Source organism: Trachinotus anak, unplaced genomic scaffold (genome assembly GCF_046630095.1).
Source record: "Trachinotus anak isolate AG129_WGS33_773 ecotype Australia unplaced genomic scaffold, CSIRO_AGI_Tana_v1 ptg000004l, whole genome shotgun sequence".
NCBI classification, from domain to species: domain Eukaryota; kingdom Metazoa; phylum Chordata; class Actinopteri; order Carangiformes; family Carangidae; genus Trachinotus; species Trachinotus anak.
This window is the reverse complement of record NW_027273855.1, coordinates 26,625,293-26,693,803: the sequence shown is the minus strand read 5'-3', so window position 1 is coordinate 26,693,803 and position 68,511 is coordinate 26,625,293. Positions and strand designations below refer to the sequence as shown.

At 48.2% G+C, this 68,511-nt stretch overlaps 6 protein-coding genes across 14 annotated transcripts in view; 4 read left to right on the top strand and 2 right to left on the bottom strand.

The window, feature by feature from the left end:
- Positions 1–507: 507 nt before the first annotated feature.
- LOC139621208 (uncharacterized) lies at positions 508–5,454 on the bottom strand. Of its 4 annotated transcripts, none has more exons than XM_071477536.1 (9): positions 5,126–5,452; positions 3,576–3,749; positions 3,250–3,407; positions 2,920–3,118; positions 2,709–2,805; positions 2,427–2,598; positions 2,101–2,295; positions 1,501–1,616; positions 508–630 (listed from the first exon to the last, which is right to left on the bottom strand). In XM_071477536.1, exons 1-9 carry the CDS (start codon positions 5,404–5,406, stop codon positions 589–591), a joined length of 1,434 nt encoding a protein of 477 aa, XP_071333637.1. In that variant the 5' UTR covers positions 5,407–5,452; the 3' UTR covers positions 508–588. The 4 variants fall into 4 exon arrangements, with proteins under 4 accessions (XP_071333637.1, XP_071333640.1, XP_071333638.1 ...); XM_071477539.1 differs by having other exon boundaries at positions 3,576–3,744; positions 5,126–5,244; XM_071477537.1 differs by lacking the exon at positions 1,501–1,616 and having other exon boundaries at positions 5,126–5,454.
- A 4,962-nt stretch (positions 5,455–10,416) lies between these two features.
- mecp2 (methyl CpG binding protein 2) lies at positions 10,417–21,497 on the bottom strand. The gene is made up of 6 exons (XM_071477535.1): positions 21,364–21,497; positions 18,100–18,295; positions 17,723–17,943; positions 17,420–17,613; positions 17,151–17,287; positions 10,417–14,481 (listed from the first exon to the last, which is right to left on the bottom strand). The coding sequence occupies exons 1-6, from the start codon at positions 21,393–21,395 to the stop codon at positions 12,199–12,201; spliced, it is 3,063 nt and encodes a 1,020-aa protein (XP_071333636.1). The 5' UTR covers positions 21,396–21,497; the 3' UTR covers positions 10,417–12,198.
- Positions 21,498–25,100: 3,603 nt separating this feature from the next.
- irak1 (interleukin-1 receptor-associated kinase 1) lies at positions 25,101–34,274 on the top strand. 2 transcript variants are annotated; one of them, XM_071477525.1, is made up of 15 exons: positions 25,101–25,479; positions 26,050–26,217; positions 26,300–26,458; positions 27,109–27,191; positions 27,388–27,564; positions 28,055–28,119; positions 28,228–28,339; positions 28,501–28,622; positions 28,742–28,955; positions 29,323–29,391; positions 29,546–29,633; positions 30,206–30,288; positions 30,538–31,171; positions 31,338–31,436; positions 32,769–34,274. In XM_071477525.1, the coding sequence occupies exons 1-15, from the start codon at positions 25,368–25,370 to the stop codon at positions 32,846–32,848; spliced, it is 2,265 nt and encodes a 754-aa protein (XP_071333626.1). In that variant the 5' UTR covers positions 25,101–25,367; the 3' UTR covers positions 32,849–34,274. The 2 variants fall into 2 exon arrangements, with proteins under 2 accessions (XP_071333626.1, XP_071333627.1); XM_071477526.1 differs by lacking the exon at positions 31,338–31,436.
- A 108-nt stretch (positions 34,275–34,382) lies between these two features.
- Positions 34,383–49,771, top strand: hcfc1b (host cell factor C1b). Of its 3 annotated transcripts, XM_071477514.1 has the most exons (31): positions 34,383–34,820; positions 35,486–35,693; positions 36,597–36,745; positions 37,458–37,618; positions 37,779–37,981; positions 38,183–38,267; positions 38,385–38,491; positions 38,829–39,008; positions 39,149–39,478; positions 39,559–39,707; positions 39,945–40,133; positions 40,504–40,731; positions 40,813–40,926; positions 41,005–41,203; positions 41,286–41,401; positions 42,318–42,453; positions 42,570–42,733; positions 42,820–42,979; positions 43,177–43,627; positions 44,610–44,745; positions 44,826–44,892; positions 45,296–45,438; positions 45,522–45,707; positions 45,830–46,013; positions 46,136–46,282; positions 46,467–46,669; positions 47,106–47,222; positions 47,456–47,641; positions 47,735–48,035; positions 48,204–48,258; positions 49,235–49,771. In XM_071477514.1, the coding sequence occupies exons 2-31, from the start codon at positions 35,522–35,524 to the stop codon at positions 49,272–49,274; spliced, it is 5,058 nt and encodes a 1,685-aa protein (XP_071333615.1). In that variant the 5' UTR covers positions 34,383–34,820; positions 35,486–35,521; the 3' UTR covers positions 49,275–49,771. The 3 variants fall into 3 exon arrangements, with proteins under 3 accessions (XP_071333615.1, XP_071333616.1, XP_071333617.1); XM_071477515.1 differs by having other exon boundaries at positions 34,383–35,693; positions 39,945–40,079; XM_071477516.1 differs by lacking the exons at positions 34,383–34,820; positions 35,486–35,693; positions 36,597–36,745; positions 37,458–37,618 and having other exon boundaries at positions 37,922–38,052; positions 38,093–38,267.
- Positions 49,772–50,747: 976 nt separating this feature from the next.
- Positions 50,748–68,511, top strand: part of ccdc120a (coiled-coil domain containing 120a) — a 22,214-nt gene continuing 4,450 nt past the window's right edge. The window contains exons 1-12 of one of the 3 annotated variants that reach the window (XM_071477528.1): positions 58,157–58,816; positions 61,370–61,575; positions 62,918–63,073; positions 63,476–63,590; positions 63,695–63,822; positions 63,965–64,078; positions 64,516–64,657; positions 64,959–65,009; positions 66,631–66,730; positions 66,939–67,720; positions 68,135–68,417; positions 68,498–68,511. The exon at positions 68,498–68,511 is cut by the window's right edge and continues 4,450 nt beyond it. In XM_071477528.1, coding sequence (XP_071333629.1) covers positions 63,026–63,073; positions 63,476–63,590; positions 63,695–63,822; positions 63,965–64,078; positions 64,516–64,657; positions 64,959–65,009; positions 66,631–66,730; positions 66,939–67,720; positions 68,135–68,417; positions 68,498–68,511 — 1,777 coding nt within the window. In that variant the 5' untranslated portion in view covers positions 58,157–58,816; positions 61,370–61,575; positions 62,918–63,025. Of the gene's footprint in view, positions 51,127–58,156; positions 58,817–61,369; positions 61,576–62,917; positions 63,074–63,475; positions 63,591–63,694; positions 63,823–63,964; positions 64,079–64,515; positions 64,658–64,958; positions 65,010–66,630; positions 66,731–66,938; positions 67,721–68,134; positions 68,418–68,497 lie in introns of those variants that run through there. The other 2 variants (XM_071477529.1, XM_071477527.1) reach the window with 2 other exon arrangements.
- LOC139619905 (chloride intracellular channel protein 6-like) lies at positions 52,571–53,156 on the top strand. The gene is made up of 2 exons (XM_071474980.1): positions 52,571–52,580; positions 52,717–53,156. Exons 1-2 carry the CDS (start codon positions 52,571–52,573, stop codon positions 53,154–53,156), a joined length of 450 nt encoding a protein of 149 aa, XP_071331081.1.

Sequence of the window (68,511 nt, the reverse complement as noted above, 5' to 3'; positions counted from 1 at the left end):
AAGACATGAAGAACAGTTTGAACATAAACATGATGTCAAAGGGTTTGATGGGGTTTATTTGCTAACTTGTGAGCTAGCTCACCATGACCCCTCCCTGGGGTCAGAGTGGGGTCATGGTGAGGTCAAACAATGCAGCAAGGTGAAGGATCATCACTGTCAGAACTCAGGTAAAAAGACCATCGGCTCACCTGCTGAGGTTTCAGCCAGGTGTAGGTCTGTGGCCAGCAGGTGTTTCAGACCGAAGCAGGTGGGGTCAGGGTGAGGTGAAGGTGAGGTGGGTTTTGGACTGAAACGGTCATTGTGAATGTTGAACTGTCAGTGAGGCGTTCAAGGTCTCCTCCCCTCTCACATGACAACAGGGTGTGTTTGTTTTTCTTCACTCGTGTTGAAGTGTTTGGGTGCGTTTGTTTTCCAACCTCATGAAGGAGCAGTGATCTTCATCCTCTACAGAGGGGTGGAGTGTGTGGGGGTGTGTTTGATTTGTGTCTCATGTCAAAAACACACCAGTCTGTAAAACTCTGCTTTATTGAGATGAAACTGTTTAAAACACTGAGGCTGTGACTCTTCAGGACGTCATCACGGTGACGGTCAGTGAGTCTCTGACTTCCTGCTCCTCAAGCTGTAACGACGCTGAGCACCAGGAGGAAGAGCATGATGGAGATGAAGATACATTCAGGAGAACAGAGAAAAGGTCAGAGGTCATACAGGTAAAATCTGTTCTGATTATAATCCCTCAGATTTTAGTGCTGGAGCTTTTGGTTACCATGGCAACAGCCCAGAGACACATTTATTGACTAACTGTAAATTTGAACATCACTGCACATGTTTCCTCTTCACCTGTTACAGGAACCTTTATCACTTTCTGTGAACACCTGAGCAGGTAACCATGACAACCTCTACACCTGTTCTAACACAGTTCAGTCAGTGGATGTCCAGACTTAAGTCAGCTGACCTCTGACTGTCCTCAGGTGACACCTTCCCTGTGTTTTTCTTATTGCTGAATTCACTTTGTTTTCACCTTTCTCTGCTCTCACTCTGACACCTGGACACACCTGCAGGGGCTATGACATCACAACTAGTGCGGAGCCAGTCAAGGTCCAATATGAGCCTAGTATGAGTCACATGTCCAGCTGCAGCATGTGACTATTGACTGAGGATTCAACTGGTTAATGTCAGACATGATGTCATCAGTCAAACCACCTGTCTGATCTTTGACTATAGATTTTAGTTGACATCAGTTTCATTGGACGAACCAGATGCGTCGCTTGAGTGTGTTAGCATACATGCTAATTCTCAACACTTATCCACGGGAGGCTTTTAAGAAAAAATTATAACAACAATAACATGTGACAATAATAATATGGATAACAATAACTAACTAACTAACTACCCAACAGGCGTCTCTCAGCTGCGACTGAGAGTCTGAACAATTAAAACTGTTCTGTCATCAATCATCTGATCAGTGATCAGTCACTCAATCAATGATCAGATCTGATCTACCTGTCTGTCCTCCACCAGGACGCTGTAGACCAGAGGGGAGGAGGAGCGACGAGGACGCCTGCTTGGACTCACTGAGGCATTGTGGGTAGTGTATGGCGGCAGGGTGGTGTCAGAACCTGCAGCACAAACACAATAATAAACCACATGGCCAAAAGTATGTGGACAGAAGCTGCAGCTGAGGTTAATGAAGGTCGACAGGTTCAGGAAGTGATGTCAGTCTTTACTCAAACTGTGACGAGCTTCTGATGTGGTTCATCCTGCAGAGGGGGCTCTATTGATCTCTCATTAAACTAATCAATAACAATGGAGTTATTGATCAGGAATGTTCTGCAGACAAACTGACTCTACAACACAGCTGATCCGAGGACCCACCTGCTGCTGCAGCCCAGGTGGGGCAGAGACCAGAGGAGCAACACCAACAAACATCAGCCATAACACACACACACACACACACACACACTGACAGATCTGGACTCAGATCCTCTTGCTGCTGAACCGCAGACTCAGACCAGAACCACCATGAACCTGAATTCAGGTTCAATAACGTATGACCAAAGCCCAACACTGAGAACTACAGCTGAGAGTGAGACAGGTACTGACCAGTGTGTGAGAGGTGAGACAGGTCTGAGCTGCTCTCCTCCTCTTCATCATGTCTCCTCCTCAGTCCCTCCTCTCTTCTCTTCCTCTGTGCTCTCCTCTGCAGGACGGAGGCTGGTGACGTCATCTCTTCACCTGTGTGACCTGTCACCTTCACCTGACGCTGATTCTCCTCTGTCTGTCTCTGCCCTAAACTCTCTGGAGACAGTCAGACAGACAGACAGTCAGACAGACAGGCAGACAGTCAGACAGACAGACAGGCAGACAGACAGGCAGTCAGACCTGCAGCTTTCAGCAGGTTCCCTGAACTTCCTGCAGACTGGACTCACCTGCGTGCTGCAGCGCCTCCTGCAGGCCGCGCTGCGTCTCTCTGAGCTGCTGCAGCACCTGCAGACTCTGCTGCACCGGGTCTCTGTAGCGGACACACACACACAGCAGGACACACACTCCGACACACACCATGACCCGGCGCAGCAGACCTACGTACACACTGAGCAGCTCCTGTGGACAGAGGACAGACAACACACCTGAACACCACACACACTGAGGCACGCAGGTGTTACAGTGTTTGATCATGTGACCTGTGCCCTGAGCCAGGTGAACGCTCTGACCATGTGTCTGTGCTCAGGTTGATCAGAGCTCATCACAAACTGGTAGATCTTCCTCTCCAGGTAGAAATTCAAACACACCAAGCCCAACAACGCCAACCTACACACACACACACACACACACACACACACACACAGCCTCATTAATTCACTGCAGAAGAATAATTAGACGACCGTGATTGACAGCTGGCTGTGGGTGGAGGGAAGGAGTTACCTGGCTCTGGAGGAGCGCTGGGTGGAGGTGAGCAGGAAGGAGGTGCAGAGAGCAGCAGCATTGTAGCAGCAGGAGCTCAGACTGTGAGCCTCCATCATCAGGAAGCTCTGCAGGAAGGATACTCTGTTAAAGAGCTCAGACAGCGCCACCTGCTGCTCCCTGGACACACTGCTGAGCTCCGAGAAGAGCGCCCGCAGGCCTGAGAGGCAGACAGGTGGAGAGAGAGAGAGAGAGAGTCTGTCAGGCTGTGGGTTCTCTATAGTTTCTCAGTGTATGTGTCATGTCTTCGCCCTGCGTTCGGTCTCTCAGGCTCTGTGTCTGTGCTCTCACCCTGAGTAGAGTCTTGCAGGGTGACTCTCAGCTCCTCTCCGTTGTTCAGGATCTCCTGCTGCGCCTGTAAGGCAGCACTCTGGGCCTCAATAAGGTCCTCGGTAATCTGCCTGGTGGACTGAAGCTGCTCAGCTACACCTGCTGAAGTCTCCGTTAACCTGAGACACAAACTGTGTCACCTGTGTCCAGTTCACCTGTGTCACCTGTGTTCAGTTCACCTGTGTCCAGTTCACCTGTGTCCAGTTCACCTGTGTCACCTGTGTCCAGTTCACCTGTGTCACCTGTGTCCAGTTCACCTGTGTCCAGTTCACCTGTGTCCAGTTCACCTGTACATGGTGTTCTCAGCTCGGTTCTGCCAGACTTCAGACTGCAGGAAGTGACAGATGGAGTGAGTGTGGGTGAAGAACTCTGTGTAGGTGTTGAAGGCCACAGCGTCCATCCCACCTGTACACCTGCTGACCTCTGAGCCCTCAAGGCATGTTGGGAAATTCCTACCTGAGCTGACAGAGAGGAAGACACCACAGATTCCAGGTTGAGCCTGACAGGTGAGCTGGTGACACGCAGAGACGAGTCAAACAGATTCAAGGACCAGTGTTTAGGGTTCAGTGACATCTAGTGGTGGAGCTGCAGACTGCTGACCTCAGATCAGATCACAGTCCACCTCACACACACAGTCTGAGGTGGACTCAGAGGACAACTGGGGAGTTTCCTCAGTCCAGCAGGTGTCCCCCACGTGTCCCTGCTGAGGACAGACACACAACACTGCCTGGAGACAAAAATACCTGAACACCTGAGAGTGAGAGGCAGGAGTCCCCCGGCCCACCTGTCTGCAGAACCTGGAACATGAGGAGCAGGAGAAACCTGGACCAGACTGACTGATGGAGAAAAACCAGCAGCAACAGAGGGACAACCAAGACCTGCAGGGTCAGCACCACCTACACCTGAGCACAGTGTAACCGCTCAGGTGAGGTACACCTGGTTCCATCAGGTCCTGAGAGGAAACCGTCCCTCTCATAAAGAATCTACAGTGACGTGTTTACGCCAAGTGGCAACCCACCGTGGCGTTTTGAAGCCTCGAGTTTGCAATTTGGCCGCCGCCATCTTGATTTTTTGAAACCTGAAGAAACCATATTTGGAGAAGAGGGTGGAGCTGAGGAGGAGCGAGGGGTGGGGCTGACCTGAGAGCCGAGGTCACTGTGCCCGCCCACCTACACCTTCTACCTGACAACAGCATCAGTCTTTGGGCTCCGCAGCGCTGCTGAATCCGAAGTCAGTTTCCATCAGTCGAGGTGAACTTTATTACGAAGTGTTAAAGTACTTTTAATAGTTCATAGTTAAAAGGGACTGCTCTTGATTGACAAGCCACAATGTGTCAATCATACGTTAGCCACGCCCCAATGCAGACCCTACTTTATCGTCTATTTTAAATTCAATGGGACAATAACTTTAAACATGAACATCATGTTGTATTGAAGAAGACGTGAAACTAGCGATCGAGACCATAAACTCGCTATGAAAACGTTTCCTGGGGTCATAAACCAGGTGAGAAGTTGGGTCATTTCCTCATAGGCTTCCGTACAATCGCACTTCTTTCTGCAGCCAGTGGAGTCGCCCCCTGATGGTCAGTGGACAGATGCAGGTTTAAGGCGCTTCCGCAGCGGCTTCATTCCCGGAGCCGGCGTCCATTTTTATACACAGTCTGTGGTTTACGTGTTGGCGTTTCCTGCAGGTGTTTTGTGACGTCACTTCCCCACAGCGCACACGCACACACACACACACACACACACACACACACACACGACAAAAACACGGGATCCGGTTGACCTCACACAGGTAAGTTCTGACCGTTCACACCTGAGCTGCTCTCTGGTCTCACCTGCTCAGGTGACAGTGGGTGAACCTCAGCGCTATCCGGCTCTGGCTCTCTGACGTCAGTTCTTTGCAGCGCATGTCCAGGTCTTCCAGAGCTCGCGCCCAGCACTCCCCGAACCGCGGCTGAGAAGCGAGGCTCTGCACGCGCCGCAGCTCCATTTTGCCGCGCTCTGAGTCCGGACCGGAACCGGAACCGGAGGAGGAGGAGGAGGGTCCGGATCCGGGGTAGAGTCCGAGCGTCACCGAGCCGCTCAGCAGCAGCAACGCGACCGCACCAGCTGCCATCTCCACCTGTCCTGAGTTAGTCCGCTCAGCCAATCACAGAGCCGGATTTTTATCCGGTCAGAGGTCACCGAGAGGTCACGGTGTTTTCATCATCAGAGTGTCTGCAGGTGTCAGACCAGTGTGTGTGTGTGTGTGTATGTGTGTGTGTGTGTGTCTGTGTACGTGTGTGTATGTGTGTCTATGTGTATGTGTGTGTGTGTATGTGTCTGTGTGTGTGTATGTGTGTGTCTGTGTGTATGTGTCTGTGTGTGTGTATGTCTGTGTGTGTGTGTATGTGTATGTGTCTGTGTGTGTGTATGTCTGTGTGTGTGTGTATGTGTATGTGTCTGTGTGTGTGTATGTCTGTGTATGTATGTGTCTGTGTGTGTCTGTGTGTATGTGTCTGTGTGTGTGTGTGTCTGTATGTATGTGTGTGTGTGTGTGTATGTGTCTGTGTGTGTCTGTGTGTATGTGTCTGTGTGTGTCTGTATGTATGTGTGTGTGTGTGTGTGTATGTGTGTATGTGTCTGTATGTGTATGTGTGTGTATGTGTCTGTGTGTGTATGTGTCTGTGTGTGTGTGTATGTATGTGTGTGTGTGTGTATGTGTCTGTGTGTGTCTGTGTGTCTGTATGTATGTGTGTATGTATGTGTGTATGTGTGTATGTGTGTGTGTATGTGTCTGTGTGTGTGTATGTCTGTGTGTGTCTGTGTGTATGTGTCTGTGTGTGTCTGTATGTCTGTGTGTGTGTATGTGTCTGTGTGTGTGTATGTGTCTGTGTGTGTCTGTATGTATGTGTGTGTGTGTGTGTGTATGTGTGTATGTGTCTGTATGTGTATGTATGTGTATGTGTGTATGTGTCTGTGTGTGTGTGTGTATGTGTCTGTGTGTGTGTGTATGTGTGTGTGTCTGTGTGTGTGTGTGTGTGTGTCTGTGTGTGTGTGTTCTCTGACCACGTCACTGCTCGTTGTGACATATTAAATGTTTTATTTTGCAGAGCATCGTGAACATAATGAAAGGTTGCCATGTCAACAGTGTCACCTTCATGCTTTCATATATTCATGTGTTCATAACTTCCTGCAGATTGTTTGACTCAGGAACAGACAGCAGGTGGCAGCAGTGCATCATGGGAGCTGAAGCTTTCCCGCTCAGAGCCGTGTTACTGAGGTCACTGAGGTCACGATGACGAGGTTTCCGCTGCTGTCATCATCATCATCATCATCGTCGTCATCATCATCAGGGTCTGAGATTAAGACATAACATCTTCACTTTTACTTTGTGACAATAATAATAATAATACATTCAGCATCAGCCTCTTCTCTCCCTGCTCGTCAGTGTTGAACTGATTTATTAAAAGTTTCTATATTTAACGTGAAGTCAGATGAAATTCTACATGTTCCTGTGGAAAGAAACTGAGCTGAATAAACTTAGAGAGAGTTCAGGTGTAGGATCAGTCTCTGATTGGTTCCTTCTCTGATCAGGTGTGATCAGTCATGTGATCAGTGGACAGCTGGCTGTGATGAACCTCAGCTGACTCACAGTGACCCAGGAGGCTCCGGGGCCCCTCAGGTTCTGGGGCCTGGCCTCACAGATGTCAACCACAGCTGATGCCCCAGCTTCACATGAGCTCATTTGGGTGTCGATAATTTAATCAATCAGAAGCAGAATATCAGCTGAAACAGGTCCTCCAATCCGGGTCCTGGTCCTGTGGAGACTCAGAATCTGGTTTTAAGACCTGAGCTTCTGATTTGTTGCTCGTTTGTTGTAAAGTTGAGTTTTATGAAACAATTTTCACATTTTCTGCCAGTGACAAACAGACAGAGAAACTTGAGACTCATCAATACGTCTGACTGCTGTTTTCTATAATAATCGATTGATCGATCGGTGAATTAAACATCAAAACTCAAAGACACTGAGTTTAGTGAAGCTGCTCAGAAAAGACTTCCTGTTAATCAGCTGATCATTCGGTGTGTGTGATGGTTCAGCTCGGCCTGTGAGGGACCTGGGTTCTGCTGCTGACCCTGTGATGCTGGAAGTGTCGGTGTAAGAGCTACAGTCAGACAGTGAAACAGTCAGACGACCACAGATCAGGGACAACAAACGCTTTTAGTCAGAAAGAAAAATAAGAAAACAGGTAAAAACTAGTTTTGTCTACAGCGACAGTGTATTGGAGTTTCACTGAATCCAACCAGAGTAAAAGCAGAATATTCATCCTCAATATTAGCAACTATGAAGTCACCACACACATCACTACTAAGTCTAGAAACACAACATGGCTTGGCTGACATGGTGGCTTCTGGCAAGACGCACAATATTATAGGCACTAAACTCTGGAACATGCAATATGGTGGCTGGTTACTGTAGTTTGTGCCGGTCGAGTCCTGTGGAGTGAGTCCGTTCACAGAGGGACGTTTGATTTCTGCAGCTGCGTGAGAGACAGCATGCTAACAGGTTCACTGCTCTGAGCAGACTGGGTGGCAGGTGGAGCGCCACATACGCAGAGGGGAGGAGCATCAGGTGGATACAAACAGTGTCACCTGTATGAGGTCACCACGGCAACAAGGCGACCAGACAAGGACTTTACAAAACGAGGCACATGTATCTTATTCAGGATGAAGACATTCACTGGTTGGTTTTTCAACGTCAATGTTAAAGTGCCGGAGACATCCCCACAGAGAGGACGTCCCCACAGAGACATATCCCCACAGAGAGGACGTCCCCACAGAGAGGACGTCCCCTCAGAGACATATCCCCACAGAGAGGACATCCCCACAGAGAGGACGTCCCCACAGAGACATATACCCACAGAGAGGACATCCCCACAGAGAGGATGTCCCCACAGAGACATATCCCCACAGAGAGGACGTCCCCACAGAGACATCCCCACAGAGTGGACGTCCCCACAGAGACATATCCCCACAGAGAGGACATCCCCACAGAGACATCCCCACAGAGAGGATGTCCCCACTGAGACATCCCCACAGAGACATATCCCCACAGAGAGGACGTCCTCACAGAGACATCCCCACAGAGTGGACGTCCCCACAGAGACATATCCCCACAGAGAGGACATCCCCACAGAGACATCCCCACAGAGAGGATGTCCCCACTGAGGCATCCCCACAGAGACATATCCCCACAGAGAGGACGTCCCCACAGAGACATCCCCACAGAGTGGACGTCCCCACAGAGACATATCCCCACAGAGAGGACATCCCCACAGAGAGGATGTCCCCACTGAGACATCCCCACAGAGACATATCCCCACAGAGACATCCCCACAGAGAGGACGTCCCCACAGAGACATATCCCCACAGAGACATCCCCACAGAGAGGACGTCCCCACAGAGACATCCCCACAGAGAGGACATCTCCACAGAGAGCAGGTCCCCACAGAGACAGACTAAGGTGCTGATGCCACTGAGCGTTAACATTCAGACAGGAGCTGTAAATTCAGATCTGAGAGCTTCAGACGAGCAGAACAGGTTGGACTCTGGAGGGAGGAGCTAACAGACAGGTGTGAATGGTTCCATCAGGATTTACTGATGAACATCTGTGTCAGAAAACATCTGTCTCTGACCAAAAGGAAGCTGTGGACATGAGAAATGATAGATCAACTACAACTCCCACAGTGCATTTCACTAACAAACAGCCAATAACACTTCCCATTAATAGTGAAGATTAGACTGTTGAGAAAACTGACTCAGTTACCATGGCGATGTGTTTATTTCTTGTGTTGAACTGACAACAATAACCTGTTTGTCCTGATCTTTGTGCGTGTGCTACATGGTTTTCGCCACCTGTTGGAGCCTGGGAGTCATCTGAGAGGAACTTAACTGAACTTCTCTGGCTGGAAACAAACTCATCTGAAGTTGAATTCTGCGTCTGTGGGACCATGGTCTGACCTCAATCTGTCCTGACTACAAGGCGTACTCTGCGGGTTGAAGACTGAGTGGAGGTCTGACCTGGACTAACCTCTTCATATTAAAGCTGCTGATATTCTTGCTTGTGTCGTGTGGACATCAGAGCTACCTGGATGTCCTGCATTACATGTGAGCGTTGGTTTTGCACATCCTGAGAAATTAACCCCACGTGTTCATGAAATGCAGTTCAGCACATGACCGGGGGGGCAGTATCAGAAAGTTTGGAAGAGAAACTCAGAGCTTGTCTGCCCAACAAACCAATTACAATGTCACCACGACCGTTTTCTTAACCATACTGTAACCAACTCGAGTGTCGCCATGGTTTCTTTTTATTTCTGTTTATATTGAGCAGAAGCAGAAGCTCTGTTTTCAGCCAGTGATGATGACGAGGTCCTACTCTGCCCCCTAGTGGAATTTTTCAATCTGCAGATACACAAGCATGTAAACAATGATGCTGATGTACAGAGTATAACAGTGACCAAAGGCAGATTGGATTTTAAGCACGACCTTCTTCCTGTGTTTACTTTGTCACTCGGACATATCTGACCAATGAGAAGTGAGAACACTCACCTGGATTTACTGATGCACTTAGATCAAATTTTGACTGTGTGAAAAGAAACTGAACCAACAAGTTTAACGACTCATCCGCTGGTTCAGACCAGAACAAACCTGAGGATTTGAAAACAGCCTTAGATGAAACTCAGGGATGTGCGCTGCCAGTCAGTGGTCACTTGCAGTACTGCAACTAAAAAAAGCATGACCTCTGTGGGTGCAGCCAATCACTGTTGACTGAATCAACACTAATGACATGTTTTTGTGAATTTCCAGAACTGCACAATAACAAACTGATCTCATGTTAAACCAAACAAGAGGTCTTCATTTAGCAAAATGTCAGCTGTAGCATTGTAACTAAAATAATCTACGGCTAGCTAACATTAGCATCATGAAGGTGGCGTGATTTAGTAACATTATAGCAGAAGACTCTTGTTTTTCTGCTCCATTAGAAAATGTAATAAATGAACAGGAACGTTTCAGTTTCAATTGTAGCTGCGTTTCCATTAACCTGCTTTAATGCTCAATATGTCGTGGTTTAACTGGAGCGATATCATGAAAGGAGAAAAGCCAGCTTTATTCACATAACATGACTTAATGGAAACACAGAACATTCACATCTGTGTTTTGTCAACTTTTCTAAAAGAATCGTGTTGCTCAAACTGCAATGGAAACCAGGATAGGGGCTCCTAACTGTGACCATGTTGCTTTTCTTCACACTAACTAGATTTTTATTCCAGTGGCATCTGCTCTGTATTTTCCTGCTGAAAATTATATTTGAAAGTGAGAGCAGTTATGAAGTCCTGCACTCAGTCCCTTAGGGATAGAGGACCAGAAACACTCTCTGGTCTGTCCTCATTGTCGTAACTTGTTCTCAGCTCATGAATCTTCACGCTCTCAAATCTGGACTTACAGACTCAAAGTTAGTTTTCAGCTCAATAAATAGTTTTCTGTTGATGTCTCCAACACGTCTGACTCCACATGAAGCTGAACCAGACCTTGTTCAGGGTTTTACTTCTGCAGAACATCAACATGGCCGAAAGTAAAACCTCTGTGAGGTCGACCTCTGCGTATGTGCGTCTCCGGTTGAAGGCCTGCAGGGTCTCTGAGCGACATGCAGGCGGTTGATTGTACAAACTGGAGGAGTGCAAACTGTTCCAGACATTCAACACGAAGAAACAATAAACAATGAGTCCATTTCCCTCTTTCATTAAGACTAAAAACTAAAATAAAGCTACTGTAAAGTGGGTTTGGTTTGATATTAAAAGCGCTTCCTTTGGAAACAAAAAGACTACCAAAACAAATAGATTCAATGAAGACCAGTATGGAAGAATCTCTGAACTGGAAGAACAAGTCGCTTGAAATACTTGAAGAACCAATGAGGAGTGCTGGAGGTTTTCTTATCAAACATCTGAATCAAATGTTTCAGTGTTTGAAAGGAGAATCAAGAACTCGTCAAGCTGATCAAATATTTAAAACGATAATCAGGATGGGTTTCAAAGACTCAGTTCAGAATGAGGTCTGTGTAGAGTCACGAGTTTGATATACTCATACATCAGATTGGCTACCAGTAGGGGGCAGTCTGGAAGTGGATGGAAAACATTACTGACCCCCCAGTTTGTTGTGGATTCAATGGAAAATGGGGAGGAAAACAAATGTGAGTTTTTTAAGAAACCAGTTTAAGGTGCAAACCGCCGCCCCACATCACCTCTGAGGCTTTCAGTAAAGGACTAGTTTCAGTAAGGGACTGTCAGTCAATAGGAGGACTTTTAGTGAGAGACCATCAGTTAAGAGCAGAACTTTAAATAAGGGACTGTCAGTCAGCAGCAAGGCGATGAGCAAGGGACCGTCAGTCAATAATATCAGAGTTTAAAGCTATATAACAGAGACAAAACAATAAACTATCAAAATAGGAAATAAAAAAACAGGTTATATTCCGGAAGCAACGTTTCGTAGAGTAATGTGTTGTTAAGCGTTGGTTTTTAGTTCCAAACTACTCCCCCCCTCCCCACGGAGACTAGCGGGACACAACAGCTGCCTTTTGATTATATATACACACACACTTTTTTATAGGTTTTTCCTTTTCATTTGTTTTTCCTATAAAAAGACACTATCTGTTCTCCTCTCCAGCTGTCCAGGTTGGTTCTCTGATCCAGAACTTTACAGAGTCTCCAGACAGAATCAGTCCTACCAGCTCTGTGTGACGCTATCCTTCTATCTGAAAACAGTGTAAAAACAATTGACCTCCACGAACAGCCCAGTCACACTCCTCTTCCACCAGGTGCTGACTCAGTCCGTCAGTCTACTGATCAGTCAGCCTGTTCATCAGCCCGTCCAATCAGCTGACTCTTTCGCTGACGGCAGTCCGTGACTCTACGGTTTCTTCTCGGCTGGGGCATGGGACGGCGGACTGGGGGACGATGTCTCTGAGCTCCCTGCCCTCACCTGCTGCTTCTGGCTCTGCCCGAAGCCTGGCCCTACCATCTGCCCCAGGGATAAGACCGACCCCGGCCCCAGCTACTCCAGGAGGTCCAGTAGGCATGGAACTGGGAGGTCTCGAGGTGCTGTTTGAACCTCTTTCTCCTCCTAAAACCTCTCTGCTCTCTGATGTTGTGGCCAGTTCCCCTCTCCCCTCGACCCTGACATCTTCCATGCTGACCTCTCGGCTAGGTGGCAGGCTTCCCCGACCAGCCCGTGTGGTGCTCAGATCTTGGGGCTGTTCACTCTGGTTCTGCTGAGCAGGGACCAGATTGGTCCTGGTTAGGCTGGGAGATGGCCGATGGGAAGAGTGCTGCGCATGAGGCCTGCTTAGCTGAGGGTGGGGCTGGGGGCGCAGCTGTGTTTGAATCCGCTGAAAGTGTTGTTGTGCTTGGGACTGGGATTGGGACTGGGCTGGCCTAGGCTGGGAGAGAGACTGTCTGGGTTGTGGTCTGTATTGAGTCTGGGGTTGATGTTGCGAAGGGTGCCTCGTTTGCAGTTGGGGTTGCGCTTGATGCCTCGGTTGCAGGTGAGGTTGGGCTGGGGTCCTGGACTGGTACTGAGGTTGAGTTTGGGCTGGGTTCCTGGACTGGTGTTGAGGCTGAGTTTGGGCTGGGGACCTGGATTGGTGTTGAGGCTGCAATTGGGCCGGGGTTCTGGGCTGCAGTTGAGGCTGAGGTTGGGCTGAGGTTCTGGACTGGGATTGAGTCTGAAGTTGGGTTGGTGTCCTGGTTTGGGGTTGGAGTTGAGGCTGCAGTGAGTGCCGGGGCTGGGATTGAGATTGTTGTTTGAGCTGGCTCTGGGGTTGAGACGGGTGCCTGGGTAGGGTTTGAGGTTGGACTGCTGTGGGGGACTGTGTTTGTGGATGTGAATGCCTTGTTTGGGGCGGGTGAACATGCAGAATGGATGGGGACTGAGGAGGTTGTGACTGAGGTGGAGCATGCTGAGCCTGAAGTGGGGTTCGGTGCTGGGCTGGGGATTGGACAAGCTGTGACTGGACTTTTTGGGGGGATGCCTGGGCCTGACTGTGGGCTTGGGCCACAGGTTGTTGCGGCCGTGGCTGAGGCAAGACATGCCTGGTAGGAGAGGACTGGGGGGGTGCCGGGTATCGAGGCTGGGCTTGGGGCTGACTGGGAGACTGGGTCTGGGGATGGTGTTGAGGGTGGGGTTGGGTCTGGTGGTGCGGTTGAGGGGGAGGATGCTGAGGTTCAGGCAGGGACTGAGGCACAGACTTGGACTGTGGTCTGGAAGGAGCTTGCTGGGTGTGCTCCGATTGTTGGGTGGTGATCAGAGGCACAGTCTGGCACTCGACTTCAGGCCTGGACTGGCTGGAGGGTGTTGAGTGTCCAGAGGCTGGAGGCGGAGGAGGAAGAGGAGGAGGCTGATCCAATGTGGAGGCAGAGGACTGTTGGTGGCGGTGATGATGATGGTGGTGGTGGTGATGATGGTGGTGTTTGTGAGGTGGCCTGTCCTTTCTTTTGTGGCTTTTTGATGGGCTAATGCTACTGCTGCTGCTGCTACTCCTTCCTCCTCCCTCTCCTCCCTTATCACCAACATCTTCACCCACTTCCTCTCCTCTGTTTCCTCCATCTCCTATTCCCATTTTCTCCTTGTGCTTCCTCCCTTTATGCGTCTTGTGGCCATGTGATTGGCTTTCATCTGAAGCTGTGGGCTGCTTCTGTGATTGTGATGGGCTCTGCTCAGAGGGGGCGGGCTGAGGCTCTGAGGTTGGAGCCCCCTCCCCTATACTTCCCTCTCCCTCTGTAGTAGCTCTCCTTGTGGTCTCTGTTGTCGTAGCCGCTTGAGTCTGAACAGTCTCCCGCTCCTCCACTGTTTCTCTCGTTTTGCGTTTTTTGATTGGGAGAGCTGTTTCCTGGACAACAGGTTTGGTGGAAGACTCCTTGGCTGCTCTCCGTTTGGCCTCAGCAGCTAAGATGGCAGCTGCAGCGTAGCTCCCAGCTGTTGAGCTACCAGAGGTTGATGCCGAGGAGGTGGATGCTGTAGCACCTGTTGATGCTGCTGAAGCCAAGGCTGGTTTCCTACCCCGTTTCTTGGGGGCAGTCTGTGGTGGGGGTGGAAGTTCCTGTTCTGATTTCCTCTTTCTCCCAGGACGGGACTTGGGCACTAGGGCAGGAGACACCACCTGCAGGGAAATTAACACATCAACAAGTAGCATTAGCATCAACATTATTACTGCTTTTTTTAAAACTTTATAATAAAGCACTAATAATAAACTGCATTATGAAAGGTCCTAAAGCACTAACTACACCTTCTGCATCTACACAGCTGCAAGGCCACATCAATGCACACATCCACCTGAGTCTGAGGATCTGCTCTAGACAGAGCTTTGAAATCCTCCCCATGAAAATCACAAATATAACTGCACAGTCTTGGCAAAGTCCTCAACACCCGTTAAAAGACACCCTGAAGGACAAAGTCATACGTCCTCCCTCAGTGCATTTACATACCCTTACATTCACTCATGTGTCAGACTCTTGTCTCCACAGAGACTCAGCGAGGTTGATCAGTAAAGCTTCAGGTCAGTACAGACCTTGGTGTCAGGACTCAGTTCTACATCTATTTAATAAGTGAAGGAGATCAGGTAAAGAAGTGAGCTGAGAGTCAGAGCTACTTAGACATGTTAGGGTGTTAGAGGTGTTAGGAGAAGAGGTGCTCTCTGAAGAGAGGAGCCTTCAACAGGGTCTGGAAGATAGAGAGGGACGCCCCTGCTCTGATAGTATTGGGTAGCTTGCTTTCAGAGCCGGGTATCACACAAACCACAAGTAGACTATCCTTGAAAGAATAAACTGCTGGTAGAGTAAGGAGTTTCTAAAAATGTCCCTTGCTTCACCCAACAGTATCTCCACTCACGGTGAGCAGCTTGGGCAAAGTTTCTCTCTCTTGCCTTAGTCATTGAACTTTCTGAGGCCCACTGAAAGTCTTTTCTCGCTGTCTCTCCACCAAGGTTTTTATATCTCTGACCACAGTAAAGATGATTCTTCTGCTACCTTTCTGTTGAGCCATGAGTTCCTTGGGCTTAACAACGACTAAAGGTCTTTTCCTTAAAGATCCTGTAAAGCAAATTCACAGATTTGTTTATAAAATCAATATATATGTTGGAGAACTATTCCTGAAAACGTGTGAATCATGTGATACTTGTGTGGTACTGAATTATGCAGTTATACGTTAAACCGTGTTTCATAATTTTCGTGTTAAGCGTTTTTTTCGGGCGGGGCCTAAATGGGGTACTGATGATGCACTTGGACCCCCACTTAGCATATCCCGCCCCTAAAGCTGTAACGGTATAAAAGTATGGACTGTACTATCATCAGTGGTCCTCCCGCTATTAAAAGCCAATACACTTCTTTTCCACCGCCAGTTGAATTTGTCTTTCTGTTCGGACTCTGGACAAACATACCTGCAGGGGGCGATGTCACCTCTGCACTTAGAGCACACACACAGAAGCAGTGGAGGAAGAGTGAGCTGCTAGCCGCCCTGCAAACTGGTGAAAGTCTGTCAAGTGTCGGAGCCTCCGTATGAGATGTTTCAATCTGTGATTGTGTGTTTTTAAAACTTTCAGAGCTGCAGCTCACTCTGTCATCCCCACAATCAGTGTAGCCGCGGTCCTCTGAGAATCGTTACAGCAGGAAAAGAGGCGAAAATTAGCGGGTTCACCCGGGTTTTGTGTTTAAATCAATGCCGATCGGAGCCGAGTGGAGCAGGAGCCAAGAGATACCTGTGTCTCCTGCAAATTCATTTAACCCGGCTGTGAATGCAGATTAAACCCTTCATCACTGCCGACAAAAGCCCGATGTTAGCGGCTCTCAGCAGTGTATAGCCTATAAGCTAGTTCTCTTACCGATGCTGAAATCGAAATAGATAAGGTCCAGGGCATCGGACAATTTACAGCAATTTGTAATGTGAAAGGATGTACAATACATGTGTGTGAGTGTGTGTGTGTGTGTGTGTACAATCAATGCAGCTGTTGGACACAGTCATGTTTCCTTTCAGTATAAATTTGTTAGACCGTTAAGAGATGCGGAAGCTCTCCCTATGTTGGGCGTGGTTTCAGTGCCCCCAGCGTTCCAGAGTTGATAATACTGTTTATTTTTTCACAAGTTTGAAACCTAATTTTATATATTTGACAATATTTTTATTCATTCAAATTTGGCAGGGGGTTTAATATGCCATTTTTCTGTGGTGTGGCAAACTCAGAACTCATAAGTTTTTCTGCTTTACAGAATCTTTAAGCTTCATCTTGAGTATGCACTAGCTTATTCTTGGGTTGCCACAATAGGAACCAATAAACCTTCAGGCCACAACTTTAAGCAGACATCTGAAAGCTTTGAACAAGACTTCCATGAAATCCACATCCACACCCTACCACGACAAAGGTGGAAGTTGAAGACCTTGCACAGACGCTCCTCAGACAGATGTTCCCAGTTCACCCTCACTACAACTTTGGCTTAAAACAGGTCTGTCTAGCAGCCTGCCATCAGTTTTACTGACCACCAGGTGGTTAGGTCAGTTAGCATCTCTGCTACAATCTTATAAACGCATAGCTCACTTGGGTCCAATTTGTCTTTCAAGGACCTCCCAAGACCTGCTGAAGGATTGCTCTGATGGTAATGGGAAACACAAGCCGCTCCACCACAACAAGATGTTGATTAATGGATGAGATAATTGCTTAAGAATGTGATCATCTAAATTATATTAGAACATCGTTTGATATTATTAAGTATTTAACAATGCTCTCTGAGTATCCCTGGCTTATTGTTATGATCCTTACACTGAATGACAGACAAGCCATACCTTAGAGGCAGTGGGGGTGGTGCCAGTTGAGGACTCTGCCTTGCTGAAGGGCATCTTGACCAGCAGTTTGCCCGGAGTTTTCTCAACCACGCGCTTCATGGCCACGCCCTCTGTAGCTTGCCGCATCTTCCCACTGCCTACATAACCACAATGGAAGATAAACACATTCACAAAAACCTGAGGAAAATAAGAAATGCTCACAGGCTCTACTGACTGTTGAGTTCAATATAATGATATAAGTTTAACTCTCATTATCCGAGCCTGAGTACCTTTGGGCCGCCCACGGCCTCGCCCTGACGGTTTCACCACCTTCGGTTTTTTGGGGGGACGTTTCTCTCTGCGTGAGGGGCTTCCACGTCCGGTGACAGTAAAATCAAAATCGTTGGGGTCAGTGGTCGTGTCACCGACCTTCTGGAAGTAGGCAATAAGTTCCACCTTGGAACGAAATGCCTTCCCCTCTGAGCTGAACAGTAAGACAAAAAATCCCAAAACAAACATCATCATTAAAACCGTGCAACTATTCCATCTCATCATGAAGAAGTGACACAGCATCAGGAGAAGGTGTGGATTACTTGATCAAGTAGACATCAAACTTCCCCGCAGAGCGTCCGGACTTCCTCTGTTTGAGTTTGCGAGTCCAGCCTTCTGGCAGTGACGGGTCGTCATACAGCGGCCCACGGTCCCGGATGATGGAGCGCCGCTGCCTGGGAGAACCTGCAGACTCACTGCCGGCTGCAGATTCTGATCCTGGTGCTGACCCTGGCTCTGAGGGGCCCGCCACAGGATCCAACACCTGCAGGTAGGAAGGGTCGAACATAAAATCAGCTTTTCTTACAGAGCGTGTTTGTATCATATAGAATTATGTCACGTTGTTTGGTAGGTGTTCAAACATGTTCCCTCTAACTCTGGCTAACTTCTAACTCCCGTTATTGGCAAAACCTGTCTGTACCTGTGTCTGTGGCTCCGCCCCTGTCTTTGGCTGCAGCCCAGTTGTTGGGGGCGTGGCTGATGATGTGGTCTCAGCCCCCCGTTCAGCATGGCGGCGCTCCCTGCGGGCTTTCTTGGTCTTACTGTGGGACCTGTCTCTCTCTCTAATGGGGGGCTGAGGGTCGACAGGTCCCTCCTCACCCTCTTGACCCTCCTCCCTGTGAAAACAGATGACATCAACCTGTTAACATTACATCTCTTATGACATCACATGGTTAAAGCTGCACAGTGTTCTGTTTAATTTGTCAGTCCGGCCTCCTTTCTAATGGGGTGGGGGGAGTTGGGTGGTAGTCCCTCTCCATCTCGCTCTCTCTCTCTCTGATGATAAATCAGTGTCGTTTTCTTGCTGCTGCTGCCTCTTAATGCTGAGAAAGAAGAGACTGTGGAAGTACTTTCCTAATGCACAACTTTAGTTTCGACTCACATTTGCCCATGTGTATAATAATGCTGCAATGTCATAACTGATTTTAGTACAGTAGAAGCTGAACCAAGGACAGTTTGCCTAACTCACTTTGGCTGTGACAATGATCAAACATCCACATTGAGCTGCTGTCCTCTCTGCTTGAAGCTCCAGTCTTTGTCAACAGGACACGGTCACACCGACAGATAAAACAGCTGCAAGTCAAAGTAGCTTCAGAGACAATACCCTGCTTCCACCACCAGAGGGCAGTAAATTACATGATGAATGAAACAGGCATCAGAACCTTTATTAGACAGAAAGCTGTTCTGAGATCAGATGAAGGGGGGATATCACTTCACTTCAGTATAGTTCTTATTTTTAGCTTTTAACTTTAACTTTAGCATTTGAGGCAGAATGAGGCTTTTATTGTGAAGCAACTATGGGAATTATTAAAGTTACAGCAACTGATAGTGTCCCTGAACGCACCAACAGGAAGTTCTCAATTCAGTCTCTGAACCTTTAAGAAGACTATGATGATCCCTGTGGTGGTTTTTCTCAGCAGCAGGGTTCAGATCTGTGGTCAGAGACAGACTCAGACTGAAGACTGTAAAGTAAAACCAGATCCACACAGTCATAATGTGGCTGTAAACAGGAAGTGATGTTTACAACAGCACAAACAGACATCAGCTGATGTCTCACCTTTTCACTATAATGTTTTTGACACGTGTCCACTGTGTCCTTCACTGACTGAGAAGGACACAGTTTGTCTGTTTGTCATCTGTGCTCTCTGTCACTAAGTCACTTAAAACTACAATAACATGGTTTTTGATTGACTTTTAAAAAATACACAGGTCTTCAGACAGGGGCCACAGGCCCCAGGGCCCGAAGGGTCCATTCAGTCATGACACTTTTCATTCAGTAAATAGACCTTGATCACTGAAGACAGGTGTTGGTCTAAACACTGTTACACAGGAATAATAACTCTTTTCACCTTATTCTAATGAAACTCATTTTATCCACTGAAGAGAAGTTCACAGGTGGTGAACACCTTCTCAGGTGAACACCTCCTCAGGTGAACACCTCCTCAGGTGAACACCTCCTCAGGTGAACAGTTCCCAGGTGAATGTCGTGATTACTGTCTGACAAATCTGATCTTAGGTGACCTGCAGACACCAGGTCTTGGTCTGGAATCAGTCAAATATAATCAATCAATAGATAATCACTTAATGGTTGAACTTATTGACACCTGTGGGGATGATACCACCTCAATGTATTTACCAGGTGCGTGAATTCACTTCTTTTTATGTCACGTTTTTCTCTGCACTTCCAGCTCTATTTAACAATAACATCCAATAATATCATTCATTTATCATTAGACATGAACCAGACCAGGACCAGGACCAGGACCAAGACCAAGACCAGGACAAGACGATGAACGGATTAAAAAATAACTCATCACTTTCAGGGCCCTGTGAATTTTAGAGAGTTTTTCTGAAATCACAGAACATCACAGCAGTTTAGAAAGCAGCAGCTCTATTTGAAACCAGATCTGTGACAAAGGTTTAACATCAGTCCTGATTCAGAGCTAATCGATCAGATCAATAATCAGCTCTGTGTCTTTAACTGAATTACCGAAACAGGAAAATGTCCCTGCACTGTTTATTACTGTGTGAACAGCAGCAGGTGAGTTTATATGAGGCTGCACTTCATGATTATTGTCATTAATTAATGACTCATGATGAATCGAATGTTTGTAAAAATCAGAAAACTGACAAATGTGACGATCACAGAAAGTGACACCTTCATCGTTCTGGAGAATAACAATCACAATCATCATCATCATCATCATCATCATCATCCTCATCCTCATCCTCATCATCGCAGTAATAAATCATGGTTTGTATTTGTTAAAATAATGAAATCAACAAAGATTTTTAGAACCAGGAAATAATTTTAAAACAACAGGTCGTTGAAGTACTACAGTGAAGTACTACAGTGAAGTACTACAGTGAAGTACTACAGTAACGGAGTACAGTAAAGTAAAAGCTGCAACTAGAGTCAGTTTTCTACTTTCTGTCACCTCCACCCCCCTGACCCACCCTGAGACCCAGGCCGTGTGTGTGTGTGTGTGTGTGTGTGTGTGTGTGTGTGAAGCTGCAGGTGAAGAAGCAGCCACAGGAACAGGAAGTGAGCTACAGAGGAAACTGGGCCACACACACAGAGCGTCCTGTACACACACGGTCACAGGTTCGACTCCCGCCTGAAGCCCTGACCCACACGCGCGTGCGCACGCTCACACAGCTGCCTGGCTCAGCGGCTCCGAGGCAGCGTGCGTGTGTGTGTGTGTGTGTGTGTGCGTGTGTGTGGAGGTGGGGGTTAACCCGGGGTACTGAGCCGCCTGACTGTGTTTGTCCCCCTCACATGAAAACACTCTGTGTTTGCTAACTAGCTTGTAGCCGTTAGCTCCCTGCCTATCTGACAGCGGCGGGCGGACACACCACCATTGACCGGGACTGTGATGTTTGTGACGGACACACCACCGCCGACCCCCGGCCTGACTTCCCGGGGAGTTGTATGGAAGTCAGAGCGACACAGCGGCACACGGAGAGCAGGCTAAGCTAAAGCTAAGCTCCGCTCCGGCTACAGCAGCTTAAGTACAGACTTAGCAGTAAGTTGGTGACGTATTCCCGCTAACCCCGCTCCGCCGCGACAGGCCGCGGAGAAAACCAACGCACTTTACTTCAATAAAACACACGACAGAAAAAGCTCGGCGGCGGCAGCTCGGCCGCGCTTTAACGGGGGATAAAATGTAAAAAACCCACTTACAGTCTCTCCTCTCCGCTCTCCACGGCGGCCATTTTTATTTAAATAAATAATTTTATATTAAAAAAAAGCCTCCAAACATCTCTGCTCCCTCCTGCTGCACCCCGCCCCCTCCGACTCCATTTCCAACCGCCGTCAGTCTCCAAACACCGCGAGATCTGCGCCAACATGAGGTCAACGCAGCGCAGGGGCGGTGTAATCCCGCGAGATGTGACGGACTGAGACGGTGAAGCTGAGACGTTCAGGGCCGGCTCAGAAACAGACGGAGCTGCAGACCTTCAGACTGTGTCTGCGGAGCTGAGAAAACCCAGAGTCCCTGCTGCTGATCAGAGTCCAGGTCTGGACGGATTATGACTGGCCCCTGGACACAGACAAGGAACTGGACCCCCACCCCTCCTACAGAGAACCCCCCCAGACTGAAAGTCTTTTTGTGAGAAGAACACTCACTTCCCACAGGGGCTCGGGACCAGGGCCCCAGGGCCCTCCTGTGAAATATTTTTTATAATTAATTAATTAATATTATTCAGAGTTGGGTTCTGACAGAAATGTGATATAAATGTTAATAAACTGATGAACTTTGTTTAGATTTTAAAATAAAAGAGATTAAGAGATTAAGATAGCCATAAAAGCCTGATGTTTCACATCATGACACAAACAAATCATCATCTGTATAATTTAAGTTTCAATAAACTCCCAAGTTTGAAAAAGTGAAGCCAAACTTCACATACAGAACTTTTCTGTGTGATAAACCTGAGACATGTCAGGTCTTTACTTTTTTAAACTGTTTTTCTCCTTTCTGTGATTAAAAATGTCTTTTATCTGTTTAGAAAAACAAATGATTTAATTACCTGTGTGTTTTACATGTAATGATTTGTCTGTTTACTGCCCTGTGTGAAGCTCTTTTGAAAACAGATGATTTTAATATTGATCATCTGTGTGATCAGTTGCAGTGCAGCACTACAGCAGCAGGAAGCAGCAGACTCCCTCAGCATCTTCTGTGGTCTCTCAACCTTTATATGAACGCAACAGGATGTGAATGGACTCAATTTCCCACAATCCTCCACTCATCACATTTACATCTTCCCATTGGTCACCTGTCCAGAGCTGATCTGAGTGTCCCTCAGTATTTACAGTCCACTCAGCTGTGATTCTCATGTAGACGTGTTGACTCGCAGTGACGTTGTGGCCGTGGTGATTACAACAGGAACAAAGGAGGAGTCAGGAGGAGCCTGTGGTGGACGGATGGTCGCCAACACACAGGAAACTGCTGCACTTCCTGTGTGAAACTTAAGGAAGTGTTGTTTGTTAGCCATGTCTTTACTGGGTGTTTGTTAGTGTAATCATGACAACCAAGGTCCTCTAATTTAAGGAAGTACTCATTTGAACCCAAAACTTTTTCTGTAGCTTCCCAAAGTAGTTTCTGTGCATTTTCACAACCATGTGGTTATTATTGTTCTTACTGTCACCAGGACAACGAAGATCCGGTGCACCTGCCGGCGGTGCACTGCTGCAGGTCGTATCGTATAAATGAGCTGAACTGCAGTTTAGGTCTGAAAGGGAAACCTGTAGACACTACTCAGGGCTGTAGCAACACTTGTGACCTCTGTGTCATCATTTTGTTCTCTTTGTGATACAAAGACACATCACAGAGGACATGATCTTTATTCTTTATTCCAACCTGAACCTTCAGACCAGGGCTCAGCATGCAGACAGACAAGGGTTAGTCCCAAAGCGAGGACCAGCTAGAACTCAAACTGGTCCTACAGAGATGGACTACAAGTGTATACACACACACACACACACACACACACACACACACACACACACACGCACACACAGAAGCAGTGACCTGAAACATCAAAGTAGATTTCATTAACCAGTCTTAACCAGCCGCAGTGTTTTACCTCTGTCTTGTTCTTCTGATGAGTGTTTTACACTGAGACTCTGGATGGTGTCATGGCGTCCTGGAGTCCTGGTGTTATGGCGTCGTGGTTTCTGTGGGGTGGGGTGTCTAAAAGCCAGATCCTGGTCTTAACTCTGTTTCTGATGGATGATATCTCTGATCTGAGCTGTGAGGAAATCAGCTGATCACAGGTTTTGATGAAACTGACTCATTATGACCTAATAACACTGGTGATGTCATGCTCTCACTTGCGATAATTCATCTGAGCTCTATGTTTCCTGTTTTATTTTGTAGTCACTTCCCTGTTGTGTAATTGGTTTTACTTCCTGTCCTTGTGTGGTACCTGCCTCTGTGGTGGTGGGCCCCGCCCTGATGTGTTCCACCTGTTCTCTTGTGTATCTGAGGTCGTGGTGGAAAAGTCTTTTTTCATCTGAAGTTTCAAACTAAGTGAAGTGAGCTGAAGTGTCTGAAGGAACTTCAATGCCTCCTAGCTTATCTCTTTTAGCAGAGGAAAGACTGGACCATCCTTTACCAAAGGAAAGGAGAAAATAACGTCCCACAATTTCTCGCTGCACAAACATTTAAAGTGACGCACGACTGTAGTTTGCCCACAGCAGACCCACATAAATGTAGAAACAACATAGTAGCTAAATCCTGGTCTGATTGGATCTGGATCTATAAATACAGATTTATTCTCTTAAAATCGGGAAGAACAAGCAGATTGACTTTGTAGTTAACAACATTATCATCAAAACAAAATACTACATATGTTGTTTCATTAAATACCCTCTCAGTGTGTCAAGAAAAATTAATTTTACCTAATAAATATATAAAAAATGTCAAAGCGTCAGTTTCAGGAAACTTCTGTCTGAATATCATTTATTCTGATTCCTCATTCAGTTCCTTATTTTTTATTGAATTATTATTTTAATGGATCAACTTCCTCTACTTGTATTTTCCTCTTTTTCAGCATTTCAATCTTGTTTGCTTCATGTTTTTGGCGAAAAGATGATTTATCCTTCATGTATTATAAATAAAGTTAAATAACTCCTTCACATCTTTCCTTGACTTCAAGACCTTTTCAATCAAGGTCAAGGAGAAGTGGTTAGGAAAGGAGATCATTTTGACTTTTCCACTGCAGCCTGAGTTCACCCTCAGTTTCTTTACTTCCTGCTCAGTGTCTCTGGTCAGTGTTGGTGTTCTGCAGCTGGAGCATCTGTATGACATATCACTGAACCATGGCAGTGACACACACACACAACACGTAACTCAAACATGTCACTGACCTGTCTGACTTCACAGAGGTCAAAGGTCACCACCTAGAATGCGAATTATTTACAAAAGCACATGAGGATCGGATCATAATGACACATAAGGAGGGTTCAAGCACAACGACTCATTTTGATCATTAGGGCCAGAGCTATTGATCTGTTGATCAGTGAGACGGACCAATCAGTCTGAGTGCAGCAGCAGCAGGTTCCTCTGGAGGCAGCAGAGAGGCACCTGTTAGGTTGATCATGTGGCAGCGGATGTAAAATTTCACCATCATAACATCAACACTGACAGTGTACTGAGAGGAACTCAGTCTGATTAATGACAGTGAAACCATCAGGAGAACGTTCTCACCTGAACGTGTGAACCACATCATGACAGAGGAGGATCAACAAACATCTGAAACATCCATATATCATTTATTCTGGGATTAATCTCCTTTGACTTTACCAGATAAAATTTAATTATGAGTTTGTGTGTGTGTGTGTGTGTGTGTGGCCTTCTCTCTGTTGATGTTCTTACTGCTCTTACTTTGTAGGACTCGGGCTTTTAATTTGGGGACCACACCGGAAGCGGCTCTTATTGCAGTGAGCCGGTCGGTAGGCGGAAGCAGTTAAAGCCGTGAGACTGAACCCGGGGTGTGTGACCGGTGCTCGGTGATCCATCCATGGACCCCACAGCATTTTACTGAGGCTTTTACCGGGTTTGTTCCGGACTGTGACGGACTGTTCCGGGTCCTGCTGTGAACGCCCCCGCGGCGGCGCGCTGCTAGCCGTTAGCCTGTTAGCTTCAGGGTGAGTTCAGTCAGAGTTTAGTTTGGAGAAGTTCAAAGATGTCGGGGGGAGACCCGAGGGGACACTTCCTCTACAAACTGCCGCCCTCCGTCCACTGGGACTTCTGCCGGGTCATGGACGGACTGTCAGACCTGGACTGGACCCGCTTCGGTGAGTCAGAACCAGCGCTCAGACTGCCTGCTAACGGCTAACCAGGAGCTGGAGGGGAGGTTCTACCTGTCTGTTTACCTGTCTGTTAGTTTGTTTACCTCTCTTTCTATCTCTTTACCCCCCCCATGTCTGTCTCTCCCTCTCTCTCTCTATTTCCCTCTCTCTCTCTCTCTCTCTTTCAGACCCCCCCCTCTATCTCTATATTTCCCTCTCTCTCTCTCTCTCTCTCTCTCTCAGTCCCCCTCTCTCTCTCTATTTCCCTCTCTCTCTCTCTCTCTCTTTCAGACCCCCCCCCTCTATCTCTATATTTCCCTCTCTCCCTCTCTCTCTCTTTCAGACCCCCCCCTCTTTCTCTATATTTCCCTCTCTCTCTCTCTCTCTCTTTCAGACCCCCCCCTCTATCTCTATATTTCCCTCTGTCTCTCGCTCCCTCGGGTCAGAAGCTCATATTTACAGTAACTCTGATGTGACTTGAACGCAGCATCAGATGATGTGGTTCTTGTTTTGCTGATGCTGTCAGAGTAAAGTTATTGATCAGTTGATCAATAACTGTGTCTCCCTCTCTTGTAGCCTCAGAGGTCCTCGCTGATCAGACTGCCGTGCGATTGGCTGAGAGGAGGGAGAGGCGGACGGATTGGGTGATGAACCAATGGCAGAACAGGAACGGTCGAGTTGGGGAGCTGATCGACCTATTGGAGCGTCTGCAGCTGTTCCGCCCATGTGATGTCATCCTGGGCTGTGAGTTCACCTCTGCTGACCTCTTACCTTTGGTGACCTCTGAGTCAGGACTTTATAACACTCAGCTCCTCTCTGTCTGCAGGGGTGTCCAGTATGAAGCCTTTCTCCTCTCTTCCTCCTGCTCCTCCTCCTCCGGCTCCTCATCCCCATCATCCTCGCCTCTCTCTCCCTCAGTTTGACCCCCCTCCCAAATCCTCAGAGGCCCCGCCCACACTGAGCACGTGCAAACTGACTACAAAAGGTAACACACACAGGTGTTTGTTGGTTCAGGTTCAGGTGATGCTCCAGGTGAGGTGTGTCTCCCATCAGGCTGTGAGTGAAGGAGAGACAGGTGGTGATGTCACCTGAACTAGATCCACTTAGTCCATCACAGAGACCAGGTCCACATCAAGTGCTGTATATTTATAACTCAACTTTTTCTCTCAGCTTCACTTTGGACAGTGTGTGTGTGTGTGTGTGTGTGGTCTGAATGTGGATCTGTATGATGGAGAACATGACAACAGGATTAAAAGTGTTTCTGCATCTAAACACAAGGTTCACATGTTGTGTTTGTTAAAACATCACTGTCATGTCTTCATTTAGTCTAAAGTTATAATCAAGTGTTGATGGAGTCAGGTGAGTCAGTGTACAGGTGTACAGGTGTACTGACAGTGGGGTTGAGTCTCATTATATTCGCTAACTTCTTGTTTTCAGTTTGTTTTTATTTTAAATGTTTCTGTCTTGAAGACAAACCTGTCATGTGCAGGTAAGATGGAAAAACTGAAAATAACAGGTTGTTGTGATGATGATGGATGTGTCACAGACCCAGATGAAGACCCAGAGTCTTCACAGCTGTTCCAGGACACCTGTAGGTCAGGTTGTCACTTCTTCTTCTTCTGTTCTTTTATTCAGTAGATAAAGGAGGAGGAAGACCACTACCCAGACCAGCCCCACCCCCCTCCAGTCTGAAATCTGGCCCCCACCGACCCCCCCAGGTCTCACACACAAACACAACTTTAGTTGTGAGAGCATGATGTATTCACTGACCCCCTAACCTAAACCTGTCTCTCTCTCTCTCTTGCACACACACACACACACACACACATACACACACAGACTAATAATAATAATAATAATAATAATAATAATAATAATAATAATGATGATGAAGATCGTGATCTCATTCTTCAGCCCTCCCAGGTGGTGACATGTGGTGGCGGAGGCGGGGTGATGTGCTGGTCCTATGAAGAGGTGCATGCTGGGACAGATGGTTTCTCCCCCTCCCTGCAGGTGGGGGAGGGGGGGTTTGGAGTTGTGTACAGAGCAACTCTGAAAAACACAGACTGTGCTGTGAAGAGACTCAAACAGGTGAACCAATCACAACACAGATCACACATGACTCACTGTGACAGGGTCTAGTCCAAGGGGTGGGGCCTGATTCTGGGACAGATCTGAGGGGTCACAGGATGAGGAGATGAAGGGGGGGGGGTCTATGGTGTGGGGGCTGCTGGTCTTTATTCATGTTATGAGACTTGTTGTTCTCTGTGGTTGATCTGGGTCAGTGTGGAGGTGGGGGAGGTGGGGGGGGCAATATGGAGGCACAAATCTGACACACAAGAGCAGAGTCTGTTAATACTCATGAACCAGCTCGGGTCTGAGCCGCGGTCCAGAACAGAGTTGATGGTTTATGGTCCTGACGTCACTGAGCACTGCTTCCTGTCTGTGATGTCAGGTTTCTATAGTTACCTGTGTGATGGACACGCCTCCCTTGTGTTGTTGTTGTTGTGTTGTTGTCGCATTGTATTGTTGTGTTGTTGAATTTTTGTTGTGTTGTTGTTGAATTGTTGTGTTGTTGTAGGACTGTGTGATGGAGTGGACTGTACTGAAGGAGAGTTTCCAGACTGAAGTGGAGAAACTGTCAAAGTAAGTAAAAGCACACACACACACACACACACACACAGAATTCATGTCAGTAGCTGAACTAATGGATCAATAACTGATAAAGATGATGTTGATGATGCTCTTCCTCAGGTTCAGACACCCCAACATCGTGGACCTGCTGGGTTTCAGTGAGGGAGGGGGGTCAGTGTGTCTGATCTACAGCTACATGGACAACAGATCACTGGAGGACCAGCTACACAACGTAACACACACAACCTAACACACACACAATGTAACACACACAGAAACAGAGATACACAACACTGTTGTGATGTCATGTGTGTTTATATTTATATTTGTCAGTGTGTGTACTCATGTATGTGTGTGTGTGTGTGTGTGTGTGTGTGTGTGTGTGTGTGTCAGGAGTGTGTGCTCTTCTCATGGTCTCAGAGAGTCGGTGTTGTTGAAGACGTATCAAGGGCTCTGCAGTTCCTCCACACACCCCCTGATGGACACACACCGCTCATCCACGGAGACGTCAAGAGGTGAATGTGACATCACACCACATCACATGACATCACACCACATCACATGACTCACTCAGACTTCTCCTGATCACACCTGGCTGCAGCAGCACCTGAACGTTCTGTGTCTGCATCCTCAGCTCAAACATCCTGTTGGACCGTCACATGGTGGCGAAGCTGGCGGACTTCGGTCTGGCTCGGTTTGCATCTCGTGGCTCGGCGGGACGCTCAGCGGCTCAGACGGCATCCGTTGGTAAAACGGAGACGGTCAGAGGAACGTTAGCGTACCTGCCTGATGAGTACGTGAGGAACAGAGAGCTGGGGACCGCTGTGGACGTCTACAGCTTCGGAGTGGTGAGACACCGCAGGGGCTGATGGGAAATGGAGTTTGTTAGTTTACCAGAGACTGTGGTGTGTAGATGTATCAGCTGATGGGTCAAAGTGAAGTGTCTCAAACAAAGATCAGCTACATGTGTGAAATAAACCTCAGTGAACTGCAATCTGCTGACTGTAGCATCCAGGGGCCCAACATGAGGAGGGCCCTGATTTTAAAGTTAGTTTTGTCTGTTAAACTAATCCTCCTTCAGCACTGACGACCTCATCACCTCTAACACTGATTATAGAGGAGGAAGAGGAGGAAGATCACTGAGACTGAAACTGTACAGGAACCAGGTTTTATTCTACACCACTGAACTGAGTCGTGTGTGTGTGTGTGTTTCAGGTGTTGTTGGAGGTGCTGACTGGTCGTCGAGCTCTGGAGAGGGACAGGACATCAGGAGACAGATACCTGGTCAGAACACATTTTGTTTTTTACCTGTTTGCAGGTGCAGGTAGAGATGAGCGTGATGTCATCAGGTTCACAACATTAAATGTTCCTGTGCACAGTTGTTCTGCTTGTGCTTGTGGTTCTGGGTCTGATTCTGATTCTGGTTGTGGTGGTGCAGAAGGACCTGGTGGAGGAGGTTGCTGATGGTCCAACTAGTTGTTCTGAAGCCTCCTGGAGGAAACATCTGGACCAGCGGCTAATCACAGGTCTGTGTGTGTCTGTTTGTCTCTCTCTCTCTCTCTCTCTGGTGAAGCTGAGGTCAGACAGATCACATGATGTTTCCATGTTTAGCAGTAATGGGTCAGAAAAAACTCACTCAATCTGTGTATCATTCAAAATAAAAACAACTCTTTTTCTCTGTATTCGTTTCCCATACTAAAATGCAGTCCCTGCCTTTACTGCGAGAGGCCACAAAACAAACAAAATGGCCGGACTTGAGGATCATTTCGATATGATTGGGCAGCTTTTTGAAGATGGTAAAATGCATGCCGGCCATTTCCAGCTCACTGAACTTGCTTCAGATCAAAATTGGATGAAACGGGAAACGCTCGTTATCCATTTTTTCCATTATTCATTTGAGCATAAAATCGAAAACTGAAAAAACGAGTCGTTATCAGTATTTTCATTTTAGTATGGGAAACGAATACTGAGAAAAAGAGTTGTTTTTTCGTTTTCTTATTTTTGGTTTTATTTTGAAAAACGAATGAACCAATGATACACAGATTATTTCACTCAAACACTGTGTGTGTGTGTGTGTGTGTGTGTGTGTGTGGTGCAGAGCCTGCTGGCTGGATGAAGACAGTGACTCTGGCCTGCAGCTGTCTGGACAAGAAGAAGAAGAGGAGGCCGGCCATGAGTGAGGTCAGAGACTCCTGATTGGTTTAGACTGTAGCCCCACCCTCAGGATAAACCTGACACTTCACCATATTAAAGTGTGTGTCTGTCTGCGTAGTGTGTTGTGGATGTTCAGGTGCAGCTCACTGTGATGCTTTGTGTGTGATGTCATGATGTGATGTCACACATCTTGTTACATCATCATCATCATCATCATGTTTTAATGAACTGAAACTGAACCTCCTCCTCTTCCTCACCTGTTCGTCTGCCTTTCAGGTGTTTGAAAAACTTCAAGTCGTCCACAACATGGTGAGGACGACCAGCTCCCCCCCTCTCCATCACCCTCCTCCCCCTCATCTTCATCCTCTCTCCCGGTCATTCCCTCGACCGCCCATGTCCCTGGACTCCAGTGTGGGAGCTCTGTCCAACCAGATGTCCAAACTGGGCCCACTTGAGGACACATACCAGCCGCCCCAGGCCTCCTCCTCCCTCTGTGCCCTCACTCTTCCTCACCCGCTCCACTCCTCCTCCTCCTCCTCCTCCTCCTCATTCGTCGGCCCGTGTGAAACCGATGAGAGTCGAGGTTTCTCCCAGTATGACCTTCGCTCCCAGCTGAGATCAAACGGGACCAGTTCCAGGTCTCTGTCCCCGTCCCCGTCCACCAGAGATCAGTATCACTGTTCAGCTCGGCCTACAGAGTCCCACTTCAGCAAGCACTCTGTCCCCACTGAGGACCAGTACAACTGTCCTCCTCAGCCCAGCAGCTCCAGGGACAGACCAGAGGCCGGGGCCCTCACTGGACTAGACACTAGAGGGCAGGCCACAGCAGGGGCCACAGCAGGTCTCTACAGCATCTCAGAATTCCTCTCTCCTGCGGGGTCCCTGCAGTCATCGTCCCCAGGGCCCTCAGGTAGGTCCACAGCTCCACAGACCATCATTAGTTTGTGTCAGACATCATACAGGGCCATGCTCTGTAGACCAGACCAGGTCTGCTCAGGTCTAATCAGGACCTGAAACTGGATCACAGTCGGGTCAGTATTTCAGTGAAGGTAAAATCTGTTTCCTGTCTGTGTCAGTCCACATGAATCCCAGTAAACAGCGTTTCCTGCAGAAGAAGACCCTGTATGAGGAGGGACGGATCCAGACCGGCGAGCTGCTGTCGTCAGACGACCTCTGTACGTCAGACACTGACCTTCATCTTCTGTCAGCTTTCATCATCATCATCATCACTCTGTAACCCTCTGTTTATCTGTGTCTAAATCATTTTCTCATCTCTTCACTCTGGACTGTCTTGTTCTCATCTCCTCAGTGTCTTTATCCTCTCATCTTTATTCTCATCATTATCATCATCATCTTGAGGTCATCCACTGACCTATACACAGTTACTTATGCAGAGATAAAGCACCTTGTTAATCTCTGATCTGACTTCATGACTCACATTTGGGCCAGTAGCCTCTGATTTTTTTTTTTTATGCAAATGCGAAATTTTTAAGTTATTTATTTCTGTAGGCTACATAGGCTATGTTCAGCGGCCCATGAATGTCACCCTGCTGCTCATCGAGCTCCACTGGCTACCTGTTGCAGCGCGCATTAAGTTAAAATCTCTAATGCTTGCCTACAAAGTTGTCTCTGGTACTGCACCTACCTACTTGAACGCCCTGGTACAGGAATATGCTACCTCACCGCCGTTGCGCTCCTATAACGAACGACGCCTGGCTCTGCCACCCATTCGTTCAAGGCAATCCAAACTCTTCTCTCACGTTGTCCCCCGTTGGTGGAACGCACTACCACTTCCTACCAGAGCAGGGGCGTCCCTCTCTACCTTTAAAAGACTCCTGAAGACCCAGCTCTTCAGAGAGCGCCATCTCTCCGAGCACTACATGACAAATCTACACTTAAAGAATCGTCACTAGCACTTATTGCTGCGCTAACACTTCTTATCACACTTAACCTTGATTGTTCCCCGTTCTGTAAGTCGCTTTGGATAAAAGTGTCTGCTAAATGACTAAATGTAAATGTAAATGAATGGCCCCGTGGCCCGTCAAATTCAGTTGCATCCATTTGGCTTAGGGGGTTGCACAGGCCAATATACCTTATTTGCCTCTTCAGGTCGGGTTTAGAAGCAGGTGCGCGTTACGATCGCGCCCCCCACCCCTTAAGTGGATCGGCCCATGCAGCCGCTATGTGTATGGGAAAAATTTACAGTGATAGAGTATTGGACATTGAGCATAATATTGTGTGATTGTTATTTATGGGGTGGGGTGGGGTGGGGGGGGGGGGTGGGGTGGGGGGGGGTTGTCGGTCCAGTGGTGGGCCGGTCCAGAGGGCAAATTGCCAGGGCTGAATTTTATTCCCAGTCCGACCCTGTCCTCATGTCTCACTCTGTCTTCAGCTCTAATTTCATCTCATGTCTCATCTCATTCTGTCTGGTCACATCTTGTTGGTTTTTTCTCTTTATAGTTGTATGTATTTCTGGCTCAGTGTGTGATGTCATCATGTGTCATTAGATGGAGGGCGGAGCTCTGTGGAGTCCAGAGGACCAGAGGAGAGCGATGAGCTGGATTATCTTCCTGCCAAACACAACTGATGCTTTTCTTCTAGCAGCTCCACATGAAGCTGCAGAGAGGTCACATGAAGGCGTCGCCTCCTCAGGACCAACACACACAGCTGTGAACTTGTGTGTGTGGAGATGTCGACCTGCAGGTGGTGCTGTGTGGCAGAGTTCACACCTGTTGAATCCGTTAACTGTTGTGTAGTTTGATATGGATGTTTCATCTGTGCCTTAAAACAAGAAACAGCAGACACAAAGCACCTCCTCTGCCTCCTCACCTCCGTCACTACGGGCTCCTGTTAGGGTCAAAAAGGTTCTGAGCCTGTAAAGTGATGTTCACTGGTGACTCCACAGTCTGTGGCTGGAAATGAACCTGTGACTGGTGACGTTATTGATGAGGTCACACACACACACTGTGAAAGAGGAGGAGCTTTGTGAACATGTGTACAACCTGTCCAATCAGAGGGCAGGTGGTTCAGTGACATGGAAGGTGTAGTAGACGACAGGGCAGGTTCTTCTCCCCAGGTGGGCTCACACACACACACACACACACACACACACACTTGTACTTCTATCTTTGTGAGGACTCTCATTGACATAATGCATTCCCTAGCCCCTTACCCTAACCTTAACCATCACACCTGAGAGCCTAACCCTAACCCTGACCCTGACCTTAACCTAAACCTAATTCTAACCATAACTCTGAAACCAAGTCTTAACCCTCAACATGTGATTTGAAGGTGTCTCAAAAAGTGAGGACCGGCCAAAATGTCCTCACTTTCCCAAAATGTCCTCACTCTGTTAGTAAAATTGGTCCTTACTATGTAGCAAGTACAAGTACACACACACACACACACACACAGCACATTAAATGTTCACATCATTAAATGTTATTAAAACCACCTGGGGAGAAGACGCCACAGCGTCATCCATCTGCTCTGCCGTTCAGGTAACAGAACCACCTGCCCTCTGATTGGACAGTCACTTGGACACCTCACAGGTTCAGAGGCTTTTTGACCCTGACGTGAGCCTGTAGTGATGCTGCTGTCTCTACATCAGTGTGAAGTTCATACAAACCAATCAGAGTTAACCAAAGATTGATAGCAGAGGTTTAAAAGGTACAACAGGCTCACCAGACGCAGGGGCCCCGGGGCCCGTACCTCAGTTTGAAGTGACTGTTATCACATTATAGGGAATAATCAAACGACAACAAAGAGACACAAAGTGACTGCAACCACCCCTCCTCCTGTGTAGGAGGGAGGGGCCCATTGTCTCCTGATCTGTCCGTGCTGATCAGACCTGTAGTGAGGTTTATTTTCTGATCAGTTTAGACAATGAACTCTAACATTTTATCATCTGAGTCATAAAATGAAAAATATTTTTCTTTTTAATTAAATTTATTTTTTAACACTTTTATAGATTTTTCAGATTTGACACAAATAAAGTTATTATGGGAAACGCCCACAGGTGTGACGTTCTTCTCTGAAGTACCAGAAGTTAAATCAGACTTCCGGCTGCAGCTCCTCTGTTCAGCCACTGCGCGGCGCCCCCCCAAACTCACAACGTTTGGATTATAGTTGTATGTTATTTGTACTAATTCTGTATATGATCTAATAATATAGTATATGAATCAAATATTAGTTTTTATTCAATAACTAATACTTGAACAGTGAATATACTCAGGGATGTTTTGGAGCAGAACTTTAACTTTAACAGCACAGTTCACTTTCCTCTGAAATAAATAAGTAAAAAACTTAAGATAAAGTTTTAAAAGTCTTGAGCAGCTCAGAGTGTTTCCTGTACACCGGGTCTCATCCGTCCCTGGCCCAGGTCACGGAACCTGATTCGTTATGACCCTGTGACGTCATGATATTTACAGGTGAGAAGTTCTGACAGAAACATGCCAAAGAATCGATGAACCTCAGAATATCTGCAGCTCTGTCCGTTTGTTTTCCTCTGTGACGGTGAACACCTGCGACCACAGCAGGAGCCTTGGTTCACCCCGCAGGTGTATTACCGGGACGGTGTTCCCAGTTTGTTTAGCATTAGCAGCATCACACTGCCCGCTGTGTTGACTGGCCCGTTAGCCGTTAGCCGCTAGCCGCTCTGTGTTTTCTCTGGTTGCCGTTAGCAGCAAGATGGCGGCTCCCTTCCCGGCACACAGCCCCTCTGCTCTGCAGATTTAACAGCGGCTTGCGGCCTCTACGGTGTCCCGTCACACTGTTGCATGGAGCAGCCGTGTAGCGCACTCACCGTCCGCCTGATCTGCGTTTGTGTTGGTTTGTGTCAGCCTGAGCATCGACCGGCGGCTTTGTATCGACTGTGCACAACATTCACCGGGTAAAATGGCGGACTGTCCGCTGCAGTCTGCGGGCTAGCTAACAGCACCGTGTCCCGTCTCTGAGCCACCGACTGGGTGTATCTCTAAAGCCAGTTCTGCAGTTTGAGTCTGTACCGGAGACCAGCGCTTCAGTGTCTAATAAACACCGATACCGACCCCGGAACAGACGCTGACCACTGCCCCACAGGATTAGCTGAGGCTAGTTAGCCACGGAGCTAGTTAGCCACTAAGCTAGTTAGCGGGATAATGCTAACCCCGCGTAGTTAGCGAGCGGGAGACGAGTTTAAAGTTTTGACACAAGTCTCGACTAAACTTGGATTCTTCTCTCTCAGTGGAGACCGAGAGGAGCGGACCCTGACGGCAGCGTCATGGCATCCGAACCCGCGGTGCTGCAGCCCCGCTGGAAGCGCGTCGTGGGCTGGACCGGCCCGGTGCCGCGGCCCCGGCACGGACACCGAGCCGTGGCCATCAAGGAGCTGATGGTGGTGTTCGGCGGAGGGAACGAAGGGATCGTGGACGAACTGCACGTCTACAACACAGGTACCTGGGTAACTGCGGCCCGGTTCTCGGTATTGATCTGTGAAATGTGGATCTTTGCGGAGATACAGCAGCTAACTCTGCTGTGATTAGCTTCTGTTAACTCTGTCTGGATGCTAACCGCTAACCCTGCATCAAAGCTAAGATAACTTGTGTAGTCATTTTATTCTGAGTATGTGACTTAAACTGATGCGGATTGTTGCTTAGCCTGCTAAGCTAGGCTAGGCTAACTTCTGCCAATGCTGCACAAGCTAACAAGATTAGCAGAAAGCTAACAGCGGCTCTGACAGAAACACGGAGAGAAATGGCGCGTTCTCACTGAAAACACTGGTGACGCAACAGAGACACGCCCCTTTTTGCAGCGGAAGACCCCGGGAAATGCCACGAAAGATAAACAAACATTAGAATAATGTGAAAATTACATAAAGTAGAATTATATGAAATGATTCAAGAAAAACATGAAAAATAACAAATACATGTAAATAACAAATGTTAAAGTAACTTAAGCAAAATATGGAAATAATATGGAAATAACATAAAATTGAAACATTAACATTAAAATAACATACTAATAATATGAACTTAAGAATAATAATTGATCCAGATCTGGAGCTCCTGATCCTCAACTCTGAGCTTAATGAGCTCCAGGTATTGATCTGATGACTGCTGTATTTAATGAGCTGCCATCAGCTGATCATTTCTATGGAGCAGAGTCTCCACGCTGAACTACACAGTTCACTGGTGGTCGCAGAGAGATGTTACAGGACGTGTCTTCACTCACAAACAATCTTTGGCAGTCAGTGGCTTGGAGAGCACACTGAAGTTTCATTGGAGCTCTCTGTGTTTCACCTTGTAGTTTAATGAAGTACAACTATAACATGTCTAACCCCCCCCCACCCCCTCCAGCCACCAACCAGTGGTTCATCCCTGCGGTCCGTGGTGATGTACCTCCCGGCTGTGCTGCTTATGGCTTTGTGTGTGACGGGACGAGGCTACTGGTGTTTGGAGGGATGGTGGAGTACGGCAAATACAGCAACGACCTGTACGAGTTGCAGGTGAGTGATGTCACTACAGGGGGCGGGGTCAACATGTTCTCAGATGCTGACTAATTAGAGGTTATCACACTTTGCTGTTCCTGAGCAGCAGGTAAAGAGTGGACTGGATTTTCTTTTTCCCTGTTCTGTGTTTACAAGTCAAAGAAATGATGTAAATTTAAAATAAGCAGCTGATGGTCACTTGTCAAAAGTCTTTGAGTTAATATTTTATATTCCAGCTCTGCTCATTTCCATTCTTCAGTTTAAAGACCTGTCGTGTCAAATGAATCAAGCCCCTCCCTCAGAGCAGCAGCAGGAGCTGTGATTGGTCAGACTGCTGCCAACATAACAGCTGAAGTGTGTAATCAGTCATGAAGCTGATGAATAAAACAATGAACCTGTTGGTGATAATTCTGGAGACATCAGCTCTTTATTTAACTCACAGCTGTTCTGAGCCTGAGGTGATTAATCTGGTCACTTGGAGAGGAAGACTACTGCAGGTCCTTCTACACCTGGCCCACAGGGTTTTATTGGGTTTATTTTACACCGGCTCCCCATCAGATTCAGTATCCAGTTCCAGGTTTTGGTGATCTGGTTCATGTTCTCTAGACTCTGGATCTGTGACCTTTAGAACCCATGTGCTCAGCTGAGGTCCTGCTGCTTCAGACCTGGTCAGACTCTGATCCGGAGCGTCTGGTCCAGAATCCCGTGTTTGATAAACTCTTTCCTTCAGGCGAGTCGCTGGGAGTGGAAACATCTGAAGGCCAAGGCTCCAAAGAACGGTCCACCCCCCTGCCCTCGCCTTGGACACAGCTTCTCTCTGATTGGCAGCTGCTGCTACCTGTTTGGAGGGCTGGCCAATGACAGCGAGGACCCCAAGAACAACATCCCCAGGTGGGAAACAGACAGACAGGTGTACTCAGGTATCTGATGCAGTCTGAGCATCTGGACTTTGACACCGTGTGAAGCCTCTAAAAATCCCAGAACTGCAACCTGTCCAGTTTCAGATCTGACTGACCTTTGACTCCCCCCACCTCACCCCACCACCCCTCAGGTACCTGAACGACCTATACTGTCTGGAGCTACGTCCTGGCTCCAGTGTGATTGGCTGGGAGATCCCGGTGACGTCGGGTCAGCCGCCGCCACCCAGAGAGAGTCACACGGCTGTGGTGACGAGTGGCCGCACAGCCAACAAACTGATCATCTACGGAGGGATGAGCGGCTGCAGACTGGGAGACCTGTGGGTCCTCGACATAGGTGAGGCACAGGCGGGGCGCAGGTGAGGCGCAGGTGAGACAGGTGAGACAGGTGAGGCGCAGGTGAGACAGGTGAGGCGCAGGTGAGACAGGCGAGGCACAGGTGAGACAGGCGAGGCGCAGGTGAGACAGGTGAGGAGTGGTCAGGCCTAAACTAAATTATACTGATTTTTGATTGGCTCCTGTTCTGATGATGTCACAGACTCTATGACTTGGAGCAAACCAGGCCTCAGTGGAACTGCCCCCCTCCCCCGCAGCCTGCACTCTGCCACCACCATCAACAACAAGTAAGATACATGTAATAATACTACAAACATGCCACACACATTGTTAATGCAAGTGTTAATCTGACATACTGGTGTCTCTCTCTTTCTCTCTCTCCCCCTCTCTCCCCCGCCCCCCAGGATGTATGTGTTTGGAGGTTGGGTTCCTCTGGTGATGGACGATGTTAAAGTTGCGACTCATGAGAAGGAGTGGAAGTGTACCAACACACTGGCCTGCCTCAATCTGGGTACACACACACACACACACACACACACACACACACACACACGTCTTGCTGAGCCACCTGACCTGTGTGGACTGATGATGTGTTCTGTCTCCTCGTGTAATCAATCCATTTAACAGTCCGAGGATTTAAACCTGTTTACTTCAGTCAGTGAGTGAACGTGTGATACGTCACCTATGACCTCACATTTGTGCATCTGCATCCTCGTGCACGTACACCAGATAAACAAAGCAGCTACTTGAGGTCAAAACCTCCACAGGAGACGTCTGACAACACAACATGAGACACATTCACACAGAGAGGCAACATCAGGACCATGTCCACCTGTCTGTCTGCTCAGACTCGATGTGTTGGGAGACGGTCCTGATGGACAGTCTGGAGGAGAACGTCCCCAGAGCTCGAGCAGGTCACTGCAGCGTGGCCATCAACTCCAGACTCTACATCTGGAGCGGCAGGGATGGATACAGGAAGGCCTGGAACAACCAGGTGTGCTGCAAGGACCTCTGGTACCTGGAGACAGGTGAGGAGAACTGGTCCTGTGTCCAACAACAATAACAATAATAAATTTTTTTTCTACAGAAGTCACACACTCAGACTGCAGCAGTCCTGTGTTGTGGACAAATCAAAGGTCACCTGTTACTCTCACCTGTCTGTCCTCAGAGCGTCCCTGTGCTCCCTCTCGGGTGCAGCTGGTCCGGGCCAACACATCGTCTCTGGAGGTGAGCTGGGGGCCGTCGCAGACTGCCGACACTTACCTGCTGCAGCTGCAGAAGTATGACATTCCTGCTACACCTGCAACCACCTCGCCTGCCTCCAGCCCCACCCCCAACCCTGTCCCCACTGCCACACCTGGAGTTAGCTCCCCCAAGAGCCCCACACCCATTGCCATGGCACCTGCCAGCCAGGCTGTCCCACTGTCTGGCGTCGCACTCGTCCCCTCCCCTGCCTCCATACCTGGAAGCCCATTGGCCACTGCTGCCAAAGCACCAGGTTGGTTTACACACCTGCACAGGTACATCTACAGGTAATAGAACAGGTTGATGTCTCACCTGTCTGCTGTGCTTCTGCAGCTGTCCTGAAGGTGGCAGCAGCTGCAGGTGCAGTGGGAGGAGCCTCCATCGTCACAGTAAGACAGGCCACACCCAAATCCCCAGTTGCTGTGACAACACTTCCTGCAGGTGTTCGTATGGTGGTACCTGCTCAGGCTGGACAGGGGACGGTACGTACGTCACTTCACTCAAGAGTCACTCACATTTACTGGAGCTGTCGTTCAGTTCAGTTTAGTTGTATTCCTGCAGCTCCTCATCACAACAGGCAGTATCTTCAGTTGTCATGGAGATTTCAGTCACATGATAACTGGTGGTTGTATTTATCTGAAGGCCTTGAGATGTGACTAAAAGCTCAGGAAGATGACCTTTAACCCCGAACCTCTGCCTTCCTGTCTGTCTGCTCTCAGGCAATAGGCAGCAGTCCTCAGATGAGCGGGATGGCGGCTTTGGCGGCGGCAGCTGCAGCGACTCAGAAGATCCCTCCGTCCTCTTCGACAGTGCTGAACGTCCCTGCAGGAGCTGCGATCGTGAAGACACTGGCGGTCAGTCCAGGATCCAACAGTCTGCCGGTCAAAGTGGCTGCTCCTGTAACCATGGTAACTACAGTCTACACCTGAAAGACCTGTCCACATGAACCTGAGCCAGGGTCCAAGGCAGCAGGTACAGCAGCCAGGTGCAGCTCAGGCAGGTCTGCGGTGTAGACAACCTACAACCGAGTGGAAGAGGGAGACCAGCATCGTGTGGGTGGGGTTTCATAGGGGGCGGGGTCTCTAAGGGGCCTTGTGGTCGCTGCCTCCTGGTTGGGTGTAGAGGCGGAGCCACAGTGAAGCCTGTTAGAGGGCGGAGCTAACAGAAACTGTGAGGCCGTCAGTTTAAATAAAGAGGGACCACAGACCTGGTCAAGGACTGATGACACCTGCACAGAAACCACAGAACCTGCTCACACCGACCTGTTTTCTGTCTCAGGTGAGCAACCCGGCCACTCGGATGTTAAAGACTGCTGCTGCGCAGGTGGGCGGGGCCTCAGTAGTCTCCACTCCTGGGACCCCTGGTCGACCAATCATCACAGTCCATAAGTCAGGCACAGTGACGGTCTCCCAACAGGCTCAGGTGGTCACGACGGTGGTGGGCGGAGTCACAAAGACCATAACACTCGTTAACAGTCCACTCACTGTTGGAGGAGGCGGGGCTCTGGTGAGACCTGCTGGCCGTGACCCCCACACCTGTATATTCATTTTGACAGACATGATGACATCACTTCTGCCTCTGTTTCAGATTGGTAACCTTGGTAACCTGGGGAAGGTGGTGTCAGTGGTCCAGACCAAACCGGTTCAGAGTGGAGCAGTTACTGGTCAGGCTGGAAACAGGCCCGTGTCCCAGATCATCCAGGTGCGGCGGACTGACCTGTACTGGTCTCTGCTGAGGAGCAGCTCATGTTGACATTAACACTTCCTGTCTCTGCTGCAGACGAAGGGCGCCCTCCCAGCAGGAACCATCCTGAAGCTGGTGACGTCAGCAGATGGGAAGCAGACCACCATCCTCACCACCACGCAGGCCGGATCCACGCCGACCAAACCCACCATCCTTGGCGTCGCCCCGGCAACCTCCAAACATGGAACCACCATCATCAAGACCATCCCAATGTCTGCGCTGCAGGGGGGGGCAGGTACATGAACAACATACACCTGAATACTTGAGCTTCTAGTTTTAGTCTGATGGTTGACTGAGTGAAGCCCCTCCCACTGCAGGTGGTAACAGTCCAATCACCATCCTTACCACAAAAGTGGTGACGCCAGGAACTGTGGGAAAGATCATCACCACTGTCCCCAAAATCACAGCAGGAGGTCAGCAGGGGGTCACACAGGTAACAAACACACACACAACCACACACACACACACACACACACACACACACTGTTTGTCATTGTGTTGTTTCCTCACCTGCACTGAGTTGTAGTTTTGTCGTTCTGACCACCTGCATGACGCTCTGATGACACACAGGAGGAATCCTGTCAGTGTGTAGATGAAGAAAAAGTGAGGAAGCAGGTGGGGAGGGAAGCCAGCAACAGGTGCATACTCAGCACCTGTGGCTGAGGTACGAGGGTGATGCTCAGTGTAGTGTCAGTGCATCCTCTGCCACCAGCTCTAAAGTTGTTACCACGTCAACACAGGTTAAACTTTAAACTTTGAAGTTGCACAAAGTCAGTAAAAAGCACAAAACCTGTCGGGACCGTGCTACACCTGAAAGACTGAGCCCTGCCCCCTGTCTGTCAATGAAGGCAACTATTGATCAGCACGAACAAAGCTCATTGATTAATACTCTGAAATAACTGAGAGAGGTGGTCCAATCAGTGAGGCGGGTAGTCCGGAGTCCTGATAGGACCGGATACACTAGCAGACCGCTGGATCTGAGAGGATCTGGATTCACCAGTATGATGACCAGGACAGAGACTCAGTGGACGACAGTCACTGAACCATAACCACACCCACACTGCGGGAGGAGGGTCTGTTGATCAGCTCCTCTGGACACACCCTCATCTCCATTACTTCAAACACCTTTACCTCCTCCGCAAGTCCAGCGCCAAGTCCAGCGCCAAGTCCAGCGCCAAGTCCAGCGCCAAGTCCAGCGCCAAGTCCAGCGCCAAGTCCAGCGCCAAGTCCAGCGCCAAGTCCAGCGCCAAGTCCAGCGCCAAGCATCATAGAAACAAGACACCTGGTTTCTGTAATCAGTGAAGGGGATTAGAAAAACTTCATTTCACAACGTGTGTGTGTGTGTTCAGGTGGTGTTGAAAGGAGCTCCAGGTACACCTGGTACCATCCTCAGGACCATCCCAATGAGTGGAGTAAGACATGTGTCACCAGGAGCTGTCGGGTCCAAACCCACCGTCACCACGCTGGTCGTCAAGGCAACCACAGGTATACACTGTCAGGTGTTGGCTGCTGGGTGCTCCACACTGCAGGAGGTCCTGCAGCAACGCACCTTAAAGGAACAGTTGTCTGTAGAGAGTCTGAGTGTGTCTCTGTCTCTACAGGTGTGTCCACTCTGGGAACAGTAACAGGAAGTGTCTCCACCACGGTGGCAGGTGGAGGCATCGCTGCTGCCAATGCCTCCCTGGGAACACCCATCACCACCCTGGCAACCATCGCTACACTGGCCAGCCAGGTTACCACGGCAACTGCTGCAGGACCCAAACAGGTAAAATACAACCTGTCAAACTCACTACAGTAATGCTGCAGTAGTACTGTAGTATTACTACAAGTAGAACTGTGTTTCCTCTGCAGGTCACTCTGATCACCACCCCCAGCGGTGCTGAAGCTCAGCCTCTGGTCCAGGATCTGCCTGTGTCCATCATGGCTTCTCCTACTTCAGAAGAACCTGGAAGTACTACAAGTACTACTAGTACTACTACTGTGGAAGGATCAGCTGGAGATACTTCTACAGGTACAGGAACCAGTACTACGAAGACTACCACCACAGATACTAGTCTTAGTTCCCCTTACTGTACAGGATACAGATGTTACAACAGTACTGCAATACTACCTCTATACTGCAATACTACCATCACTGTGCAGTACACTGTATGACACCTGCAGACACTAATCAGGTGTGTTGATGATGTCACTGTGATGATGCTGCAGTGATGCTGGTCTGCTCCAATCCACCGTGTGAGACTCACGAGACGGGGACCACCAACACCGCCACTGTCGCCACGGCAACCATCGGCAGTGACAGAGTCTGCTCCAATCCGCCGTGTGAGACTCACGAGACGGGGACCACCAACACCGCCACTGTCGCCACGGCAACCATCGGCAGTGACAGAGTCTGCTCCAATCCGCCGTGTGAGACTCACGAGACGGGGACCACCAACACCGCCACTGTCGCCACGGCAACCATCGGCAGTGACAGAGTCTGCTCCAATCCGCCGTGTGAGACTCACGAGACGGGGACCACCAACACCGCCACTGTCGCCACGGCAACCATCGGCAGTGACAGAGTCTGCTCCAATCCGCCGTGTGAGACTCACGAGACGGGGACCACCAACACCGCCACTGTCGCCTCCACCAGCATGAGCAGAGAGCTGCAGGTGAGGTGACTCGGGTGTTTTAATGAATGATGTGAGTTACCTGAGGGACAGTAAAACCATCTTCTCAGGTGATCTGGTCAGACAGGTAACAAACTGATGTCACAGCATGTGACACAGTTCAACCTGAGATAAACACAGAACTGGTCCCAGTCAGGCTTAAACTGATCAGGACTGACACTAAAACAGGCTCGGTACAGTTTATCATGGCGCAGAGACCATGTGATCAAAAGTGACCAGGTTGCTGTGATCAGGTGAGTCATCACGTCTTGTGACATCAGCCAGGTCATGAAACAAGTCTAGATGGACCAGTTTGAGGTTGAAGCTGAGGCTCTTTCGTTTTAATTTTTTTTATTTTCATGTTTGTATTTTAAAATTAAATCCACCTCCGTCCACACCAACACACCTGAAAATACATCACCTGACCATTCACCTGCACTGAGCAGTTCAAACCCAGAACTGAGCTGAACCACAGCTGCTGCAGAGACAACAAGCTCAGTAACACTTTCATTCATTCTCCATGTTGTTTCACCACTGATAGTCCAGGCTGATAAGAGCCAATCAGCAGCCACCGTGGGCGTCTACGTCATCATTTCCAAAGGTCTGTTTCTGTTCGTCCAGACTACAACACAACCTGGAGTTTTAGACTCAAACTGGTCCAGCAGCGTCTCTGAAAGTCTCTGTTTGAGGCTGAAGACTCTGGAGGAGAGTGGATAGAGGAGGAAACAGAGAAGAAGAGTTTTCAAAATAAAACGTAATTGTGTGGACGGAGTCCTGGTGTCGAGGTAGAAAGACAAAATGAAGCTCCTCATACCTGTACACCTGCACCCCCAAATACTAACTGTACTACGACTACTACTAGTACTGTAGTAACATAGTGAAGTGTTGGGTCAGTAAACTGTCACCTGTTAATCAAATGACACATGAAGAAAAGCAGACAGACTCACACCTGGATGACCTCCAGCTACGCCTCTCTCCTCCTCAGGTGAGCTCTAACCAGCCCTCAGCTCTTCCACTTCCTGTCAGTGTGAACGTAGGAAACACCTGCTCAAATCCACCATGTGAGACTCATGAGACAGGAACCACCAACACCACCACCACAGCAGCAGCTGGAGGACTCAGACAGGTGAGACAACAGGTGAATCAGCAGCAGTGAGCAGCAGTTAAACGTAAATCAGATTTAAAACTGTACACTTCTGGTTTCAGGTGTGTTCAAATCCACCATGTGAGACTCATGAGACCGGCACCACCAACACAGCTACCACAGCTACAGGTAACCTGCTGACACACCTGGACTACACCTGTTTAATTCAGACCAGGTCTTGGAAAACCTGGCATGATTTCAGGTAGTCCTGGAAAATGACTCAAACTCTAAATTGACTTGAATGGTAAATGGAAATTACCTGAAAACACACAAAGACCCTGAAGAGGCTCTGTCCCCCTGATCCTCAGGACCTGTTTGCGTACTGGTCCAGTCCAGTTCTGACTCACTGCCGGTTTAAAGACCGCAGATACCACAGACAGACGATGATGATGATGATGATGATGATGATGATGATGCTGCATTTATTTCCCCTTCCTCTTCCAAGCAGCCAAGCTGGTTCAGGTTCAGATCTTGAAGCTGCACCACATACACTCAGCAGGAAGTGACCTCACTTCCTGTCCTCTGTTTCCAGCACAGCAGGGCGGAGACGATCTGCAGCTAGACTCCACAAACCCTGTCTCCTCCTCTGACTCTGCCTCCTCCACCACAGCCAATCACAGCAGAGCTGTTACTACAGTTACACAGGCAATGCCCACACCTGGACCATCCATACCTGTAAGTAGACACGCACACACACACACACACACACACACACACACAGAGGGAATGATCCTTATGGTTTGTGTGTGTGACTGCAGGAGATATCCTCATTGGTCAGAGACGACAGGGCGGAGTCCTCTGAGGCAGAGGCTGTAGCTATGGTGACAGCAGCTGTAGAGGAGGGTGAGGGGCCTTTGCAGACACACAGCCAATCAGAGGCTGTAATGTCATCAGTAGCATCAGTGTTACAGGTTCACGTGGAGGACAGTGAGACAGCTGCACAGGTAAATACACACACACGCACGCACACACACACACACACACACACACACACACACACAGGTGCATACAGAGGCACAAGAGTAATATTAACCATGCCCACCCTACCCCCCTACTCCAAACTCAGATGGGGATGTCGGACAGTGGTCTTCCTCAGGAGCTGATGTCATCAGAAGGGGACCTAGGTGAGGTGGAATCCGGGACGACAACCCTCATGATGACAGGACTGACCCCAGATCAGCTGACTGTACCAGGGGAGGCAGCTCAGCAGGCGACGATACAGGCAGTGCTGCAGGCAGCAGGACACATGGGTAACACACACACACACACCCCTCAGAGCTCGTGGGAGGAGCCCTGGACCCTGATCTGATCCGGTCTGACCTTATACAGGTGGAGTCTGTGGCTATGTCTTTACCTGTTTGTCTGTGTGCAGGTGAAACCGACGTGGATCAGTCCATCCCCATCGTTCTGACCCAGCAGGAACTGGCAGCTCTGGTCCAACAGCAACAGCTGCAAGACATCCACAACCAACCAGAACCAGAGCCAGAGCCAGAGTCACAGCAGAGCAACATGCCCACAGGTAGAGAGAATACAGTGAAGGTTAATAAAATGTAAAGAGACAGAGGGATGGTCAGTCATCCCATCAGAGTCTGCTCAGACCAGGACCAGGATCTGCTCAGACCAGGACTGGTCCCAGCTGCAGCTCTGTCGTGCAGTGTCCTCCCTCTGGGTTCAATAACGTTTAGTGAGCCCTGTGTTTTCAGAGGGCCTCGCTCCAGCAGACAGCCTCAATGACCCGGCAGCAGAGAGTAACGGGCACGAGCTCACATCATCAGCTGTAACAAGCGCCGTCGCCCGATTGGCCAGCACATTCAGCCCCGCCCCTCCTCTGATGGCAGGTCTGACTAAACTTCAAGCTGCTGCCACGGCAACTGAGGCGACCAATGGCATCACAGCAACTACAGGGGTGAGAAACTGCTGCTGCAGGTCGGAGGAGAAGGCAACAACATGCTGACAACACGTTCACATTTTAACAACACGCTAACAACACGTTCACATTTTAACAATGTAGTAACAACACGTTAACATTTTAACAACACGCTAACAACACGTTCACATTTTAACAACACACTAACATGTTCACATTTTAACAATATAGTAACAACACGTTAACATTTTAACAACACGCTAACAACACGTTCACATTTTAACAACACACTAACATGTTCACATTTTAACAATATAGTAACAACACGTTAACACCACGTTAACATTTTAACAACACGTTAACAACACACTGAAGACACGCGAATGACACATTGATGAAATAATGAAAACATGCTGCTAACAAGTCTTGTGTGTGTGTGTGTGTGTGTGTGTGTGTTCGGTATGCACTGGAGCAGAGCGTCCAGGTAAAGTCTTCAGTGAGGGACAGTCGGTGGTGTGATGTCGGCATCGTCAAGGTTACCAACATGGTGGTCTCTCACTACTACGTCCCGTACGATGACAACATGGCTGACGTAAGAGCTTCACACTTCAGAACATGGACCAATGAAACTGGTCTCAGTCTGGTTCCAGTCTGAGACCAGTTCCAGATCAGGTGGTGGTCTTGTCTGAACCAGTCTGTCCTGTATAAGGCTCTCACTTTGAGTGGAGCCTACAGATGCTTTTGATCACAGTATTGATTAGATATTGGCAGGGGGACTCAGGAGTGCTGGTTGTTGATGAGGTTATTGATGATGTGTACCTGCAGGACGACTCAGGTGTGATGCCTGACTACAGTCAGATGAGGAAGGTGGAGCTGCAGCCGGGGACGGCCTACAAGTTCCGTGTTGCAGGGATCAATATCTGCGGCCGTGGAGCATTCTCCGAGGTGTCAGCCTTTAAAACGTGTCTGCCTGGTTTCCCCGGAGCACCCTGCGCCATCAAGATCAGCAAGGTGAGACACTTCCTGCAGCAGACGCCATGTGGACGTCTACAGGTCTACATCCAGGGCAATTCAATGTTCTAATCTTTAGTTGTGGGTCTGCAGAACCTGGACGGAGCTCAGCTGACCTGGGAGCCTCCTGCCGTCACATCAGGGAGGATCATGGAGTACTCCGTGTACCTGGCCATCCAGTCCAGCCAGGCAACCTCCGCCAGTTCTGGTTCCGGTCCTGCACAGCTGGCCTTCATGAGGGTCTACTGCGGTCCCAACCCGTCCTGCCTGGTCCAGGCCTCCAGCCTCGCTAACGCCCACATCGACTACACCACCAAGCCCGCCATCATCTTCCGTATCGCTGCTCGCAACCAGAAGGGCTACGGGCCGGCGACGCAGGTCCGGTGGTTACAAGGTGAGACAACAACGAGTGAAGTTGCAGGTCCAGTGGGTGAGAACCCTAAGCAACAGAGGGAGAACCAGAACTTTAGAACATTAACGAAAGAACGGACAGGAAGTGAGTTTAGTCCTGTTGATAAGCTGATCTGAGTTTCTGAGGATGTTGTTGTTTTTTCTCCTGTAGAAACCAGTAAAGACGCCAAACCAGCAGTGAAGAGACCGGGACCTGCTCCTGACTTGTAAGATCACACACACAGTTTCATGTTCCCACACCACAGGTCTGAGGTTTTACTGGATCCCCTTTATCAGCTGATCAAAGTCTGAGTATCTGTGAGACCAGCTGACTGAGTCCTCCTGCAGCTGAACTCACTGATGAAACCAGCACTGCTGCAGAAGGTCCACCTTCAGTCCGGTTCATCCCAGACCAGCTCCAAGGGGTTCAGGTCTGGCTCTGGTCTCTAATGTTGCTGTAGGATGAAGCCCTGACCTCGAGTCTGTCTGTTTCCCTCCACTTCCTGCAGTACAGTGTTGTTGTCATGGTGATGATCAGAGGTCATTTACTTCACTGCTGCAGAATCCGCTTTATTACCAAGTATGTTTCCACCTACAAGGAATTTGTGCTGGTGATTGGTGCAAACAGTAACATAAATAGACTTAGGGTAAAATAAGAGGTAGAATTTACAAGTTAAAAATTAAAATAAGATTAAAATAAAATTAAGATAAAAAATATACAACAAAGATGTGGGATATTTGCAATAATGATAAAGACATGGGGAATGTAGTGCAAAAAATATAGACAATGTAAAAAATATATAAATATAATCTGTATAGATATTTACACTGTGCATGTAACGGGAATGAGCAGTAGTTCTATAGGGGATCAGGGGGATCAGCAACAGTGGGGCTCTCTAGCCTTGTTGATGAGGCTGATAGCAGACGGGAAGAAGCTGTTTTTGTGGCGAGAGGTTTTGGTCCTGAAGGACCGCAGCCTCCTGCCAGAGGGGAGTGTCTCAAAGAGTTTGTGTCCAGGGTGGGAGGAGTCAATCTTCCCTGCACGCCTCAGAGTCCTTGAGGTGTACAGGTCCTGGAGGGACGGAATAAACATATCTGATGCTTATGATTCTAGTTCTCATGTTAGAGGACCTGGTCTGATGGGACCTATAGTTGCTGTGAATCAGTGACCTGTCATTAAATCTTATTCTCTCTCTGTTTCAGTAAACCTGTCGCACCAAAGAAGTTCAGAACGGACCAATAGAAGGAGCCCGTTGCGGCTGAGGACTGTGATTGGTTCATGTTGTCTTTAGCTCCACCCAGCAGGTGCTTACTATAATGAGGAGGAGGCTGGGCTCCGACAGGAAACAAACAAAATAAGACTTGTAGGATATTTGTACATTATCAGCCAATCAGGACTCTGATATTTTTGTTGACTCCACCCCTCGCCGTCTCCCTGACAACAGAATTTCACCTTCAGATGGAAACAATAAAGTCTGAGTTAATTTGAGTTGTAGCTCTGCCTGGCAGCTGTTGATTTAAAGGTCAAAGGCGGGGCCTCTGTCAGGGGGCGGAGTTTAAACCATCTCTGTAAATTATTTTCTTGCTGTAGTTTTTCTTTTTTATAAACATCTGTAAGAAAAGTTTCTTCTTCTGTGGTCTTTTTATTCTTTTGCTGCTGAAGTGTTCATCGGCCGCCGTCAGAGTGTCTCATTGTTTGTCAATATTCTCTGGAACAATAAAGATTTTTAGAGCATTTTTTTTACCAGCAGTCTGGAGTCTTCCTGTCAGACTGTTGTGAAACAAACTCACTGACAACAGACTTGGAGGTTTCAGTGTGTTTTTAATGTAAAACCTTTACTCCTGTCAGATAAATCTGGTCTCAGACCAGTTCAATACTCAGGTGAGCTACAGGTACCTCACCCCTGGACTTCAGTTCAGGACTTGAGTAAATTAACTGAGTGACTGTGACGTGGGTTAGCATGTTGTTAATGCTAACAACATTTCTCTCTGCTGCTGCTTCACATTCAGGACATCGACTTTTATTGTGAAACTCTGACAGGAAACAGTACTCACACACAAGAACAAGCTGCAGTCAAGTAGCTGCTGTTCAGCTTGTGTGTGTGTGTGTGTGTGTGTGTGTGTGTGTGTGTGTGTGTGTGTACTTGCTACATAGTAAGGACCAAAAAAGTATTTTACTAACAGAGTGAGGACATTTTGGGAAAGTGAGGACATTTTGGCCAGTCCTCACTTTTTGAGACACCTTCAAATCACATGTTGAGGGTTAAGACTTGGTTTCAGAGTTATGGTTAGAATTAGGTTTAGGTTAGGGTCAGGGTCAGGGTCAGGGTCAGGGTCAGGGTCAGGGTTAGGCTCTCAGGTGTGATGGTTAAGGTTAGGGTAAGGGGCTAGGGAATGCATTATGTCAGTGAGTGTCCTCACAAAGATAGAAGTACAAGTATGTGTGTGTGTGTCATTTATTCAGTCTGTGGTTGAAATCTGTCTGGTTTAAAGTCCTGGACTCACCTGGACTCACCTGGATGGAGGACTAGGACCTGTTTCCCGCCGCCTCCACACATTCAGCGTCTATCAGTGATTATCGATCTGTTCGATCAGCCCACAGATCAAATCACAACTTGAATCTGTCTCTATGCTGAGTCTGTGCGCGCGCACAGACGAGAGTGCAGACGTGCGCGTGCCCGCCGGGTGGTGTTGTGAGCGCGCCTGGTGGTGCTGATGGAGCTTCATTCAGAGTCTGAACACAGGCAGGAGGCTGTGTCGAGGAGGAGGAGCGATGAATGACCGTCCTCTGATCAGATCATCGACGATCGATGATCGATCAGTGTTTGCAGCGCACTGATCAGCTGTTCCATCTCGTAGCAGCTGCACGAGGCGACAATCACCGTCATCCATCAGTCAATCGATCAGTCAGGTCATCGATCACACCTGACGTGAGGCAGAGCCGCAGCGGGAGACAATCACCTGACGGGGCTGCGGGGCTGACTCTGCGGGGCTGACTCTGCGGGTTCTGGACTTGATTGTGGATGATGTGACGGAGGAGTCGCATGTTCGATCCCCGCCGGGAGTGAAGAGTCAGCGGGCCGCAGGTGATCCAGGTAGGAGCTCTTCATCCCGCCAACAGCAACTAAAAGGTCACACTGTTCCCTCCAGCGTGGAGGAACCGCAGGCCAGACTCCATTTAAAAGTTGGTCGTTTTAAGGCCGCGGGGCTCGTCGGCAGCAGCGCATAGGGCAGAGAGTGGAAGTGAGCAGATCTCTGTGATTGCGACCAGCTTCTCTATGATTCGGCTCAGAATCAACACACGGGTCCGTTATATAACTGAGAATAATGAGGTCTGTTCAAGCTGGGTATCGTTTCTCTGGAGGCTCTGCTGCGCTGAAACGCGGCAGGAATCAGGTCAGATTTTAATGCAGTTTGGTGGATTTTATTCCAGTTGAACTGAATCCAACAGTTTGAGAAAATGTGTCTGACGTGACGGAAGTTTTTAAAGTGACGATGAGAAACACGGAGGTTTGTTCATCAGCTCTGTTGTTGTTGTGGCTGCGTCTCCACCCAGCGCCACGTGTGTGTGTGTGTGTGTGTGTGTGTGTGTGTGTGTGTGTGTGTGTGTGTGTGTGTGTGTGTGTGTGAGAGAGAGAGAGAGAGAGAGAGAGAGAGAGAGAGGGCTGTATCTCTGTGTATCGATCATCACTCTGATCGCTCAGCTGTCTGAGTCTGGTCCTGTGTCACTTTGCGGTTTGTCAATAAAGATACAGAGCAGATTGAACCTAACTTTATGTGTCGTCCGCACAGTTACAGCTCAACGCGTTTGTATCCGGGAAACCAGTTTCACACAAACAGCTGCAATTCACGTCATTGTCATTATCAATCAGTTTTTCAGATATATTTTCGATCAGCCGATCAGTTGTTCGATCAACAGGCCAATAGATAGAAACGCGTGTCATGTTTTCTCATTAAAAACCAGAATAAAACTCATTCAGCTGCATCTGCTGGTGAAGACTCACAGCATGAATTACCTTCAGAGGGGAAAGAGCAGGATCAGGACCCGGTCCACAGTGTAGATAAAACTGGAATCAGCCAATCAGAGAGCAGGCAGACGTCACATGACCGCTGATTCATCATGAATATTTCAGCTGCTGCAGGTTTTGTCTCAGTTTCTGCTTCATCTCGCGGCAGGAAAATACAAACTCTGAAGTTCAGTGAGTGTTTCCTGCCGGGAGCCTGAAGGTGATGATGATGATGAAGAAGAACATCAGTGACTGTTCACTGTGAAATCAATAATCAATAAATATCTGAAATAAAGACTCAGAACGAGGGACGTGATTTCTTTATTCACTTTAAAAAAGTAATAGTCATTCAACCCAGTTCAGAATCTTTCAGAGTAAAAGCACCTTTTCATCAGGAGAGGGAAAGTTTCAAAGTAAAAGTCCTGGTGTTATAATATGAATATTATAATATAATATGATCAGACGTCTGACTCAGGTGTGGAGGTCTCTTCTTCTTCTGTATGAATCAGTTTAAGATGGTTTAAACTTCCAGATGAACAACTGTCAGAAAATAACTGCTGAAGTCAACTACGACTCCCAGGATGCATTTCACTAACAAGCTGCCAATCAGAGGGCTTCACATTCTGTTGGTCTGTGGGCTGTGATGTAGCAGAGGCCTCTCCTCTTTTCTCTCTTCAGCAGCAGACTTCAGACCAGCTCTGGTTCTGGTTCTACTGCTGGTTCTGGTACTAGCAGCAGGGACCAACAGGGACCAGAAGGGACCAGCAGGCACCAACAGGGACCAACAGGGACCAGTAGAGACCAGCAGGGACCAGCAAGGACCAACAGGGACCAGCAGGGACCAACAGGGACCAGCAGGGACCAGAAGGGACCAGCAGGGACCAGCAGGGACCAACAGGGACCAGAAGGGACCAGCAGGGACCAGCAGGCACCAACAGGGACCAGTAGAGACCAGCAGGGACCAGCAAGGACCAACAGGGACCAGCAGGGACCAACAGGGACCAGCAGGGACCAGCAGGGACCAACAGGGACCAGAAGGGACCAGCAGGGACCAGCAGGGACCAACAGGGACCAGAAGGGACCAGCAGGGACCAGTAGAGACCAGAAGGGACCAGTAGAGACTAGCAGGGACCAGCAAGGACCAACAGGGACCAGCAAGGACCAGCAGGGACCAATAGGGAGCAGCAGGGAGCAGCAGGGACCAGTAGAGACCAGCAGGGACCAACAGGGACCAGCAAGGACCAACAGGGACCAACAGGGACCAGCAGGGACCAGCAGGGACCAGTAGGGAGCAGCAGGGACCAGTAGAGACCAGCAGGGACCAACCGGCACCAGTAGGGACCAGCAGGGACCAGTAGGGACCAGTGGAGACCAGCAGGGACCAGCAGGGACCAGTAGGGACCAGTAGGCACCAGTAGGCACCAGTAGACACCAGCAGGGACCAGCAGGGACCAGCAGGGACCAGTAGGCACCAGCAGGGACCAGCAGGGACCAGTAGAGACCAGCAGGGACCAACCGGCACCAGTAGGGACCAGCAGGGACCAGTAGGGACCAGTAGGCACCAGCAGGGACCAGCAGGGACCAGTGGAGACCAGCAGGGACCAGCAGGGACCAGCAGGGACCAGTAGGGACCAGCAGGGACCAGCAGGGACCAGTGGAGACCAGCAGGGACCAGTGGAGACCAGCAGGGACCAGTAGGCACCAGCAGGGACCAGCAGGGACCAGTGGAGACCAGCAGGGACCAGCAGGGACCAGTAGGGACCAGTAGGGACCAGCAGGGACCAGCAGGGACCAGCAGGGACCAGTAGGGACCAGTAGGGACCAGCAGGGACCAGTGGAGACCAGCAGGGACCAACCGGCACCAGCAGGGACCAGTAGGGACCAGTAGGCACCAGCAGGGACCAGTAGGGACCAGTAGGGACCAGTAGAGACCAGTAGGCACCAGTAGGCACCAGTAGGCACCAGCAGGGACCAGCAGGGACCAGTAGGGACCAGTAGGGACCAGTCAGTGTTTCAGTACCTGTCGGGCTGTGGTTGTCAGAAACGTCTCACCCTCCTGATAAACCAGATGTTTCCGTCTCAGTTTGGTCTGATGAATGGCTTTAAACACCACAGTACCCATGAGCCTCAGCAGCTGTTGCTATGGGGATGCCTCGGTCCACAGCTGTGACATCACAGGTATGTGATAATCAGCTGATCAGCAGCTGATCTGATCCAGGTTTGATCCAGATGTGTGAATTTCTCAGCCTCTGACTTCTCCATCAGCTGCATAGTAACAGGCTCTGCTGCGCTCTGATTGGACGGTTCCCGCAGCAGTGCTTTCTGGGAGTTGAAGTGAACTTCTAAAGTAATTCAGGACACAGTATGTGGCTCCGCCCACTCACCTGCTGTGTCTGTGATGTTACAGTGATGTCACCTGAATGCCACACTGTGTGAGAGGGTCTGTTGTAACACACACACACACACACACACACACACACACACAGCACCCCAGGGGTTGAAAGGTTATTGGCTGCCTGGCTGAAGCTCTCAGCCAATCAGATGTGAGTAATCAGAGTTGGGATTTTCTACATTGTTGCCATGCGGAGAATCTGCTGCCTGACCTACATTCATCCTCCACACACACACTGACACACTGATACACACACAGACACACTGACACACACACACACTGACACACACACAGACACACTGATACACTGATACACACACACTGACACACTGATACACACACACTGACACACTGATACACACACACTGACACACACACACACTGACACACTGATACACACACAGACACACTGATACACACACACTGACACACACACACACTGACACACTGATACACACACAGACACACTGATACACACACACACACACTGACACACACACACTGACACACACACAGACACACTGATACACACACACTGACACACACACAGACACACTGGCACACACACACTGACACACACACAGACACACTGGCACACACACACACTGACACACTGATACACACACACACACACACTGATACACACGCACAGACACACACACACTGACACACACACACTGACACACTGATACACACGCACAGACACACACACACTGATACACACACACTGACACACTGATACACACGCACAGACACACTGACACACACACACAGACACACACACTGACACACACACACTGACACACACACAGACACACACACACACACACTGGCACACGCACACAGACACACACACACACACACCCTGTGGCTCAAAGGCACATAGGCACCAGCTTCATCAATAGTTTATGTGTTTTCTCTTTGACAAATCACTGTGTGTGTGTGTGTGTGTGTGTGTGTGTGTGTACTTGTACTTGCTACATAGTAAGGACCAAAAAAAGTATTTTACTAACAGAGTGAGGACATTTTGGGAAAGTGAGGACATTTTGGCCGGTCCTCACTTTTTGAGACACCTTCAAATCACATGTTGAGGGTTAAGACTTGGTTTCAGAGTTATGGTTAGAATTAGGTTTAGGTTAAGGTCAGGGTCAGGGTTAGGCTCTCAGGTGTGATGGTTAAGGTTAGGGTCAGGGTCAGGGATAGGCTCTCAGGTGTGATGGTAAAGGTTAGGGTAAGGGACTAGGGCGGCGTTCAGTGGACAGGAAGAGTATTAGCAAGGATCACAAGTCCAGACTGGCCTGTGTGTGTGTGTGTGTCTGTGTGTGTGTGTGTGTTCAGATCTGGTATTAACATCCATCCTGAGTGATCCAATCACAGGTGTTCAGCTCCGACCCGTCTGATTGGCTAAAAACAACATCACATATCTGTTTATTTGCACATGAAGCAGGAAGTGACCTGATCACAGGTGTCACTGAGACTCATGTTAAATCAGCCTTGTGTTAACACCATAGACTGTGTATAAAAATGGACGCCGGCTCCGGGAATGAAGCCGCTGCGGAAGCGCCTTAAACCTGCATCTGTCCACTGACCATCAGGGGGCGACTCCACTGGCTGCAGAAAGAAGTGCGATTGTACGGAAGCCTATGAGGAAATGACCCAACTTCTCACCTGGTTTATGACCCCAGGAAACGTTTTCATAGCGAGTTTATGGTCTCGATCGCTAGTTTCACGTCTTCTTCAATACAACATGATGTTCATGTTTAAAGTTATTGTCCCATTGAATTTAAAATAGACGATAAAGTAGGGTCTGCATTGGGGCGTGGCTAACGTATGATTGACACATTGTGGCTTGTCAATCAAGAGCAGTCCCTTTTAACTATGAACTATTAAAAGTACTTTAACACTTCGTAATAAAGTTCACCTCGACTGATGGAAACTGACTTCGGATTCAGCAGCGCTGCGGAGCCCAAAGACTGATGCCGTTGTCAGGTAGAAGGTGTAGGTGGGCGGGCACAGTGACCTCGGCTCTCAGGTCAGCCCCACCCCTCGCTCCTCCTCAGCTCCACCCTCTTCTCCAAATATGGTTTCTTCTGGTTTCAAAAAATCAAGATGGCGGCGGCCAAATTGCAAACTCGAGGCTTCAAAACGCCACGGTGGGTTGCCACTTGGTTAACACCAGGTCTGAACGGAGCCTTGTTTAAAGTGATTATTTATTATTGATGAACTGATTTCAAACTTCCGGTTTGTTAAATAATAACTTAGAGTTAAATACTGTAAGAACCAACAGCTAAAACAATGACTCACTGTCATAAAAATATTTCTCAATTTTCTGTTTATCAAGTAATGAATCAATTAATTATTTCAGATTAATGCAAATAACCACAGTTTCAAACACAGTCAACAGATTCATAAAATCTGGTCCTGAAAATATCAAACAGACCTGAGTAAAGACTCATCCTCTCTCTCTCTCTGTCTGTCTGGCTCTCTCGCCCACTCCTCTCTCTTCAGCAGCAGACACAACAGAACAGAGAGCATTATGGGAAAAAGATCAGGATCAGGGACTGGTCAGGTTCAGTAATCCCAGCAGGGGGCAGCAGATCTTCAACAGGCCTTAGTCTTTACATCACTGAACCACTGTAAGATAACTGGATCTGGATTAAAGACTGACCCCCCCTTCACACACACACACACACACACACACACTGCCACGTCCTTCATTCTGGGACTCGCCACAGAGGATCCCTTGGTCTTGAGCAAGGCGCTGTCCCAGAGTCCAGACCTGAGACTGGTCCCGGTTCAGACCGTCAGGGTCTCTGAGTGGAGCTCCTCTCGCTCTCTCTCTCTCTGTTTAATGACTACTCTCTCGTCCTGAGTTAAAAGCCGGCTCTCAGCAGCTGCTCTGATTGGCTTGTGTTGACGTTCCCATGGATACGTTTTAACCACACAGACTCGCTGCATGTTTTTTACCAGTCACATGACTCATACTTTCTTCTTATCATAAACAAACACACAACATCCGAACACACTGCAGCTGATACACAACTTTGTCATTGAAACACAATCATCACTAGAATCATCACATTATTCCTCAGATAAAGTCACAGACGTTTCCTGTTGCGTGTCTGACCACAGTGTGTGTGTCCAGCTGTGAAATGGTCCCTGGTGAATCCTGGTTCCCTCTGCAGCTCCTCCAGATGTTTGTTGCCTCAGCAGCTGTGTGCTTTGTACATCAGGTGTAATGAACCAGGTTTTTAATTATTTTCATGTATGTCAGTTTGTGTGTCTGTACTGTTACACACATGATGTCATTCTTCTTTTTCCCTCTTAAATTTTACATCAAATGTGGTTTAAAACAATCACTTAATACCTCAGCAGCTGCATGGCTCTTTAACACCACAGCTCCCTGACCTGTGACCAGCTGACCTGTGAACAGCTGACCTCTGACCAGCTGACCTGTGAACAGCTGACCTCTGACCAGCTGACCTGTGAACAGCTGACCTGTGACCAGCTGACCTGTGAACAGTCTTTATCTAGACCCAGTCTTTAGCAGTTGACTCTCACTCACTGATCTCACTCCTGCTGATGCTCGGAGCTGCTGAATGTGAAAGGGGGTGGGGGGGGGGGTGGTGTGTGTGTGTGTGTGTGTGTGTGGGGGGGGGGGGGTATTGTTCTGCTAATATGATTGTGGGGGGTTGTTTGTTTTTTTGTGAAGGGATCCAGAGAAATAGATCTCAGAGAGAGAGAGAGAGAGGGAGCCTGAGACATCATCAAGCTGCTGCAGTAGAACAGGATCTGAAGTTTTCCAAATTAAAATTCCACATCCTGTCTGACGTGAACGACAAAAACGTTTCCATGGTGACAAAACAGACTGACTCCAGGTGACATCCTGTAGTTTGTGTTGCATACACTTATAACATATATATGATATAAATATATCATTAGAGGATCGTAATATAAAATGTCATTTTCATTGTTTCTTTTAAACACGTTGTTTTCCACTTGTTCAGTTTTATCACATTTACTTTGCGCCTTTATTTGACAGGTTGTGTTCTCTTTTTTCTGAAATGATTTCTCTTCATCCTTCTTCCAATCTCTGCGATAATGAATCTAGTTACAACTGTAGGAGTTTGAGATCAGCTGTTTTCTGTCAGGTCTCGTTCCCATCTGAAGGGCAGTCGCTTTCCGCGGGACTTTTATTTTGTTCTGCAGGTTTATTTTGAAACAGTGGAGCGGAAGTAGTTAGTGTGAGTCTGCAGCTTCAGCCGTGGTTGTGTGTGGTCAGAGGAGATCAACCCGGGTCTCACGGAGCAGCAGGAGTCTGAACTGTAATTGGACTGAGAGAAGCCGCTGTGTTCCGCTACAGACAGCATGGTCCGGACTCTGCAGGTATTTAAACTGAGCAAACTGAGCTCTGGTTTACAGTGTTTTATTTTCCGTGTCGTGTTGTGTTGTGTTGTGTTGTGTTGTGTTGTGTTGTGTTGTGTTGTCAGTCTGGTTGATGTTGGTTTGTGTGGCTGATTTTGTAAAATGTAGTTGATGGATAATGGGCAGAAACGATCAGAGATATAAAAGAAATAAGAAATTAAATAATAATTAAATAAACTGTATGACTGATAACTATGTGTGTTACAGTGTGTTGCAGTTTATTACAGTGTGTATTACAGTGTGTTACAGTGGGAGTTATAGTGTGTTACAGTTTGTTACAGTGTGTTACAGTGGAAGTTATAGTGTGTATTAAAGTGTATTACAGTGTGTATTACAGTGTGTTACCATTTATTACAGTGTGTTACAGTTTATTACAGTGTGTTACAGTTTATTACAGTGTGTTACAGTGGAAGTTACAGTGTGTTACAGTTTGTTACAGTGTGTTACAGTGGAAGTTACAGTGTGTTACAGTTTATTACAGTGTGTTACAGTGGAAGTTACAGTGGGAGTTATAGTGTGTATTACAGTGTGTTACAGTAGAAGTTACAGTGTGTATTATAGTGTGTATTACAGTGTGTTACAGTGGAAGTTACAGTGTGTATTATAGTGTGTATTACAGTGTGTTACAGTGGAAGTTACAGTGTGTTACAGTTTATTACAGTGTGTTACAGTGGAAGTTACAGTGTGTATTATAGTGTGTATTACAGTGTGTTACAGTAGAAGTTACAGTGTGTATTATAGTGTGTATTACAGTGTGTTACAGTGGAAGTTACAGTGTGTATTATAGTGTGTATTACAGTGTGTTACCATTTATTACAGTGTGTTACAGTTTATTACAGTGTGTTACAGTGGAAGTTACAGTGTGTATTATAGTGTGTATTACAGTGTGTTACAGTGGGAGTTATAGTGTGTTACAGTGTATTACAGTGTGTTACAGTGTGTGTTGATGTTGTTGCTACAGTTCAGAGGTGGATGGTTGTTATGCAGGTGATTGTCATAGAGACAGTCACTTCCTGTTTAACAGATCATCAGGATCCGAATCACTCCACAGATTCAGTTGAACTCGTGGTCACATGACTAGTTGTGCATTGCCTGGATACAAAGCCTGTTGAGCCTCCAACCTTTCCTCCACTTTGACGTTTCTTTTGACAGGTGAGTTGCACCTGTTCATGAAGTCAGTCTGACATATGATCACTGATCAGTGATCAGGGATCAATGATCACTAATGTGTGAGAGCTCATAGGAACAGTAGTCTGTCATAGCTGTGTGCTGACTCTGATGAGCCCCTGCATCCATGGTTTGGTTTGAGGGCAGAGAGAGGACTCACACAGACACACACACACACGCACACACACACTGTTGAATATTTAAATTCTGTATTTGCATCTGTTTGTCTGCAGCTGCAGCCTTTCATCACAGTGTGTGTGTGTGTGTGTGTGTGGGGGGGGGGGGGGTGCGTTGTGAATCACAGTAATGATTTACAGCTTCAGTCTGTTTGATGTGTTAAACGTGTTTCTCATGTTTTAATGTTTAGTTTTTAATGTGACGAGACTCAGGAACTCGTCTCAGTCTGATTTGTACCAGATTTAACCACCAGCTGTTTTCCCTGTGCAGCACCTGTGCAGGTAAACAAGGGTCATGACCTCAGTGTCATCATTGATTTATTTCTTCACATTTTATAAAATGAACTTTCACACCAGAGAAGTTTTCACACCAACAAACCATCGACCACACACAGTCCAGGTGTGGGAGATGACACAGGTAAAAATACAAAACAGGAACAAACCTCAATCTGGACTCAGGAAACTGTTACACAATCATAATAATGTAATAACACAACAGTGGAAATACAAAGAGGAGTAACAGGAAGTGACACGCATCACATACATGTCACTGTGAAGATGAAGAACATGTGTTATTATAAAGGTCAAAGGTCAGCAGATAAAGAGGAAACAATAGGACCGATCAGCAGATCTGATACTGATCAGTGTATGGATCAGTGAAGAATGTTTGAGCTGCTCAGTGAAGGTCTGAAGACAGAAACAGGACTGAGGCTGCAGGTCTGGACTTGACTCAGGACCCAGGAATGTTGGGGGGGGGTGAAAGTGGTGAGGAGCTGAACTAACAAAAGGGAGAACATTTGGTATTTGTGTGTGTGTGTGTGTGTGTGTGTGTGTGTGTGTGTGTGTCAGTAACACATCAGTTGTTAACATCAGAAAACAACAGCAGGTCCTGGTCTTCAGGGGGTTTACCTGATCCAGGCTCACCTGGTGTGTCAGGATTTCATCATCCTGATTCTTTAATCTTGGATCATGTTGTATTGTGCTTTTATTTTGAAATAATGTTAAAGAGTAGAGTTGAACCATGGTCAGCTTTTATATGATTGGCTGAGTGCTGATAATGTGACTTTAGGTGCAGACTCCCAGCATGCACTGGGCTCCACAGAGTAAAACATCATCAGCAGTGAGTGTTTAAAACCAAAGAACCTGGACCTGTCTCCTTCCTCCACTGCAGCTCAGGGTCGAAGGTCCTCCACAGTCCAGAGACTGTCAGTGCAGTTCTCAGGCAGAGAGATCCAGGTGGACGTGGTCTTCAGGAGCAGAGGACATCTCTGTCTCACCTGTCGGCCTCACAAACCTTCAACCTCATCAGCTGAAGACCGTCAGGGACCTCCTCTGACTGTACTCCTCTGTCTGGAGGTGTTGTCCTTCAAACAAACGGTCTGGAGGGAGTTACCTGTAGGCTCCGCCCACTTTACCACTGTAGTTTAAAACTCATTTCTTCTGCTACATTTCTGTGTGTGTGTGTGTGTGTGTGTGTGTGTCCTGCCTCCTCTCTGTGTATAATTAGCTTCAGTCCATTGTTTCTTTGTTGTCTTGCAACCTCAGAGTTTAACTGTTTCCTCACCAACACTCAGTTTTCTGTTGTGTTGTTGTGTTGTGTTATTGTTCTTGTGTTGTTGATTTATTATTGTTGTGTTGTGTTTTTGTTGTTGTCGTGTTGTTGTGTTATTGTTGTTGTGTTGTTGTGTTGTTGTTGCTCAGTGAAGTGAGGGGATCAGGTCTTCAGTGAGGAGCTGGTTCAGGTTTTCTGGCTCGGTGTGAGACCAGATCCTGGACCTAACTCCTCCTGGTTTCACTCTCTCACTTGTTTCCTTTTCCTTCGTCGCTCGTTTCCTTCTTCCTGTTTCCTGTCGGCTCCACTTCCTGTTCTCATGGTCCTGATGTGCTGCAGTTTGTGTTGTTGTTGTGTTTGTGTTGGAGAGACACTCACACAGTGAACAAAGACCAACTACACTCATCTGTCCAGTTAACACAAACACACAAACATGAACACACAATCTCTTTGTTTACACACATGAAAGTTGTGCATGTGTGTGGGTGTGTGAGCTGATGTGTGATGACACAACTATACAATACAAGACACTAAGAAACAAATAATGAACAATAACAATGACAATAATCATAAAATACAGCACATTGTGATGTTGTGACATCCTCACCTTCACTGGTTCCACTGGTTCTGGACCAGCCCAGTTTAAGATGTGACAGAGAACCAGTCTCTGACATGAAGGACAAGGACCCAGAGCTCGAGGCTCCCTCTGCTGGACACACGTGGTAACTGTCCTCGTCCAATCAGACCAGAGGAGCTCTGTCACTTTCTTCTTCTCTGATCTGAAGCACATATTCATTTTTTTCTAAAATGAATAATTTCAAATTTAGGTGACAGATTTTCACAATAAAAGTCTCTGAAAGTTCAGGATGGAATAAGGTTGAAGATCAGAACTTTCTGTGTGTGTTTGTAGATTACAGCTGTTTAGTCTACACACTGATAATCCTGGTGTGTGTGTGTGTGTGTGTGTGTGTGTGTGTCTGTGTTCGTGTTCAGGCGTATCAGTACCTGCTGTTCTTTCCACTTTCTCCCTGACTGAGTGAATCTAAACTCATCTGAGTCTTTGCAGGAAAAACAAAATCAAATGTTGAGCAACAGGAAGTCTGACAGAGGAGGAGGAAGAGGAATGATGAAGGTCTGACTGCTCCTCTCTCTGTGCCTGATCTCCAGGTCTGCAGCTCTGAAGGCTGTGTAACTCCTTCTAGAGGGTAGCAGTGGAACTACACCTGCACCACCAGCTAACAGCTAACAGTCCTGTGCTGGTGCAGAGGCTGTTGAATGGCCACAGGAGTGAACTACTGGAGCTCTGATGAACCGAATTACAAGGTGAGGAGCAGCTGATTGGTCCAGACATCCCCTCACCTGGAGACAGGAAGACTCTGAGTCACCTGTTTGACACACAGAAAGTTAAAACCCATCAGATCAGACCCGGACCGACTCCTCTCTGCTCAGACCCAGGTGTCTGATCTGCAGCAGGTTCAGGTTTTCAGGTGTAATCAGGATCCTGACACGGCTCAGCTTTTATTCCTTGTGTTGATGGTTCCTCTGCCTGGATTTTACTGTATTGTGTTTTTATTGTGTTTTTATTGTGTTTTTATTGTGTTTGTGCTGCAGAACGATGTTTATTGATGTAGAATTGAATGATTGGATCATGATCAATATGAAACATGATCAATCGTGGATCAGTTCAGATCCTTTAATCTCACATCATCACTTTCTGTTGTACAGGTGAGTGAGAGTGTGTGGGGAGGAGAACAGGAGTCCAGCAGTGAGGAGGGAGGAGGAGGGGTCACATGGGAAACACCTGCCATGGAGGTCAAAGGTCAACTTATCCTAGCTCCTGGTGAGAACAAACAACAAGATTTTACACCAGAGATGCTGACCTGGGGTCTGTGGTACACACCTGCAGTATGATGTGTGTGTGTGTGTGTGTGTGTGTGTGTGTAGACCCTGTTACCTGCCTGGACAGGAAGCAGAGGGAGCGAATGGCAGAGCTGCAGGAGAGGAGGCAGAGCCTGCAGGCGCTGCTGAGCACACGATTGGCTGAGCTCAGACGCATCTGTCTGCAGGAGGCGGTGAGTGATGTCAAAGTTAGACCCGCCCCCAAAGAGGGATTACCCAGTTACAGCCAATCATAGACCTGGACGCCTTGGTCCTGCTTTAGCATAAATGAAGTGAATGTTTGAAGGTAGGTTTTCCTGTGTTTTCATTGGTCAGGAGCTGACAGGTGCAGTTCCCAGTGACTTCCCCCTGGAGGCAGGAGAAAACCCCCCCTGTGTCCGGCGGAGAGGGGGGGTGCTGCCCCAAGGGAACAGGAAGTGGAGAGCAGAGGTGAGCAGATTGTCACACACTCAGAGAACTGGTTCAGTCTCAGAGGTGGACTAGACCGGGACTCAGAGCCCAGACCTCCAGCAAGACCAAACAGTCCTACACATGTTTTATTATCTGATCCAGATTATTATGTAATGGGTTCTTCCCAGGACCAGGACCCGTCCCTCCATTAAGTGTGTTGAAAACTGGTTCAGGATTTGTTACGTAATCTTGCTGACAAACAAACAAACAAACAAACAAACAAACAGGTGAAAACATAAACTCTGTCATGGAGGTAAAAATAAGCAAACCTGAAACACCTCAGAACCAGGTCCTGTTAAAGTCCATGTGAACGAATTTCAGTCCAGTGATGATGATTCTGTTCTGTGTGTGTGTGTGTGTGTGTGTGTGTGTGTGTGTGTGTGTGTGTGTGTGTGTGTGCGTGTGTGTGTGTGTAGGAAGAAGACTCTCAGCGTTCGAAGCCAAAGAAAACTTTATTCAGTGGAGCTCTGAGGAAACACAGCGACTCTGAACACAACACACACACTCAAACACACACACACCACGGCAAGAGGACTGTACACAGAGGCTGCCATACAGGTAACACACACATACACACACACAAACACACACACACACACAGTTGGCAGCAGATGAGAAGCCATTTTCCAGGAAGACGAAGAAACCTGCCTTTATTCTGAAACTGCTCATGTGTGTTTGTGTGTGTGTGTGTGTGCGTCTGTGTGTGCGTCTGTGTGTGTGTTTGTCTGTGTCTGTGTCTGTGTGTGTGTGTGTGTGTGTGTGTCTGTGTGTGTGTGTCTGTGTCTGTGCGTGTGTGTGTGTCTGTGTGTGTGTGTGTGTCTCTGTGTGTGTGTGTGTGTGTGTGTGTGTGTATTTTCAGATGACACAGTGAGGTCAGAGAGCAGCTCAACATCCGACTCAACAGGACAAGGTAACACACACCTCCCCCTGCTGGCTGAGAGACAAAATAACATTTCACTAAACTACAGTCTTTTATTTTGGTAGTTTTCCGTTCTAATAACTTTACATTCACCAAATTCATATGTCACATCTGACATCACAGTGACATAATTTAACAGACGTGTGACAGGGCTAGAAACAGGTGAGTCTATGATGATGTAAAAATCCAAACAATCATGATGTTGAAAATGACCAGATCAGGATCAGATCGAGACCAGATCAAGACCAGAACAAAACCAGAACAAAACCAGATCAAGACCAGAAAAAAACCAGAACAAAACCAGATCAAGACCAGAACAAAACCAGAACAAGACCAGAAAAAAAACAGAACAAAACCAGATCAAGACCAGATCAAGACCAGAACAAAACCAGAACAAAACCAGAACAAAACCAGATCAAGACCAGAACAAAACCAGAACCGGATTAAACTGGTCTTTAATTTTTCCAAACAGACCTCGGGTCATCAGAGACTTGTTTCCTTATGATCTAGACGGAGCAGCTAATTACATCACTGAACACGTTATTAATAATAATGATAATAACAATAGTTATGAGAGCATTATGAGAGTTATGAAAATGATGAGTCCTGACGCCATCTCCAGACCACCAGCTTCTCCTCAGAGTCCCCCTCTCCCCCACCACGGACAGATGTTAACAGGACCCCCATAGAGCAGCTGGACCGGACTCTGTCTCTCCGTCCCCCCTGAAGCTCTGAGCTGCTCAGCTGGTCGCTGGTCTTCATGAAAATCTTCAACACCTAACTGGAGACCTACTTCAAATCCTAAACCATGATTCCTGTCCCCAAAAAACCAAGGACCACAGGACTTAATGACCTCAGACCCGTCGCCCTGACCTCTGTGGTAATGAAGTCCTTTGAGTGCCCTCTGCTGTCCCACCTCAAAACCATCACTGACCCACTCCTGGACCCCCTGCAGTTCACCTAGAGCCAACAGGTCTGTAGATGACGATGTCAACATGGCTCTGCACTTCATCCTCCAGCACCTGGACTCCTCAGGGACCTGTACCAGGATCCTGTTGGTGGACTTCATCATCCTGGCTCTGCTGCAGGACAAGCTCTCCCAGCTGAGCGTGCCTGACTCCACCTGCAGGTGGATCACCGACCTCCTGTCTGACAGGAGGCAGCACGTGAAGCTAGGAAAGCACGTGTCTGACTCCCAGACCATCAGCACTGGATCCCCCCAAGACTGCGTTCTTTCTCCCCTGCTCTCAACAACACCTACACCTCCAGCCATCATCCAACCAGACTCTTTGAGTCACTCCCCTCAGGCAGGAGGCCTCAGTCTATCAGGACCAGAACCTCTCGCCACAGGAACAGCTTCGTTAACAAGGCCCCCACTGCTTCTGGAGCCAATCATTTCTGATGCTGAAAACAAAACATATGGATCTCTGTGACTTATCATCAATCATTATAATTATAACATAATAATCAGTCTGTTAAACGTCATTCTTCAGCAGTTTGTTTATTTTTCTTCTGAATAAGTCACCATGTGTTTGATTGACAGTTCCCTCACTCAAACACTCAAACAGTGAATTTAGTCATCACAGCATCTCTACATCTGTCTGTCTGTCAGATGATGGTGTGTCTCAGTGTCGCCCCCCCCTGGTCTCTGCTGGTTCTCCTGTGGAGGTTTTCTACCAGAACAAAACCAGAAGGAACTCAGTGCACAACAGGTACATAATCTACACAATTAGCATATTAGCTTTGACATTTAGCGTGTTTGCTTAACTCCAAGTTCTAAAGTGGCCATGATTGTTGAAAAGATTGTAACCAGCTCAAACATGGATCTCTCTTCCAGAAAGTAGTCAGACCCCATACTGAAGTAGTCAGACCCTGGTAGTAGGAGTGTGTGTACTCTACTCTGTCCCTCTTCTCTTTCAGGACTGACCATCCAGAGACTCTTCAGACCCACAAGCCCCTCCCCCTGCCTCCCTCCCACCCCCCTCTCCCCTTCCATGCTCCCCCTCACTCTCAGGACTCCTCCTCCTCCGGCCCCTCTGATCCAGGAGCAATTGGTGAGGGGGGGGTCAAAGTAAATACAGCTCATCACAATAACAGCTCCGACTGCCACCTGGAGGAGGAGGGGGGGCCGCAGCAGGGAGGACTGTGGGTAAATGGTCTGCTGGGGTCCAGAGGAACAAACCCCCCTGGAGTGTTCAGGAGCTCTGAGACGCTGATGGATGGACGGACAAGGACGAATAATAGACCCGCCGAGGGCGGCGCGAAGGGGGGAGGGGCAGGGCGTGGAAGAGGAGGAGGAAGAGGAGCAGGGTACAGCGAGGTCCTGCTGGACTATGTCTGGGGGAAACAGCAGAAGCTGCAGCGACAGCAGTCCCAGACCAGTAACAGACAGCCAATCACCTCGCAGCGCCAGCTGCTCTACAATGGGCACTCCTCCTCCCAGCAGCCCTCTGGAGCCCCGCCCACTTACCACAGTCACCACAACGACCAGCGGCGAGTCAAAGTGACCCGCACCAAATCCTGTGGCCCCTTTCTCCCAGTTCAGCAGAGCCAGTCCGATACCCATAATCCTCCTCTGTCCGCCATCCAGCCTGACCCCCATCCCCATCTGCTGCCTCCCCGACCCCCACAGCTGCCCCCCACCCAGGACACCCAGCTGGAGGAAGCCACCAGGAGCCTCCACAAGGCCCTTGCCCTGGAAGGTAAGTGCTAGTTACGTCACCTTAAACACCTGAGTCCACCTGAAACACACTGGACTGATGAGCAGTGGTTGTTAAGAAGGATCAGCTGAATGGTCTCTGGCTCTGTCAGACCTCCTGACCTCACCTCTGTCTACACACGATGAACTCCTCATTGGGTGAAAGCACCTGGTCCAGGTAATCTGATGTGTGTAGGTCCACTTGATTCCTCTTGACCCCACCTTGGTCCTTGGTTGGGCTGGATCCAGAATGTACTCTTTAATTCATTCATATTTCATCTAAAATCAGATGTGGATCTTCCTCAGGTGTGATAGTAACTCAACAGGTGACCTTACCTGTGGGGCAGAGACGGAACAGATGGCAGCTCTGAGGGTCAAACTGAATCTGCTGTTTTAATCTACGATGTGTGATCGACAGGTCTGAGGGACTGGTACCTGAGGAACACGATAGGGTCCACCCACCACACCCAGGCCAATGGAAAGATGAACACAGGGGTCACCACAGGGGCATCCACTAAGGTGAATGGAGGGGTCAAAGGTCAGGCAGGCGGGGGTGGAGCTCTGCAGCGCAGACGGACGACTCATGGTGTCATCCAGCAGACAACCTATCAGATGGAGACAAGTCATCATCACGCTCTGTCGCATCACAAACAGATGCTGCCGCATTCAGCCACATTCCATGGACGCCCGCTGCACGACAGGTAGGCCAGCTCACCTGTCCAGGTGCATTGCTGTAAGAGCACCTGAGTCCTGTACCTGACCACCTCTCTCTCTCTCTCAGGTCTATGGACAGCT

What these genes read in the sequence shown, in the direction of transcription:
- mecp2 (XM_071477535.1), bottom strand. Translation starts at nt 21,395, where the DNA reads ATGGCCGCCGTGGAGAGCGGAGAGGAGAGACT. An exon ending in GAGAGCGGAGAGGAGAGACT is followed by an intron (nt 18,296 to 21,363) that starts GTAAGTGGGTTT and finishes CTGTTTTCACAG; the next exon opens with GGAGGAGGGTCAAGAGGGTG. An exon ending in CCACCCCCACTGCCTCTAAG is followed by an intron (nt 14,482 to 17,150) that starts GTATGGCTTGTC and finishes ATTTCCCTGCAG; the next exon opens with GTGGTGTCTCCTGCCCTAGT.
- LOC139621208 (XM_071477536.1), bottom strand. Translation starts at nt 5,406, where the DNA reads ATGGCAGCTGGTGCGGTCGCGTTGCTGCTGCTGAGCGGCTCGGTGACG. An exon ending in CAGCGCTCCTCCAGAGCCAG is followed by an intron (nt 2,806 to 2,919) that starts GTAACTCCTTCC and finishes GTGTGTGTGTAG; the next exon opens with GTTGGCGTTGTTGGGCTTGG. An exon ending in AACCTGAGCACAGACACATG is followed by an intron (nt 2,599 to 2,708) that starts GTCAGAGCGTTC and finishes CTCTGTCCACAG; the next exon opens with GAGCTGCTCAGTGTGTACGT.
- irak1 (XM_071477525.1), top strand. Translation starts at nt 25,368, where the DNA reads ATGTCGGGGGGAGACCCGAGGGGACACTTCCTCTACAAACTGCCGCCC. An exon ending in GCCCCCACCGACCCCCCCAG is followed by an intron (nt 27,192 to 27,387) that starts GTCTCACACACA and finishes CTCATTCTTCAG; the next exon opens with CCCTCCCAGGTGGTGACATG. An exon ending in GCTGTCGTCAGACGACCTCT is followed by an intron (nt 31,437 to 32,768) that starts GTACGTCAGACA and finishes ATGTGTCATTAG; the next exon opens with ATGGAGGGCGGAGCTCTGTG.
- hcfc1b (XM_071477514.1), top strand. Translation starts at nt 35,522, where the DNA reads ATGGCATCCGAACCCGCGGTGCTGCAGCCCCGCTGGAAGCGCGTCGTG. An exon ending in ACGACCTGTACGAGTTGCAG is followed by an intron (nt 36,746 to 37,457) that starts GTGAGTGATGTC and finishes TCTTTCCTTCAG; the next exon opens with GCGAGTCGCTGGGAGTGGAA. An exon ending in AGCAGAGAGCTGCAGGTGAG is followed by an intron (nt 43,628 to 44,609) that starts GTGACTCGGGTG and finishes TCCTCAGGTGAG; the next exon opens with CTCTAACCAGCCCTCAGCTC.